At 53.6% G+C, this 70,756-nt stretch overlaps 1 protein-coding gene across 3 annotated transcripts; it reads right to left on the reverse strand.

Moving 5' to 3' along the window:
- Window positions 1-7,879: 7,879 nt before the first annotated feature.
- Window positions 7,880-18,438, reverse strand: C16H19orf12 (chromosome 16 C19orf12 homolog). 3 transcript variants are annotated; one of them, XM_058674986.1, is made up of 3 exons: window positions 18,287-18,438; window positions 13,352-13,521; window positions 7,880-8,278 (listed from the first exon to the last, which is right to left on the reverse strand). In XM_058674986.1, the coding sequence occupies exons 2-3, from the start codon at window positions 13,509-13,511 to the stop codon at window positions 8,013-8,015; spliced, it is 426 nt and encodes a 141-aa protein (XP_058530969.1). In that variant the 5' UTR covers window positions 13,512-13,521; window positions 18,287-18,438; the 3' UTR covers window positions 7,880-8,012. The 3 variants fall into 3 exon arrangements, with proteins under 3 accessions (XP_058530969.1, XP_058530968.1, XP_058530967.1); XM_058674985.1 differs by having other exon boundaries at window positions 18,281-18,418; XM_058674984.1 differs by lacking the exon at window positions 18,287-18,438 and adding an exon at window positions 15,105-15,247.
- Window positions 18,439-70,756: the final 52,318 nt, after the last annotated feature.

The raw sequence follows: 70,756 nt of genomic DNA on the forward strand, positions 1-70,756 counted from the left end.
CAAATGGTAAGGAAAGACGAGCAGGTGTAGCCATTCTTATATCAGATGACATAGACTTTGATGTGAAGAGCATCCAAAGAGATGCAGAAGGATACCACGTAATGAACAAAGGATGCATTCAGCAAGATGAGATCAGCATAACAAATGTTTATGTGCCAAACACCAAAGCATCTAGCTATGTGAAACAAATATTAATGGGCTTAAAAGGAGAAATAGACTCCAATACGATCATAGTGGGAGACCTTAATACCCCATTAACACAAATCGACAGATCAAAAAACCAGAAACTCAGCAAAGAAACAACAGAACGCACCCAAACTCTAGAGCAAATGGACTTAGTTGACATCTATCGAACATTTCATCCTACAGATAGAGAATACACTTTTTTTCATCAGTACATGGAACTTTCTCCAGAATTGATCATGTTATAGGTCATAAAACAAGCCTCAGCAAATTTGAAAAAGTTGAAATCATACCATGCATCTTCTCAGATGATGAAGGAGCGAAGCTAGAGACCAAGAAGTCAAAACACCAAGGAAGACTTGCAAACATATGGAGACTGAACAATGTGTTACTAAATGAGCAATGGATTAGAGAGGAAATCAAAGGGGAAATTTAAAAATTGCTTGAAACAAACGAAGGCATCAACACAACTTATCAAAACTTATGGGACACAATCAAGGCAGTGCTGAGAGGAAAGCTCATCTCAATCAGTGCTTATGTCAAGAAACTAGAAAAGCACCAAGTAAATCAGCTAACCTTACAGCTGAAAGAACTAGAAACACAACAACAAAGCAATCCCAAGATTAGTAGGAAAAAAGAAATCATCAAAATAAGGGAGGAAATAAACCAGAGACCAAGAGAACTATACATAAGATCAATCAATCAAAGAGCTGGTTCTTTGAGAAAATCAACAAAATAGACTTCCCACTAGCCCGACTAGTCAAAAAAAGGAAGGAGAAAATATGCATCAATAGTATCAGACATGAGAAAGGAGATACAACAACAGATACCTCAGAAATACAAAGAATCGGGCCCGGCAGCGTGGCCTAGTGGCTAAAGTCCTCGCCTTGAAAGCCCCGGGATCCCATATGGGCGCCGGTTCTAATCCCAGCAGCTCCACTTCCCATCCAGCTCCCTGCTTGTGGCCTGGGAAAGCAGTCGAGGACGGCCCAATGCATTGGGACACTGCACCCGCGTGGGAGACCCGGAAGAGGTTCCAGGTTCCTGGCTTCGGATCAGCGCGCATCGGCCCGTTGCGGCATCGGACGGAAGATCTTCCTCTCTGTCTCTCCTCCTCTGTGTATATCTGGCTGTAATAAAATGAATAAATCTTTAAAAAAAAAAAAAAAGAAATACAAAGAATCATCAGGAACTATTACAAGCAACTCTATGCGAACAAATCAGAGAACCTAGAGGAGATGGATAGATTTTTGAACACATACAATCCACCAAAATTGAATCAAGAAGCAATTAACAGCTCAATAACATGCACTGAGATTGAATCAGTAATTAAAACCCTCCCAACCAAGAAAATTCCTGGACCAGATGGCTTCACTGCTGAATTCTTTGTTTTTTTTTTTAAAGATTTATTCATTTTATTACAGCCAGATATACAGAGAGGAGGAGAGACAGAGAGGAAGATCTTCCGTCCGATGATTCACTCCCCAAGTGAGCCGCAACGGGCCGATGCGCGCCGATCCGAAGCCAGGAACCTGGAACCTCTTCCGGGTCTCCCACGCGGGTGCAGTGTCCCAATGCATTGGGCCGTCCTCTACTGCTTTCCCAGGCCACAAGCAGGGAGCTGGATGGGAAGTGGAGCTGCCGGGACTAGAACCGGCGCCCATATGGGATCCCGGGGCTTTCAAGGTGAGGACTTTAGCCGCTAGGCCACGCCGCCGGGCCCTTCACTGCTGAATTCTACCAAAGGTTTCAAGAGGAACTTACCCCAATCCTGCACAAGCTTTTTGAAACAATAGAAAGAGAGGCAATCCTTCCAAACTCTTTCCATGAAGCTAATATCAGCTTAATACCAAAGCCAGATAGAGAAACAACAGAAAAAGAGAATTACAGACCGATATCTTTGAAGAACATAGATGCAAAGATCCTCAACACAATACTAGCCAACAGGATCCAACAACACACCAGGCAGATCATTCACCCAGACCAGGTGGGATTCATCCCAGGCATGCAGGGATGCTTCAACATTCGCAAATCAATAAATGTGATACACCACATCAACAAATTGAAAAGTAAAAACCGTAAGATCCTCTCAATAGATGCAGAGAAGGCAGTTGATAAAATCCAACACCACTTCATGCTGAAAACTCTAAACAAGATAGGCATAGAAGGAACATTCTACAATACAATCAAAGCAATTTACAAAAAACCCAAAGCCAGCATCATACTAAATGGGGAAAGATTGGAAGCCTTCCCGCTAAAATCTGGAACTAGACAGGGATGTCCACTCTCACCACTACTCTTCAATATAATTTTGGAAGTCCTTGCCAGAGCTATTAGGCAAGAAAAAGCAATTAAAGGAATACAAATTGGAAATGAGGAATTGAAATGATCGCTATTTGCAGATGACATGATTCTCTACATAGGAGAACCAAAAGACTCAGTCAAGAGACTATTGGAACTCATAAGAGACTTTGGCAGAGTAGCAGGATACAAAATCAGTGAACACAAATCGATGGCACTAGTGTACGCAAATAATTCCACGACTGAGAAAGAAATTGTAAGTACAGTCCCCTTTAAAATAGAGGAGAGGAATCTTAAATACCTAGGAATTAAGCTAACTAAATATGTGAAAGACCTCTATGATGAAAAGTATAAATCATTTTAAAAGGAAACAGAAGAAGACCTTGAAAAATGGAGAACCTTACCATGTTCTTGGATTGGCATGAACAACATTATCAAAATGAGCATAGTACCAAAAGCAATATACAGATTCAACGCAATCCCAATCAAAATCCCAGCAACATTCTTCTCAGAAATAGAAAAGATGATACAAAAGTTCATCTGGAATCACAAAAGACCACGAATAGCTAAAGCTGTCCTGAAAAATAGAAATCAAGCTGGGGGAATCACAATTCCAGACCTCAATACATTCCACAGAGCAGTGGTTATCAAAACAGTCTGGTACTGGTACAGAAACAGAGAAGAAGATCAGTGGAACAGAATAGAAACACCAGAAGGGAACCCACACATGTATAGTCAACTAATCTTTGACAAGAAAATTGCAAACAATCCAGGTAAAAAGCCTGGTCTATTCAACAAATGCTGTTGGGACAACTGGACAGCAGCTGGAAGAATAAAGCAGCAAGACCCACATCTGTCACATTCCACAAAAATCAGCTCTAAATGGATCAAGGACCTAAATCTACACCCAGAAACCATCCAACTGTTAAAGGAAAACATAGGAAGCACACTCCAAGAGATAGGAACAGGGAAAGACTTTTTTTTTTAATTTTTAAAAAAGATTTATTTACTTTTTATTACAAAGCCAGATATACAGAGAGGAGGAGAGACAGAGAGGAAGATCTTCCTTCTGATGAGTCACTCCCCAAGTGACTGCAACGGCCGGTACTGTGCCGATCCGAAGCCGGGAAGCAGGAACCTCTTCCGGGTCTCCCACGCAAGTGCAGGGTCCCAGTGCTCTGGGCCATCCTCGACTGCTTTCTTAGGCCACAAGCAGGGAGCTGGATGGGAAGTGGAGCTGCCGGGATTAGAACCGGCGCCCATATGGGATCCCGGGGCATTCAAGGTAAGGACTTTGGCTGCTAGGCCACGCTGCCGGGCCCAGAGAAAGACTTCTTAGAAAATACACCAAAAGCAAAGGCAATCAAATCCAAAATGAACAAATGGGACTACATCAAACTAAAAAGCTTCTGTACAGCAAAGGAAACAATCAATAAAGTGAAGAAGTAACCAACAGAATGGGAGAAAATTTTTACACACCACACAAATGATAGGGGACTAATATCCAGGATTTACAAAGAGCTTCAGAAACCCAGAGACAGAAAAAAAAAAAAAAACCCTGTAACAAAATGGGCAAAAAAAATGAACAGACATTTCTCAAAAGAACAGGTTCAAATGGCTAACAGACATATGAAAAGATGCTCAGGCTTCCTAGCCATAAGAGAGATACAAATGAAAACCACATTGAGGTACCACCTAATTCCAGTGAGACTGGTCTACATTCAGAACTCAACTAACAACACCTGCTGGCATGGATGTGGGGAGAAAGGCACCCTTCTTCACTGCTGGTGGGAGTGTAGACTAATAGAACCACTGTGGAAATCAATATGGAAAGTGCTTATAGAATTACAAATAAATCTACCATATGATCCACCTATCCTGCTCCTAGGAATATACCCGAAAGAAGTGAAATCTGCATGTGAGAAGGGGCTCTGTAATCTTATATTTACAGCAGCACAATCTACAATAGCAAAGACATGGAAACAATCCAGATGTGTGTCCAAGGAAGAGTGGTTAAAGAAACTGTGGTACATCTACTCCATGGAATATTATTCAGCTATTAAGAAGAATGAAATTATTCTATTTACAACCAGGTGGTCCCAACTAGAGACCATTATGCTCAGTGAAATGAGTCAATCACAAAAGAACAAATACCATATGTTCTCTCTCATATAAGGAAGCCAACATGGAAAGTGTAACTCCAATAATCCAATCCGTACTTTTTTTTTGAGTGTTTGTTTGCTTTTTGGGCTGTAACCCATGTGCTTTGATGTTTTTATTTCAGTTTGGTCCCTTCCAAATAATCTCTTTTCTCAAACTGAATTCATCACATGCTCATGAATTATATGATGGCATCATTTTTCCCAAGAGATTTCTGTTTCCTTTTTGTCCCTCATGTGTTGGTATTCGGTGGCGCGTTATATTTTGAGGTGCTATAATTTGTTGTTGATGTTGTTGTTGTTGATGTGGCTGTTCTAACTCATACCGGTTGCTGACCCTGTTTCATGGCTTCTCACTTATGGTAATGTATAGTGATGGAGTACTGGGGTCTATCATATACAGACGTGGCGGTACAATGGAACATGCATCCCTGCATTCAGACAAAAGATGGATTCCCAATGAAACTGTTGGACATGTGTAGACAATGGGATGATGGAAATCAGCATGGAGAACACTCAAACAACTGAAAATCTGCATACCATATGATCCAGCAATAGCACTCCTAGGAATATATCCAAAACACCCTGTTACACGAGAAACCAACATGCACCCCTATGTTTATAGCAGCACAATCAGTAATTGCAAAATCTTGGAAGCAACCGAAATGCCCATCAACAGAAGACTGGATAAGAAAGCTATGGTTTATTTACTCCATGGAAAACTACTCAGCTATTTAAAAAAAAAAATGAAATGCAGTTCTTTGTGGCCAAATGGGCCCAACTGGAAACCATTATGCAAAGAGAAATGAGCCAATCTCAAAAGGTTAGATAACACATGATTGCCTTAATTTAAGATGAAATGATGTCAATCTGAAAAACAGTACCTGTAAATTGTAATATTATTTCAACCCCAACAGCCTGTATCTCATGCAATAAGATATTGTGATGTAACCAATGAACCAACAATCAATGTGAGTCAGACTACTTATGATCTACATCAAGTAACTGTAAAACCTAATATACTTTTAAGACCCTATGCTACTCGGAAATGGGGCGGGAGAGCAGAGAAATCTTCCATCTCCTTAGAATGTGTGAGGAAGACGTGAAGTATAGCCTATCAGGAACATAACAGGTAACTCATAGACAACAGATTCAAATTAGCATTAGACAATAGTAAAACTACAAAGACATACAGGGGGAAATCAAGAGCGATCCTGACAACCTCTTAACAGGAGGTCATATGCACAGAGCAGGGGGATCCCAGAGTGGAGCAGGTGGACAGGAGGAGGCTTGTATCCCAACCCTGGAGACTGCCGGATCCTCACCAAGGACTATCAGTACGGGCACCAAGGACTACATCCCAACTACCAAGGAGATCACGGGGAACTGGAGTGCCTTCGGAGGCCAAGAACTCTGAGCTCATCCACCCCCACATGGGAGATCCCGCTTGGATCTCCCACATGGGACAGAAGAAGACCAAATCCTTCCTTGCAGGATCCAAGGTCATCAAAACAATAGCCAGGAGCCCTGAGCGGTCCACAGAAACAGAACAGAAAACTTCCTTCGGGACTAGGGAGAGGAGCTTTCTCTGGTCCTTACTTAGTTCCAACTTTGGATCCCCACCCTCTCTTGCAATGACCATCAGGGTCACTCCGGGCCCTCCCCCCCCAAAAAAAAGAATTAGAATAGATCGACAGAGAACAACAAGGAAAGCTTAGAACCAGACAGGAAACGGTCAGCGTGGACTCACACATACCTTACTAGGTAGGACACAAAGATTAGTTACTCCTCACTAAGGTACTGAAGATTTCTCTGCACACCCCTCCTAAAACTGTTCTGCACCTCAGCTGTTGACATATGTCTTGTTAGAGTTACAAGCCAGTTTAGACTATCCTAAAATCTGCCAAGTTCAGCAAAATTATGCTTCAACACTATAAACTGCTAAACACTAAAGTGAAAGTAGACATGAGACAGCTGAATAGTACCCTATAGCCATTTTCAGGTGCTATAGAAGCCGGATGTACATAAACTAAAATTGAAATGTCAATGAAGTAGTCACAGGATACGGTGAAGAACTTGCATTTCTTAACATATTGGTTACTCAATACCATGTCAAATAATTCCATAATGTTGTAAATTGTTGTTGATGTTATGTTGTGGCTTTTAATTGATCGGAATGATATTCTGCCAGCTCAGCCTTCAGACCAGAGAAGGTCTCCTCAAGAAACCGCTGAATTTATCTGGACAATAAGATGCTGGACTCTCGGGCCTGGCAGCATGGCCTAGTGGCTAAAGTCCTCGCTTTGAACATGCCGGGATCCCATATGGGAGCTGGCTCTAATCTCAGCAGCTCCGCTTCCCATCCAGCTCCCTACTTGTGGCCTGGGAAAGCAGTCGAGGACAGCCCAGTGCTTTGGGATCCTGCACCCGCATGGCAGACCTGGAGGAGGTTCCTGGCTCCTGGCTCCTGGCTCCGGATCAGCACAGCACCGGCCGTTGCACTCACCTGAGGAGAAAATCATCAGATGGAAGATCTTCCTCTCTATCTCTCCTCCTCTCTGTATATCTGACTTTGTAATAAAAATAAATAAATCTTAAAAAAAAAAAGGATGCTGGACTCTATGCTTGGTATATGCTTGCAATGAAAGAATCTTGACTGAATTTGAACTGTAATACTGCAACAAGGTGGAGGAACCCACCAGGGGGGGAGGTACGGGGAGGGGTTGGGGGAATCCCAGAGCCTATGAAACTGTGTCACGTAATGCAATGTAATTAATTTTTTAAAACAGAAGCAAAAACAACAAAAAGGCCTTTCAATGTTAGAAATACTTCACAAGGAACACGTGGAAGAGTGACTTTTCAGATTTATTGTCACTTGAAGCAGAAGGAGGCAATCCGTAGGCTGCAGACACTCCTTAGAGCCAGTAATGTGGACCTCTGGAACTGCCGAAACCCCAGCAGGGGCGGGCTGGTGGCTCTGTGGGCTGAGCGCCCTCCCCCTCCTCTGGGGCAGAGGCAGGGCACACCCGGGAGGTCACATGATTCTCGCACAAGGGCTCCAGGTCCTTTCTGCACAGGTGCTTGGGAGGGGAGAAGTCTGGGGAAGTGTGGTGGGGCCATGACGACTTCCTCCAGCTGCCCAAGCGCCCAATAGGCAACTCAGAAAACTGCCCCACGGGCCTGAGCCAGGAGCGCCTGCTCTTGTTGCTGGCTTCTGGGGTCAGAAGGTAGCAGGGCACACTGGGAAATAATTTCTGGAATATGTCACAGCATAGAAGTATCTTCTCAGGCGGGAGACGCCACTCCAGGCAGAGGACACGCTGCGCCTCCCCTGGCCCCCAGCCCCTCTGAGTCACTAGGCAGGGTGGCCTAGTCGTCATAGCGGATCTGGGCCTTCAGCTCCTTGGTGATGTAGCCTACCAGCACAGCCAGCAGCTGCTGCTGCAGGGCCTCGCTGCCCAGGACCAGCGTGGTGAGCTGAACGGCGTCTGTCCAGTCCAGGTGCTGGATGATAGCAACGGCTTCATTAAAGAGCTTCTGCTGCTCGGCCGGGGGCAGCTCCATCAGGATCTGAGGGACGGGCTGGAACTGTCCACTCGTCATCCAGGCACCTAGCAGGCCCCCGACAGCCCCACCTGGAAAGCAAGGGAGCCAGCAGTTAGGCCTGGGGCCACATGCCAGCCTCAGCTTCTCGTTGAGCCCATGAGGAGGGGGCCAGTGGTGGAGCTGGTCGGGTGGGCTCAGCTCTGCAGGCAGCAGGCAGGGCAGACCTGTGCTGCCCCCCCTGCCTGTGGGAGTGGATACCCAAGTGCACCTTGCCCTGATGGCAGTACCAGTGTGGTGCAAAGCACAGCTGCTTGTGAGCCAAGTCTTCCTCCAAGTGGCTTCCCACACCATCTCCTGCCTTACAGACCAGGGAGCTGAGCTGCAAAGGGGCCCTGGAGGACAAGTGGCTCTGCAGTGAGGCCCTGCTTCCTCCCCTGGGGGTGCCGACACACTCCTTGCCCCTGGAGCCTAAGAAACTTCCCCTGATCTCAGAAGGTTAGAAGACCCAGGAACCCCTCCAATTATGCCGTGATGCGGCCTACTGCTTGCCTCCTGCCCCCTAACAGGGGCACACCACCATTTCCAACTGCAAACTGTGTCAAAGTGAGTGTGTGCTCTGGGTAAGGTTCCACACTAGTGGGAGGGGCCTGAGACCGGAGTCCAGATTCAAGGACCTTCAGGAGCCGGACAGGAACGCAACAGGAGGGAAGCAGGCGGAGTGGGACTGTGGTGACATCAAAGGGGCAGCTGCCAGTCTTGCCAGCCAATTCATGCCACACATAACATGGGATTCGTGTCGTTAAAATGCCAGCGTTCTAAAATATCAGCAATCAGATATCTAAGGGTGCAGCCCGTCTGGCCTCCGTGACGCACGCCTGCAGAACATCACGCAGGAAGGGAATAGCAGCTTCACAGCAGAAAACCCCAGTGCGCATGACTCTCTGAGGGAGCGGGGCCAGCCAAGCCAGCGAGGTTGCGTGGGTGCCCTGTACCCACCGGGAGTGGTGCAAGTGCCATACGTTTACCTCTGGGCTGATCTTCTGAAGGCCCGCGGCTCCTGTCTGAGCACGAGAAACATGACAACTCCAGATGGACAGAAGGCCCACCAAGCATGGCAGCTCTCCTAACCGTCAAGATTGTAAAACCAGTGACAGTCTAAACAAACCGGCACAGACCAGAGGTGACTAAGGAATCAAACAGGACTCTAGAACCAATAAAGGGCAGGGGGTCACTAATGCAAAACCTGGTCAAATCTGGGGATAGTGTTGTGGCACGGTAGCTTAAGCTGCTCATTGCGACACCAACATCCCATCCTGTAGCACTGGTTCAAGTCCCAGCTGTTCCACTTCCAACCCAGCTGCCTGTCACTATGCCTGAGCAAGCACAGCAGATGGCCCCTGCCACCTGGGAGGCCAGCACGGAATTCTTGGCTTCTGACTTCAGCCTGGGCCATTTGGAGAGTTGGCCAGCAGACACCAGATGGACCACGTCTTTGTCTCTTCTCTCTCTTTCAGTCACTCTGCCTTTTTTTTTTTTTTTTCAGACAGAAAAATTTATTTGCGAAGGGGCCAGGCGAGCAGGGAACGGGGAGGGAGGGAGAAGCAGCTCTGGAGAGAAAGCCGGGAGGTGGGGTGCCTCTCGAAAGAGGAGGGAGAGAGAGACACCAAAGGTTTGAGGAGGGGTCTTGGGATTTTAAGCCTTTCCTGACCCCTCCTTGTTGGGTGGGGAACCTATAGGTAAGATGTTCCCCATTGGTGATCTCTTAATTAGTTAGAAAATGGGTGGGCAATGCTTGTGCCACCCACCTGAAGGTGTGGCCAAGATCTCAGCAGGCCTGGATGGTCTCAGACCCCCCTCTTGAAATCCCACACCCTACTTCTGTAGGGGCAAAGGGTGACAATGTCTTCTGGCTGCTTTCTGCTGAACCAGGGCGTCGTTTGGGTAAGGGGCCCCTAGAGGTGTGGGATCCAGAGAGATGGTCCAGGTCATCCAAGTTGCCATGGCAGAAGTTGGTCTGGTTGTCATACAAGTTTGCATGTTCAAGGCCACCTGGGTTCTGAAGACCCCTTGTGAAGTCTTCTCTCGGTTGAGTTGGGCCACGTGGCTCCCGTCTAAGTCTCTTTTTTTCAGTCTCCACGGTGGGTGCCAGGGAAAATATGTTACCAGAAATTCCTGGTGGGTTCTTTCCTCAGCTTAGTATAGAAATGAAAAGCCGGGAATCTGTTGCAGACAGAAAAATTTATTTGTGAAGGGACCAGGTGAGCAGGGAAGGGAGAGGAAGCGGAGAGCACCTCCGGAGAGAAAACCAGGAGGTGGGGTGCCTCTCGAAAGAGGAGAGAGAGACACCCACTCTGCCTTTCAACAAAGAAATGTTAGAGAGAAAGGAAGGAAAGAAAGAAATCCCTAGTGAAACCCAAATGGAGTCTAGAACATGGTTCACAGTAGAGTGTCAAGTGTTAGTTTTGTAGCCTTGACAAATGACCCATGATATATGTTAACACTAGAACTGGAACCAGGTGACAGACGCATGGGAATTCTGTCTATGCAACTTCCTGTAAATCTATTATTCTTCCAGTCTGTAAAATTCATTTAAAAAAAAAATCCTGTACCATGGGTCAGAGACGGGGTGTTGGGCAGGGGGTGGGGGGCATGCCCTGGTTCACTTCCCACATGGCCACAATGGCTGAGGATGGGCCAGCCAAGCTTAGGAGCCAGGAACTCCGTCTGGGTCTCCCCACAGCTGGCAGGGGATAAGCAGGCAGCTAGTTTAGGAGCTGCTGCCCTGAAGTTCCGTGAGCCACAAGGCCTCACCCCTGTGTAAAGCTCTCCTCCTGCTTGTCAATCAAAACACCCCTTCTCCCAGATTCATCTGTTTCATCCTGGACTTGAGAGGAAGGCAGCAGGGAAATACACTTATGTAGATCCACATGGAATTGTCTGGAAGTGATAAGCTCTCAGGTGGCTTTAGGCTTGCAGAGCCCCCTCCCCGCTGAGCTCATTCAGGAAGCCAACAGCTAGGGGTGGGAGGGCACTCTTTCCACAGAAACCACAGCTCAAGGAGGTACTAGCCGCTGTTCCTCCACCCCACCTCTCCTCTCTGCCCCCCAACCTTTTTAAAAGATTTTTCTTTAATTATTTGAAAGGCAGAGTTACTGAGATAGAGAGATCTTTCATCTGCAGCTTTGTTCCCCAAAGGACAACAACCAGAGCTGGGCCAGGCTGCCCAGGAGCCCAGACTGCTTCCAGGTATCCCTCGTTGGGTGCAGGGGCCAAGCTTTAGCGCCCTCTCCGCTGCTTTCCCAGGCACCTTAGCAGGGAGCTGGATGGGAAGCAGAGCAGCTGGGACCCATATGGGATGCAGCTTAACCCACTCCACCACCACACTGGCCTCAGCCCCAAGTCCTGGTGGCTGGCTGCTCCGGACTGGGCTCTCTGACTCTCCCAGGGAGAGCAGCACTCTGGGGAACGCAGAGCAGCCAATGCCCACGTTTTCCTGAACTATTCCCCATGACACCAGTGAAATGCTTGGAGCTGACAAGAGTTGTATCCATCGGCACTAACCCTGTATGAGAACATCACTTAACACACGGAGTCTCCAGGAATATCCACTAGCAAATTACTAGTTCTAAGCAAAAGAGAAAATTCCTTTGTTTTCTCCCACCCAAGAACAAGAGCTGGATGCAGCAGGTGCCCAGCTTCCTGCCAAGGCCCGGGTCTCCACCAGCTTTTATTCAGTTTCAGCAACTGTATGTTCTCATGGGGTCCCTGGGCATGCTTAGGCAGCCAGGGGGTATCGGAGGTGGTGGGGACAGACTCGGGAGGTCACTGAGGAAGGAGGCCATGGTCTGGTCTCCTGCCTGCCTGGCTCCTTCCGGGACGGCGAGGAGCTGATGTCAGCACTGGCTGAGCTCCGGCATGTGCAAAGGGAACATTCTGGAAGGGCCTTCTGGGGTTTATCCTCCCTGCTCCTGTGGTCTGTTTCCTGGAAGGTCCTTGAATGTCAGTCCTGCCCCCAGAGGGGAAAACAGCTCAGAAAACCCAGGCAGGGAGCTGGCAAGCAGTTGGCAGCCTGGGCAGAAAAGCGGCTGCTCGGTGGCCTACAGCCATGGACACAGGCCTCCCATCAGCCCGACGCCCCAGCACGGAGGAGGCGCTGCTAAAAACCATGGCGCCCAATGCAACAGGACCCAGGCAGACAGCAGCCTGAGGATCCCAGCTCAACAGCGGTGCAGGATGCGGCTGGGGCCTCACCCGGCTGGCTCACTGCACCCTAGCTGAGGGTTCAGGCGCAGCCTGTTGCCAGGACACAGGAATCCCTCCTGCCCCTCATCAGAAAGAAGTACCTTTGGGGCCTGGCACAGTAGCCTAGTGAATAAAGTCCTCACCTTGCATGCGCCAGGATCCCATATGGGGACTGGTTCATATCCCCACTGCTGCACTCCCCTTCCAGCTCCCTGCTTGTGGCCTGGGAAAGCAACAGAGGATGGCCCAAGGCCTTGGGACCCTGCACCCACATGGGAGACCTGGAAGAAGCTCCTGGATCCTGGCATCAGATTCGTTCAGCTCTGGCCATTGTGACCACATGGGCGGTGAACCAGCAGATAGGAGATCTTTCTCTCTGTCTCTCCTTCTCTCTGTGAAGCTGGCTTTCCAATAAAAAAAATAAATAATTCTTCTAAAAAAGGAAGCACCTTTATCCCAGCTCTGAGAACACACTGGGAAATGAGCCAAGGTCTCGCTACCAGCCATTGCAGGCTGCCCAGGAGGGCCGGCCCTGGGGCTGCGGGGCTGTCTGTGGTGTTGCCTGTGCAGACCAGCCATGCAACATCTGCTCGTGGCCACATGTGCAGCAGACACCAGCTTCCTTCCTGGCTCCCTTCCAAAACGACCTGTGATGCTGCTGCTCTGCGAACCCAGAATCCACGGACACAGGCCGGTAGGGGAGGGAGGAGGCTGGGACCATGGTTCCCCTGCCTGCCTGCGAGAGCGGACTGGTGCTGGAAGTGTGGGAGCCCTGGGTGCTTCTGAGCCATTCACAGGCTGGATTCCGTTCACACACTCATTCCACAGAGGAGAGGCCACTGTGTCCTCGCCCCTGTGTGCATCTTTCCCCTTCAGGACCCCCTCCCGGCTGGCTGTCCCAGCAAGACACCTGCACTTACCGACAGCAAGTCCTGGTGGGCCACCTACCAGGCCGCCCACGAAGGCCACAGCTCCCGTGACCAGGGCGCCCTTGCCCGAGTGCTTGACAGCTGCTTGCATTTTCCTCTTCTCAGAGAGGGTGCACAACAGCTTCATGATGTCGTCCACCATGACGGGCATCCTGGCCGGCCTTGGGGAAGGACAAAGCAGACAGCTCTTGTGAGCAGATGAGCCCCTGGGTCCTGGAGGGGGCAGCGGCCCCACTGCATGTCACGGGAGAAGCCCCTGACCCAAAAACGCAGGGTGAGGGCTAGTCACTGGCAAACAGAAGTAGCAGAGGCAGATACAGGGGCCCCTGTGCTCGGGTGCTCGGCCCATCCATTCGGAAACAGCGCTGGCCCTTCCTGCAGCACCTGCCCCTCCCTCAGCTCAGGCCACACTGACCCGCAGAGCCCGGCGTGTGCCATGTTGTCTCAAGGGCCTTGTAGCCCCTTCTGTGTCATAGGGCATCTGCACCAAGCCAGAGGATGGTAGAACAGCATGGGGCCCACAAATGGCATCTGCCGGGCACCTCACCTTGGCTCTCAGAAGGTGCCGGTAGAACAGACACAAGGTGCCCAGGCTGGGGGTGGCATGTCGCACTCTCCCCAGGGCTCTCAGTGACACAGACACACATACACGTCCTTCCTCACACTACCGCTCCACACATGGGCCACCTGACAGCACACACAGGCCAGGCACTTTGTGCCCTCTCAGCCAAGGCAAACTGAGGGGCCAGCCACAGCATCCGGGCCCTGCCGCCCACGTGGGAGACCTGGGATGACTCTGGCCTGCCAGCCCTGTTGCTGGCATTTGGAGAGGGAGCCAGTAGATGGGGCTGATCTCACTCCTTCCATCATTCTCCACCTTTTAAGTAACTGAAAACAAATAAACATTTAAAAACACTCAGGGCGAGATGAAGCAAGCAGAGACTGAGTAGACCGAGGCAAGGAGCAGGTGCAGGCATGGATGTCCCCCTCCTTTTTTTAAATAACAACAAACTTTGCTTTTTTTAAAAAAATTTATTTTTTTACTTCCATATTGGAAATGCAGTTACAGAGATAAAGAAATCTAGAGAAAGAAAAAGAGAAAGAGAGAGAGAATCTTGTATCCACTGGTTTGCTCCTCAAATGGTGCAATGGGCAGAACAAATCCAGGAGCTTCTCCGGGGTCTCCCACATGGGTGTAGGAGCCCAAGGACTTGATCATCCCCTGCTGCCTTCCCAGGCCAAGGAAAGAGCTGGATCAGAAGTGGAACAGCCAGGACTTGAACTGGGACCCATACAGGATGCTGGTGCCGCAGGCAGCAGCTTTACCTGCTGCAGCCACGGCTCTGGCCCTGAGGGATGGATTTTTAATCTAATGACCTTTAGAATAATTGCCAGCATCAGAACACTTAACACTGCTGCCAGGAAACCTGACACACTACCCTGCCCTGCGAGGAACAAGCAGGAATCAGGAGCTGTCGGGCTGGCAGTGCCAGGAGAAAGTCACACGCCACTGAGCTGGGTCCTCTCCTTCACATACCAGTTGGTCTCACAGCTCTATCCTCACCAACTTCCCTGCCCTTTCCTAGCTGAAGGCTGCCACAGCTGCTACAGGCCTGGGATGCAGGGAGCAGGGACAGGTTCCACTGCTCAGCAGCTCTGGCTTACGTGACCTGCATGGACTTTGAGTCTGAGGTCTGACGTGACAAGGGAGCAAATGCCAGTGTGCAGAACACCACGCACCCACCTGGCCGCCTCGTGCTGGGTTCTCAGAGCTTCTTGGCAGCCCCAGGAAGGGCATAGCGTGGCTCCTGCACACTTTCCTTCCTTCTTTCCTCTGACACTCCACATCTGTGATCCCATGGCACACAGGAATCTCTCAGGTCTGTGTCAGATCCGGGGTGGGGAAAGAGTTGTGTTTGTGACCTAACAACTGCGGTCAGCAAGACGCTACAAGCACACGGAACAGTACTGGGTGCTGGGGCTTCCACTCACTCCTTCCTGGGTGCTACAAGAGGCACTCTCCAGATGTGTCTGTTTGGCCAAGCAGCGGGTGGAAGGCAACGGAGCGGAGGCCTGACAGGGCTGTCCAAGGGCTGGAAGACACTCAGGTGCACCAGTCCCTGGCCTGGCTGCCCGGTGTCCAGCCAGCTGGACGGGCTTCTCCCTGGAAGGTGGCAGTCAAGGTTTTTGCACAATGATGTTGCTTATCCAAGGGAAAGCGCTGGACCTGGCCAAGGCCCCACCCGGAAAGGGGAAGCCAGGGGAGTACCCCTTGGTTTGCCTTGGTCTTGAAAAACCATGCCAACAAAATTGGTCTAATGTCAAATAAGACAACCAAAGGAATTACTCCTACAGTGAAACCTCTCAAAAGGCTGGAAATCCTGCTGGTAAACTGAGTCACCTGCTAATGCAGCAGTTCGGGTTTAGCTACAAGCTACTCATCCTGCCGATTACAACACACCTGTTTGCCCAGGACTGGGAAGGGCCCTCCCGAGGCGAGACTTTAACCCCAGACCCTCAAGGGCTAATCAAGCTTCCAAAGGCACCCCAATCTCCACTGAGCCCAGGCGAGGGAGGGGCCTGACTTCTGTTGCACTTCAAGATGCGACACCTCAGAACCCAATGCAATAGCATAGCAGTTAAAGTCCTCACCTGGAACACAGCGGGATTCCATATGGATACCGGTTCTAATTCCGGCGGCCCTGCTTTCCATCCAGCTCTCTGCCTGTGGCCTGGGAATGCAGTTGAGGACAGCCCACAGCCCTCCACCCAACAGTTCCTTGAAGCATTCTAGAAGTCAGAGCACCAGAGTCTGACGGAAGGCAGGTGTAACGCCAGCTCCTGAGCCTTTGCTTTAAAAGCTCAGCTGCCTGAGGTCTCTGGGCTTGTCCTCCCAGTACAGGCTCCTGGTGTACACTGGACAAGAAGGGGTGTCGGAGGGAGCAGGAGGGCACTCAGAGGGGACGAGCCTCACAGGGAAGCGAGGGAGGCCTCCTCCCCGCCCGGATCACACTTGTTTCAGACTCACAGCTGTCCCTCAACAGGCCAACGACACAGGAAGTCCAACTGCTGGGTGCTAGACGAGGCAAAGGTCAACTGAAAGTTGTAAGCACCCCATTTTGGCTCTTGTCGGGGAGGGGGAAGGTCTCTGCTTGACACAGGAAGATCCGCCTACTTGGGGGACCTGGGAAATGGGGTGGGATTCAGGACAACACAGACCTCCGCACACCATTTTACAAAATAGACAGGAGACCAAGGGGTTCACTGTGCGTTCTACTCTGGGGAACCAAACCTCATCTTCCCACCAGTGCACGCCCCAGCGCCGTGCTCACGAGTGGACCTCAGCAGCGAGCACCAAGGGGTGAGCTTGTAGTTACCAACATTGGGATGTAGCATGTTAAGCCCCTGTCTGTGGCACTGGTATCCCATATGGTGCTAGTTCAAGTCCTGGCTGTTCCACTTCCAACTCAGCTTCCTGCTAATGCCCCTGGGGACACAGCAAAAGAAGGTCCAAGTGCTTGGGATTCTGAACTCACATGGAGACCTGGGAACAAGCTCCCGGCTTCCACTGGGCATGACCCTGGCTGTGGCCACTGAAGACATCTGTGGAGTGAACCAACAGAGATCTCTCTCTCTCCCTCCCTCCCTCCCCCGACCCCTGCAACAGCACCTTTCAAATAAATTTATACACTACATGAACCTAGCAACCTGTTTGTGGCCTTGGAAAGTAGCAGAGGATGGCCCAAGGCCCTGGGATGCTGCACCCACGTGGGAGGCCCACAAGAAGCTCCTGGCTCCTGATTTTGGATCAGCTCAGTTCTGACCATTACGGCCATCTGGGAGTGAAGCAATGGATGGTAGACCTTGTCTCTCTCTCCTTTTCTTTCTTTTCTTTTTAAAGCTTTATTTATTTTTTTTATTGGAAAGACAGATACACAGAGAGGAGGAGAGACATAGAGGAAGATCTTCCGTCCGATGATTCACACCCCAAGTGACTGCAACGGCCGGTGCTGCACCGATCCGAAGCCAGGAACCTGGAACCTCCTCCGGGTCTCCCATATGGGTGCAGGGTCCCAAAGCTTTGGGCCGTCCTCGACTGCTTTGCCAGGCCACAAGCAGGGAGCTGGATGGCAAGTGGAGCTGCTGAGATTAGAACTGGCACCCATATGGGATCCTGGCACTTTCAAGGCGAGGATTTTAGTCACTAGGCCATGGCACCGGGCCCTATCTCTCCTTTTCACTATAAATCTCTTTCAAATAATAATAAGTAAATAACTCTTGAAACAATTTATTTTTAATTCCCAAGATATCACACATTTCAAACTTCTGGTATCTTCTGAAATCTCTGCTTTTCTGGATAGCCATGCAATCTTAGGTATCTATGGCTGAGAAGGGGCTGACCTGCCCCGGACCCCCAACACACACACACACACACACACACACACACACACACACACACACAGCAGGCACTGCCCTCTCCGCCACAGCCCCTCCAGCTCCTGCACCTGATCCACCTCACAGCCTCTAAAAGCATCCTCAGTGGCTCTGGAAAAGGCTACAGCAGCCTCTCAACCACACCAAAACCAAGCACACTTCCTAAACCCCCACCGATTCTTCCTGCTCACCTGCCATGGCAAGGCCAGGCGAGCTGCCCTAAGCAGGTGTGTGCTGGGACAACACCCACACCGAGGGATTGCGGGAGCGCCTGAGTCCTAAAGCCATGTTTCCTCATATGGAAAATGAAAAACACCGAGAGCGTCCACCCTGGCACCGTGAGGGCCGGACCTCAAGTCGCTCCCAGGACTCCAGGCCCGATGCCACCATGCGCCAAGGGCGCACCCTCCCCGCGCCGGCGTAGAGCAGGAGGTCAGAGGCCGAAGGCTCAGTCCCGACCCTCGCCCTCCTCGCCCTCGGCCACACCTTTACCTGACGGTCAGGCCTGCCCGGTGTGCGCGCCTGTGAGATCCAAAGGCCACTCCGCGGGTCCGGGGAGACGGGCCCGCGGGCGCTCCCGAGCCCCGGGAGCCCACAGCGTCTGCGCCCCGGCCCCGGCCGCTGCCCCACGCGCGCCGCCGAGGGTGGCCCAGGCGGTGGTGGCCCTAGCGGTGGTGGCCTTGGGGGTGGCGGTGGTGGCGGCGGGCGCGCTGGCCCCGCCTCCCCGCCTTCCGGCGCCGGTTCCCGGGGGCCTTCCGGGGCCTTCCGGGTCGACCGGAGCTGGTTGCCGCGCGCCCGGAGGGCGCTTGCCAGGGCAGGTTCCCTGGGTGCTGACCGGAACTCGGCCCCGACTAGTCCCTTCGACTGGCATTGGGTGCGGGAGGACCAGAACTGACTGGGCCTGGAAAGGGGCTGGCTCAGCTGGGAGTCCACCCTGCCCTTCACCCGCTCCCTCCCTCACGCACCTGTGGGGCTCCGGGCTGACCTTCCTCACCTTGAAGGACTCCCTGGGTGGCACACGCTTTCCTGGGTAGGGACAGGACACAGGGGGCACTGGGGGGTCGACATGACAGGTTGGAGCTGTCTGCCTTTGTAAGTGAACAAATACATAGATGAAAGGATTTTTAGAAGATATTTGTCTAATTTTATTTGAAAGGCACATTTTACAGAAAGATCTCTCATCCCTGGTGCATTCCCCAAATGTCACAGTGGCCAGAGATGAGCCAGTCCGGAGCCTGGAGCGCCCTGTGGGTCTCCCCCATGAGCCAGTCCTGGAGCCCGGAGCTCCCTGTGGGTCTTCCCCATGAGTGTTGCATCCCAGGGACTTGGGCCATCCTCTGCTGCTTTCTCTGCCACACACAGAGAGCTGGCTCAGAAGTGGAGGGGCTGGGATATGAACTAGCACCTGTATGGGATGCTGGCCCCTGAGGGGGTGGGTGGCTTAGCTTTCTGTGTCACCACACCGGACCTGAGGTTTTTCCTTTTTCTTTCCCCACACTCCCCGTTTTTTTAAAATAAGATTTATGTAATTTAAAAATTACTGAAAGGTGCAGTTGTTGAGAGAGAGAGAGAAATCTCTGTGCTGGGTCACTGCTGGCAAGTCTGCAATGGCCACAGCCAGGGTTGTGGCAGGTGGAAGTCAGGAGTTTTTCAGGGTCTCCCATGTAGATGTAGGAGCCCAAGCTTGGATTAGCAGGAAGCTGAATCCAGAGTGGAACAGGTGCCGCAAAACTCCGTGTCCAGAGGTGGTGTTGTGATGTGCTAATCAGCGTTTGGTGATTGACCAGAGTGGACCTTCAGCTGTCCCGTGATGCACAGGGGCTTCTGGGCTCTGGGCTTGACAAGGACAAATTGCTTGTAGGGTCCAGGCTAAAGCTGGGGAGTGTCCTGGGAGGGAGCCAAAGGCAACAGGGTCCAGGGTTAGAAAAGGGCCTGAGGAGAGGAGGAAGGCCCATTTCTCCAAGTTCTACCCAGGGCTGTGTCCCCTGAGATCCGAGGCATAGCCTGAACCATCTCAAATCTGAAAGAGACTTCTGGAGTTCTCCATGAGTCCTCCACCCCCACCCCAAAGACACACAGCCCTGACTGCAGGCTGTCCAATTTCCAAGTCGTAGATAGGACAGCCCGGACACAGAGGTTTGTCCACACAAGGCCAGCCGGTCCGGAAGTGTCCAGATGCAGGCTGCAGTTTCGGTGTGCCCAGCACCCTGCCTGGCTTTCCTGGATGGCTGGACCCCAGAGGACCCCTGGCTGGCTGGTTGTCCTTTGCCTGCCTTGTGAGGAAGGACCAGAGCCCTTAGTTGCCGGATCCTCCCCGCTGCATGTGGAACAGCGCCCTCCTTGGCTGGGTAGGAGCTTGGCTTGAGTCTGGATGAGTTTCTAGAATGAAAGCAAATTGAGGCAAAGATAGTCCAGCTTGAGGCTGCTGTTGCACCAGCCAGGCCAGGTGAGTGGTCCCGGTCCTTTTCTGTCCGTGGCTCCCTCTGGCGGTTACTGAGAGAAGTGAACCAGCCCGCTGCCGGACCCCAGAGACTGGGAAAGGGGAAGGATGCTAGACGGGCCAGGTACTTTCACGGGGAGGCGCAGAAGAAAGAAATGTAAACTTTACATCGACTGCCAACCTGACACCACCTGGGGACCTGCATTCTACTGCAGAATAAGTCATAAAATGATGGCACACACGGAAGCTGGAAATGCCACACAGGATTCCTCGCTCTTCCCGTGCCAGCTGGGTGCTTGCCAACAAGGAGGCATGGGGTTCCCCAGGCGGAATGTGTTCTGGCCCCGTGTGTGACTTGACCTTCTGTAACAGACCTTGTGGAAGCCCTCCAGCGTGTCTGTGCTTGGTTTCCTTATCTGGGGACCACAAACACTCATGTTGCAGGCTTGTTCCGGTCATGCATCTCATCTGTCCGGAGTGATCGGAAAGTCACGCCCACCCCAGCCCTTCCTGAGGCGCGGAGGATGCCCCCGGGGTTCTCGGCTGCACTTGTAGAGCCAGGGGGAGCCACAACTCAGCAGGGCCCCCCCCACTCTTTCCAGATGCCCAGTGCCCCTGCTCCTTGTTCCCATGGCTCTCTCAGGGAAAGTCAACCAGGTCTGCACCCACAAACCCACAGCCGCTTGGCTTGAGCACTTTGCTGTCATTTGGATGCTCTGATGTTGTGGTCAGGGTTGGTTTCATTTTAAATGGCCTCAGAGCCATCCCCGTGGTGTGCTAATGGTCAGTGATCCCCAGCCACCCTAATCCTAGCTCTCTGTCAGTTGTGTGTCCCCAGGTGCCCCCAGAGGAGAACCAGTGGAAGGCCCAAGCACGTAAGCTGGGCCCAGGACAGCCCTCCCAAGAACTTCCGAATTCCTGTCCCCTTGCTTGTCCCGGCAGTCCCACCTTCCGTTCTGCATGGAGAGTGTGATGTACACTCAAGGGCGGGAACCAGGTACAGTACCAGGCAGGTACCAGGCACCTCACAGGCAGGCACACTCACGGGTGGGTACCAGGCGCACTCATGGGTGGGTATGAGACTTACTCACAGGTGGATATCAGATATACTCATGGGCAGGTATCAGGTACACTCATCTGCTAGGGCTGTCAGCAGGGTGCCTCTAACCTAATACCCAGTGTAGGTGAACGTGGGAGGGTGGTAGGTCCTGAGGACCCCCGCCACAGGTGGCAGTCGTGACATCATGAGAGATGCTTGTGGGAGCTCATTGCCAGTGAGGCCAGAGCAGCTGGGAGCCATCTCCAAGGCCCCACCAGGAGGGGATCTGTTGGCGCTTGGTCCTGGACATCGCAGCCCCCAGACTGGTGAGAACCGTCTCTGTTTCCAACTGACCCAGCGGAGGGTGTTTTACTATAGCACACCGAGTCTACTGGCACCGTGTGTGTGTGTGTGTGTGTGTGTGTGTGTTTAGAGATTTAATTATTTGAAAGGCAGAATTACAGAGGGAGAGACAGAGAGAGGTTTTCCATCTGTTGAATCACTCTTCAAATGGCCACAACATCTGAGACTAGGCAAGGCCGAAGCCAGGTACCTGAAACTCCTCCTGGTCTCCCATGTGGGTGCAGGGGCCCAAGCACTTGAGCCATCCTCTGCTGCTTTGCTAGGCGCATTAGCAGGGAGCTGGATAGGAGATGGAACAGGTGCACGTATGAGATGCTGACACTGCAGGCAATGCTGGCCCCAGGATATTCTTAAACAAGCGCATCCCTCTGTAGAGAAGGCCCCCTCGCAGCTTCTTCCCAGCCGCCAGCTCCTGGTGCTGCAGCTGCCTCTCTGCTGTATCGCTCCAGACCACTCTCTCCCAGTGTCTGTGCCCACAGATCCCTCTGCTTCGAAAGGTACTGATTAACAGTCTGCCCTAATGACCCCACCTTCACTTGGTCACATCTATAAAGATCCTGGACCAAAGCAATGTCTTTGGAGGCAACACCATTTTAACCCACAACCCCAGGTATTCACCAGAAGACAGCTCAGCACGGGAGCCCACAGAGGGGCGTCCGTGTCCATGGCATAACAGGCCTTGCCTGTGTCAAGATGGTCGTATGCACAGGACGACTACCCAGCCATCTGCCATTAGTCCAGGGAGAGCTTGATTCGGACAAGATCGGGAAGGAACGAGGTGGCTGTGGTACTGGTAATGATCTTGTCTGGGGCTTCGTCACTGTAGTTCTGAATAATTAATTCATCTTCTTCCTAGATGTTTACATCCTTCAAATATTTGTAGACGGTTATCACGTCCCTTCAGTCACCACTTAGCAGCACTCTCCGTGTTTGCCATGGTGTTGACTGTAGTTATCATCCCTGTCTATTAGTATTTCCTCTTAATCTCTGAGTCATCGTCCTCATTCTGAGGATTTCCTCCAGGTTCCCAGTTAGCTGGGCTGGGACATCTGGTGTCAGTAACGGAGACCAGGGCTGCCCCCTTCCTCCTCTCAAATTCCCATCAGTTTTCCAAAGTCACAAGCTAAGCGGAAGCAGGATGTTTCCAGTGCACGCGCAGCTTCCAGGCAGTGCCTCAGCCCCCTCCCCCCCCCCCCCGTTCCCCACCAGAGTCCCCAGTGAGAACCCCCACCCCCAGGAGCTTGGGCCCCCTGTGAGGACCACCTGCAGGGGACAGTTTTATAAACTAAGCAGGGAGGCTGGCCGGACCAACAAAGCTTTCAGCATAGGATGCGATTTTGCAAAGCATCCCCAGGTTGGGTGTTCTAAAATGCTGGCGATTCTAAAGTTGGAGTTTACAAATGAACTTGATGGAGCTGAAATTTACCCAAAAAGTCTGACTCTCGAAAGAACATACCAAGATGCCCTACTTCAGAATCTACTTGCAGATTTTAGTATTCCTAGTAAGGATCTTGGAGCTGAATGGCCCCCTGGAAACACCTTACGGATGGTCCTGGAGGAGCTCTGGAAGGTTATGTGGCTATAAAAGACTGTTTTTAAGCTCCTCCTGGTCTTCTCACATTTCAGATCCTGCTAAAGAAGTCTGTACTTATTTTCAGTGTGAGAAGAATGATTTTCAATGGTTCTGTTGAACATGCAGTTTCACCCAAGTATTTTTATAATTATCGTGTTTCATTTATAATACAGTTTCTGGAACAATAGGACTTTTATGGTATTGCTGTATCTGTTATAATAGATGTTTTATTATGGAAAATTATGGTAGTCACTATTATGATTCTGAAGTTTTTATTCCAAATGGCTCATAGGAAAGAATTTTTCTCTCCCCAATGGTGCTTTAGTACTGCTACAAGTTTTGGTGGCGGGGAGGGGGGTAGGGATAGTAGTCTTTATTTGGAACCGAGGTCTGTTTGAGACTGTTCAATGGCAATGTTCCCTCGCCACGATACATACCATGAAGTCACTGTGGCATTTATTTGTTAGCCTGAGGGACACACCATTTTTAGAAAGGCACCTAGACAGTCTGTATAGCTGCTTTTTTGTTTGTTTGAATGCAGCGATCTCGATAGCGTTTGTGTTCCAGGTTGCCGAGCGCCTGCGTCTCAGGAGGATGATCACAGAGTGATGCTGAAACGCGCAGGTGTGCTCAGGCAGGTGTCTGCCAGCTCAGAGAACAGTGGAGCTGGAGGTTCCCTTGGTTACATCAGGGACCCTCGAGCTTTCGGCTGGTGAGGGCCGAGCTGAGCGTCCAGAACATGGGTGGTGGTCTCTACTCCCAGAAGAAATCCCTTGGGGAAAGGTGGTCCTCAGGCCTTGGGCCTCTTGACTTTTCCCCAATGGGCAAACTTAGGGACTGTGGAAAGTTCCAGAATGCCTGCCCGCAGCAGTCTAGCACTGGGGAACCCACTCTCCCTGCCTAGCGTCTATAACTGCTGAAATCCTATGGTACCCAGAAAACAGAGGCAGGGGCTGCACTTGGTCACACAGTTGTTAACAGAATCAGAACAAAACTCCAGGCCTCCCAGCATGACCCCAGCTCCAGCAGGAGCAGTACACTGCAGGTGGTCTGGCCCTGGGCGCAGGGAGCCTTTGGAAGAGAGGGGTTATCGAAGCAGGTGACCAGGGCCTCCTGTGGGGTTGGTCAAGGAACTGGCGTCCCACAGCAGAGTGTCTGGGCCCAGCTTCCTGCTCAGGCAGACCCTGCAGTGCAGATGGTTCAAGTGACTGTGGGAGACCTCGACAGAGTCTCGCCACTCCCAGCCAGCCTGGGACCACTGCGGGCGTTTAAGGAGTAAAGCCCAAATGGGCACTGTCCCCTCTGTCTTACACACACTTCGCTGTCGAGGAAATCGAGCAATTGAAGGAAGTTTTCCATAGCCTGGAGCCACCGAGAAAGGCCCCTTGAAATTTGCAGAGTGAGCTTTGGGAGCTCAGTGGCCTTGAACGTGGAATCCCTGGCCTGTCGCCCTCCCTTCTGCGCTACCCCACCCCATCCTAGAGCTGGGCTGTGCACTGCCTCTCTACTGCCTTGGGGGAGCTCGCATCGGACCTCAGGTGGAAACCGTTGGAAACAGGACCGGCTTTGTACACCCCAGCTCTCCAGCGCCTCTTGCTTGGCCCCTGCCTGGTATGAAAACCCAGCGGCTATGCTCCACAGCTCTGGCTTGGCTTGAGGCACCGCTCACCCCAACTTCAAGCTCTAAATAGGGCGCCTTTGCAAGGTATGGACCTTCTTTGGACTTCCCAAGAGAGTCTTCCACCAGGAGGACCCTCTCCCCCACCCCCACTCCACAGTGGCTGCGCTACAGGTGTCAGGTCCTCCACCCACGCTCCTCTCTGGAATCTCCTTCCCAGCCATGCCTGGCATCAGCAGAACAGCAGCCTGGGGAGCAGCGAGGGCCTGCACAGAACCAGGCTTGGGGTGTTCATCACAATGGCTAGAGCTGAGAGGTGAAGCCAGGAGCTTCTTCCAGGTCTCCCACACGGATGCAGGGTCCCATCCTCGACTGCTTTCCCAGGCCACAAGCAGGGAGCTGGATGGGAAGTAGGGCCACCGGGACTAGAACTGGTGACCATATGGGATCCTGGAGCATTCAAGGAGAGGACTTTAGCCACTAGGCCACTGGTCCACACCACACGAGCAAAGCGGCTTGCTCTAAGTGCAGCAGACAGAGGCCATGGCACAGGCCCGCACGTGTGCCTCCCGCAGCTCCATGGCTGCAGACCCTGGCCCCGGGCTAGCCTGGGCAGTGCCGCCCTCCCATGAGATTGCATGTGGCTTTAAAACCAAAGTGCAGTGTGCCCCACCCTCCCTGTCCCCTGAGATCACGTGGGGTTCATGGAGACCTTGCCAATAAAATGGCTGACTCTCAGTCGCATTTTTATATGTAAAATACCGGCTTTCCATTCCTTTCTTCCTGAAATCTGAGGGCATGCTGCACAGTGCACCCCCATAGGACCCCTCAGTTTCCTTCCTGCTCAGCTGGCGAGGTGCCCTGCCCTCTCGGGTAGAAACCCAAGCTCGGATGGCCCTGCTGTGCCACCTGTAATAGCATAAACACTTGTAGTCAGTTGCCTGCAACAATCTCCCAAGCCAGCAACCATGGATGGACCCTCAACCTTGTAGGAGCCATCCAGCCTTCCACACTGGGGAACAGAACAGCGGCCAACAGTTTCAAGGTCCTCCGCGTGGATCTCTAACAGAGGCAGAAAGGCCAGTGAATAAACACACATACAACCATTGGTGCTGGATGGAGCTGAGCGAGACTGTAGGCAGTACTGTCAGCTGGGGAGCTCTGGGAGGGGACTGTGCCCTGGGGGAGGGAGGGGTACATCCACCTTGACCCTGCAGGCCAAGTGTTTCAGCTGAGCCTGCTGGAGGAGCAGGCTTGACACTACCCCACCCTGTGGAGCATTGGCCATTTGTCCTGTGCCTCTCCTCCCGGCAGTCGCATCCACAAGGGTGGACTTGTGATGTCCTGCTCATGTGCTTAGTGCAAAGATGCGGTCACCAACTACATCACCTTAACACGTAGTGGCCTTCTGGGATGCCTCCCAGTCCCCTTGGCCTTAATGAGTCAACTTGACTCAGGGCCTCGGTCTGCTCGCAGTGGGACTCCACTAGGAACGTCTGCTCTTCCCATTCGCTGAATGGATGCTCCTGAAGTCGGCCTGCCGCCGGAGCTGCTTCTCTCCACCCTGCTCAGCCCCGGCAATCCTGGGCAAGTGGGAAACGCCACACGCCCCCTACCTGGGACTGTCCCAAATCGGCAACCGCACCAGAGCAGCTGCAATGCCTGCTGAGGGTCGCCTGTGACCGCCTACGAGGGAACACGGGCCCAGCCAGACTCTCGTCATCATGGCTCTGACCGCTCGCTGCTCTCTCCTTGGTGGATGGGCCTGTTCAGACTCCACATCCTCCACGAATGCCCCTTCCCACGGCCAGCGTCATGAGATGCTCGTCCAGCCCAAAGCCCTGAAATAATGTCTGACCTTTAACGTGGTCCAGACTTTAGGTTTGCTGTCCTCTCTTCCGCTAAATGGAGGTGTGCCACAGGACAAGTTGACTCAGGTTCTGTAGTGACTGTGTCTCCCTCCTTCCCTCCTAGAAGACACAGCCCTGTGGTCGACTTTCCTCTCTCTCTCTCTCTCTCTCTCTCTCTCTCTCTCTCTCTCTCACACACACACACACACACACACACACACACACACACACACAAATTATACATACAGTTTGAAAGGCGGAAAGAGACAGAGAACTCCCAAATGCTGGTTCATTTCTCACATGGCTGCATTGGCCAGGGCTGGGTGGGGTGGGCTAAGGCTGGGATCCAGGAGCTCCGGCAGGTCTCCCAGGTCGGGGGCAGGGGCCTGAGTGCTGGGCCATCACCTGCCGCCTCTGGGATGCACCTTAGCAGAAAGTTGGAACTGGGAGCAGAGGCAGGAGCGCAAGCGTTTTAACTATTGTCTTAACTGTTAGGCTAATCATCCACCCCCGGATTTTTTTTCTACTAGAATTTTAATTTTCCTTTTTTTAAATTAAAATTGTATTTATTTATTTGAAAGGCAAACTTTCAGAGAGGAAAGGAGGGACAGGTAGGGAGAGAGATCTTTCATCTGCTGATTCACTCTCCACATGGCCACATGACCCAGGCTGGGCCAACCCAAAGCCAGGAGCCAGGGACTGCAGCTGGGTCTCCCACATGGATGGAACACCCCAAGGAGCTGAGCCATCTTCATAAGGAGAGAGCTAGTAACAGTGGAGCAGCGCACCCGGTGTGGTAGCCTAGTGGCTAAGCTCCTTGCTTTTCATGCACCAGGATCCTATACGGGCACCAATTCTAATACCAGCAACCCCACTTCCCATCTGCTCCCTGCTTGTGGCCTGGGAAGGCAGTTGAGAATGGTCCAAGGCCTTGGAACCCATATGGGAGACCTGGAGGAAGTCCCTTGACTCGAATCAGTGCAGCTCTGGTCATTGCGGCCACCTGGGGGGTGAGTCAGCAGATGGAAGATCTTCCTCTCTGTCTCTCCTTCTCTCTGTATATCTGACTTTCCAATAAAAGTAAAATATATCTTCTTTAAAAGAGGAGTGTGGAGCAGCTGGGACTCAATGTGGTGCTCACAGGGGATCCCGGTATGGCAGGCAGCAGCCTAACTCTGTCTGCCACAACACCAACCTCTTTTCCTTTTTTAAACATTCCAAGAGATGTTTTGGTTGGCAGGTACCACTTGTACATTACTGTGGGTTGTGGTGCAATATTTCCACGCAGAGCAAGAACTAATCACATCAGGTACCTGGCCTCTCAGTTTCCTTACCTTTTCTTTGTGTTCAGAGTTTGTCAGTTCTCTCATCTCCCAGTTCTCTCTGCACGGCCTCGCCTTTGCCAGCCTTTTCCATTCCTGGCTGTGCACTGATGCATGTCCATGCCTACCAGGCTGCTGCTTAAAACAAAGACACGCTCTCTTGAGACAACAAGCCATGCTTGAGTTTCTTCTGAGACATTCTGGCATGTGCTATGCCCTTGCGTTTCCGGACAGTTTGGGGTCCTCAGAGTGACTTGGGGGCTTTCTGAGATTGTTCTCAAGGCTACTGGGCACGGAAGGGGTGACTGCCAGCCACAGTGCGAACAGGTGAGTGGGAACGTCAGAGGACTCTCCAAGTAAGTAGAACATTTTCTTCCATGATCCTATGTGGAATCTGGGACAAATTCACACATTTCCCCTCTTCCCATCACTGAAAATCAAAGTCGTGCCCTTATTACCACCTTCCAGAACACCAAAAATGACATACGAATCACCCAAGTGTCTATGTTCCATGGAAGTTAGTCCAACTCAGCGCAAAGCTGCTGGGCCCTGGCTCAGCCAAGGGCATCTTTTTGTTTTAGAACAGGCGACCTGGCATCGGCCATGGGGTGGACTCTGAAGAGCGTACGTGGCCGTTCTGCTCTGAGCCAGGAAGGATGAGGCAGTCTGTCATGGGGCTGAAACGGGGCATCCATCCCCCTGCACACCTCAGGCGCTGCTTCTCCAGACACTGGCCTGACGCCACCCTCGGCCGGGCATCTGTGAAAGTGTCACTCACTGCGCATCTCAGCAGGGTGCCTTCCCCAGTCCACTTGGGTGTAGCAGCCATGATGCTTTATTTTAAACACAGAAATGTCGCACATTCCTCCTCCGACGATTTCAGCACCTGCTTCTTAGAACAGAGGCCATGAAAGACTTCCACTGCTGGGGGTCCTCCACTCAAGCGCAACTGGGACTTCACCGTGAAGTCAGGACGTGAGTCAAACGCAACACTAGGGGGTGCTGTAGATCAGGAAATCCCGGAACCACTGGGGCTGGCGCTGGAGCTGCTGCCCTCCCAACCTGATTCTAGGCGGTCAAGCGTTTCACTTTAGAACTGTTCACTGGACATGGTGCAAGCCTTCACCATGCTGCATGATGAAGCCATTCTAGGGGTGCACAGTTTGGACATTTTATGTAGCCTGTGATTTTATGGGATTTCAAGGTTGCAGAACTTATATAGGCAATCATAGATCCTTGTGCTTTTGTTTCTGAAAGCTTTATTTACTTGACAGGCAGAGTTAAAGACAGAGAGAGAGAGAGAGAGTCGGTCAGTCTTCTGGTGGTTCATTCAAATGACCTCAGTGGCTGCGGCTGAGCCAAAGTAAAGCCAGGGACTTCCTCTGGGTCGCCCATGTAGGTGCAGGGGCCCAAGCACTCAGACCATCCGCTGTTGATTTCCCAGGAGTATTAGCAGGGAGCTGGATGGGAAATGGAGCACCCAGGACTTGAACCAGCGTCCATATGGGTGTCCCCACTGCAAGCAACTGCTTAACATGCTAGACCACAGCGCCAGCCCCCATGTTTGTATTTTATCGACTCTGTCTTATCCTTTTCAAGGTGATATCAAGTCCATTCCTTCTCCAAGGAAGAAGCACCTGGAGTTTGGAAGCAATCCCCAGAAGCAGAAATGAGGGACTTGAGAGCGGACCCAAGGAAGGAGGGAACCCCAGACCAGGATGCTGTGGTGTGGACAATAGCTGGGCCCTGCAGGCCCAGACCTTGTGACTCCTTTAAAGTGAGGGGCTAGGGCCACCCTCCTCTCTCTGAATGTCAGCTTCTTTGAGGTCCTGCTGCCAATATGCCCTGGCTGTCATCAGGTGGGCATCCGGGCTCTCGCGGGGATGTGGAACAGATGGGAGGCCTCCCAGAGGCCCCTGCTCACCCTCATTGGCTGAGAGTTCCCGGAAGACGTTAGCCACTTGAACCTCCAGGCTGCCGCTGTGCCTGTGGAATGGGCTCAGCCTTCCCACACCACAGCTTTGGGGAGCCCCTGGGTGCTGTCTGGGCCAGGCAGGCTAAAGCCTGCGGAGATGGTCACCGAAGCCACTGAATGGAGTCAGAAGTCAGTTGGGGTCTAGAGGGTGTAAGGTAGGGCCCGAGGCACATGTGGCAAGCTGCTTGGGTAGGGGTCTCCCTGGACACCCTCGGGTCCACTCACAGCTGGCATAAATGCAGTTTGTGGGGTGGGGGGTTGGCTGTGGCTGGCCCTGAAGCCCTACACCAGCTGTTCTGGATATCTCTTGCTGTATGCCGGCACCTGGGCTTGTCCAGGTTGGGTGCTGGGGGAGGCGGTCCCAGCTTCATGGCTGAGTGTCCTACATCCTTAGCGACCTGGTCTAGAGCTGCTACAGCAGTCCCTGCATCCTTACTGAAGACCAGGCCTCCCCGGAAGGCATCCCCGGGTCCCAGATAGAATCGCACATCCCTCCCTGGAGTGCTCCCTGGGTCTTCTGACAGTAACCGGCACTGGTATCCTGCCAGCATGACCAGCACTAAATGGCAAGTTGACCATTTTCAACTGTTTAGTTGCACGGCATTCATTATACCCACAATACCGCACTTACCACTACTATTGATTCACAGTATTTTTTTGTTACAAATTTCTTCTTTTAAAATGATTATTTTTTGTGTGTGTTTGAAAGGCAGAGTGTGTATGTGTGTGTGTCTGTCGACTGCTTCACTCCCCCAAGTTCCTGCAACAGGCAGGGGTGGGCCAGGCCAAAGCCAGGAGTGAGCGATTCAATCCAGCTTCCCCATCGGGGTGGCAAGAACCCCACCACTTGGACCACCGTCTGCTGTCGTCTCAGGGCCTGTAAGAAGCTGGAGGCATAGGCAGAGCTGGCATGGGCACGCAGGTACGCTGCCACCCGCTGAGGGCCTCCCCAGCAGCCGCTTCGCCAACATGCCCAGCACCTGCCCTCACACGCAAACGTCACCATTGAGCACTAAGTGCCTATTCCCTCCCCTCGGCCCCTTACCTACTCTGCATGAATTTGTCTAGTGTAGGTATTTTATGTAACTAGACTCATGCAATATTCATCATTTCATAACTGGCTTACTTAACACAGTGCACTACTTTAAAGGCTCATTTGAGTTAGAATAGGTATTGGAACTTTGTTCTGCTTTACGGCTAAGTGAGGCTCCATGTGTGTTTTTTGCTCCCACTGGACTTCCTTGGGCCTGGATTCCACAGCGCACAACTTTTACTGCAGGAAGGGCTGCCCTTGTGTCTTCCTGGCTATGATGGTGAGATGGCCCGGCACGTGCCAGTCGGTTCCACTGGGGCACGGACATTTGCTGCCCTATGGGTGGGGCGTGCCAGCGCCCAACTGTGCACCAAGAACTGCTTGCGGACTGTGGGCTGCTCTTGGCAGCAGGAGGCACAGTGCGATTCCAGGAAGATCTATGCTGAAATGCTCCTGCAGGAGCCCACGGAAGCCTCCCCGGCACCTTTCTCCATCACAGCAGACCCTCAATGTACCACCACAGGCTCCGGAGCACCCTGGAAGATCGCATGAGAGCTGGAACCTCCCAGAGTTCTGGCCCTGCATGGCCTCGGGTCATCTAAAAGCAGTGTGCTGCAGTGTGGGCCTGAGTGCTGTCTAAGTGCCAGCCCTGCCTCGGACTCTGTGCTGCTTTCTGGGTGGCACAAGACACGCAAGTTGCCATTACTCAGCATCCGCTGGGACCCCATTGTTTCTGGGCTTCACTCCTACATTGGGGCAGAGAGCATGCGCGCTTGTAAAGGTGCTCAGAAACACCCAAGCAGAACAAGTGTTACTCTGGGTGACAGACACAGATAGGGGACAAGTTCTAAAACCTCTAGTGACACTGTACATTGCACATGGATGTACATCAAATTACCATACTGTACCACCTCAAAACCCTTATGGGAAACAGAATTAAAAATACATTTGGGCCTGATGCGGTGGCTTAGTGGCGAAAGTCCTTGCCTTACATATCCCGGGATCCCATGTGGGTTCTGGTTTGTGTCCTGGCAGTCCCGCTTTCCATCCAGCTCCCTGCTTGTGGCCTGGGAAAGCCCTGGCACCCTGCACCCGCGTGAGAGACCTGGAAGAAGCTCCAGGCTCCTGGCTTTGGCTTGGCTCAGCTCCAGCCGTTGTGGCTGTTTGAGGAGTGAATCATCAGATGAAAGATCTTCCTTTCTCTCTGTCTCTCCTCCTTTCTGTACATCTGCCTTTCTAATAAACATAAATAAACCTTAAAAAAAAAAAGAACAGACTAGCAGGTGGATGGACAAGCACTTGAATGGAGCCCTGCATGCCACCAACTCTTTCTAAGATGCCTGCCACGTCGCTGGTGGCAGGGGCATCTTATAGTGGCGAAGCAAGGGCTTAGGAGGAAATGGGAGTAGTATTTGAGGTTTAGATCACAGGGTGACATCGGGGACTATCTGCCAATTTTGATAATGGGCTGTTCCAGAGAAGGTACTGTTTTTTAGGAAACACATAAGGAAATATTCAGGAGGAAAGGGGGCTAAACCTCTAATAGTTCTAACGGTTCAGAAATCATAACACAAATGTGGTGACGCGAAGATGTGGAGAATCTGAGTAAAAAAAGAGTTTTTTGTCTTGTGACTTTTTAATAATTTTTGAGATAGTTGCATACAATGTAGAAATAAATACACTGATAATTTACCAAACAATCTAATACACAGCACAGTGATGAACTGCTTGAAGGGAGACATGGGTGCCTTTACTCACTGAGAGCTAGAATTGACTAGAAAGTCCCAACAGAATCCACTTCGTGTGCGTACAACGTGGGATTTGGTTATCATCTCAAAAACTGAAGCTATAATTCTGTTTTTTAAATAATTCATTTAGTTAAATTAGAACCTGTTACACTTCTCACTGTGCTCTAATTCTTTTCTTTTTTTTAAGGACTTACTTATTTAAAAAGGAGGGTGAGAGCGAGAGACAGACAAATGCACAAACAGACGACATCTTCCATTTGCTGGTTCACTCAGGCTCACGCCAGGAGCCAGGAACTCCATGCAGGCTTCCACAAGGGTGGCTGGAGCACCTTGGTGTATTAGCAGGGAGCTGGATTGGAAGCTGAACATCTGGGACCTGAACTCTGACATGCAATGCTCATGCTGTAGGTGGCGGCTTAACACGCTGCACCACAATGCCTGCCCCTATGTCCTAATTCTTAGAATGAATCAACTGTTGATTTAGGAGTTCTTTTCTGATAAAAGTCTGCAGGAACGGGCACAGTGCGGTAGCCTAGTGGCTGAAGTCTCTTCCTTTCATGTGCCAGGAGCTTATAATGGGTGCTGGTTCTAATTCTAGAGGCCCTGCCTCCTATCCAGCTCCCTGCTTGTGGCCTGGGAAGCAGTTGAGGATGGCCCAAAACCTTGGGACCCTGCACCCACATGTGGAAGACCCAGAAGAGGCTCCTGGTTCCTGGCTTTGGGTTGGCTCAGCTCCAACCATTGTGGCCACTTGGGGAGTGGATCAGCAGATGGAAGATCTTCCTTTCTATCTCTCCTCCTCTCTGAAAATCTGAGTTTCCAATAAAAATAACTAAATCTTAAAAAAAAAAAAAAAAGGCTACTGGGACACGGTGTGACACTCTTCACTTATGACTTCCACAGCACAGCCACAAAATGATCACTTTCCTCAAAGCTCCGAGGCTTTGACAGCTTGGCATTCGAGTAATTCTGGACCGCCCAGCCTCCAACATTCTTGCTGGTTATCTCCCTTTGATTTTCATCTGGCTTAGCTCAGCCCGGGGCTCAGGAGCTCTGCCTGGGACCCCAGCCACACTCCACCCCACTGCCACCAACTCCATGAGTCACCCCAGTGGTCGGCTCGCCAGCCACACTGCATGAGTGATGTGTTTTCTCTGGAACACACTACTCAGGCCAGGACGCCGGGGTGAGGAGGAGGGAGGGGATTCAGTGCTAAGATCCTTCACTGTGAGTGATGGGTGTGGGCATACCTGTACCTGCACACACCACAAGGACCCTGCTTCCCTTGAGTGAGGGGAGCCCTGTGAGCAGATCTGAGACCCAGGACTAAGGCAGGACTCAGCCCAGGACTGAGCCCTAGGACTGGAGGAAGTCTAAGCCCCAGGACTAAGGGAGGACTGAACCCCAGAACTATGAGAGGACTGAGCCCCGTTACTGGAGGAAGGCAAAACTCCAGGGCTAGTGGAGGGCTGATCTCAGGGCTGGGGGAGGGCTGGGCCCAGGACTGGGGGAGGGCTGAGCTCAGGGCTGGGGGAGGGCTGGGCCCAGGACTGGGGGAGGGCTGAGCTCAGGACTGGGGGAACGACTGACCATGGGCATGGGAGAGGCTGTATCTCTGAAGATTGGTCGGGAGCTTAGCAGTCTCCTGGGTTAGATGTGGTTGGGATCAGGGTCTCCCATGCAGGCTGCTGGCCTCTGTGATTGGAGACTGATAGGAGAGAGACGGAGCAGCACGTGAAAGGCCAGCAGCATCTCCGGGCCTGATGACTCCCAGTGTGTGGTCAGAGTCCTCCTATCTGATGGGATCTTCCACTCTGAAATTGTAAGGTTCAAACTAATGAGGCCTTGAAGTGAGGGCCGGGGCCTTCAAACACGCAGTCTCAGGGCTCAGCACTGCACTCTGTGGTTCTGGGCCATGAACTCCATGTCTTGTCACTCATCTCAAGGCATTGATGCAGAAATGCACCAAGTGCCGTCCACACTCCCAAGGGTCCCTATAGGCCCCACCAGGTACCAGAACCTCGTGTCCTGGTGCCAGTTCAGCCCAACACAGTCACCCCACAGTCCTGGAGCGGCCAGTCTGGTTGATGTTGCTCTGCTCAGTCTCAGAGGGTACACGTGAATCCTGCCTTCCCTTCCCAGGCTACCCCACCTTGTGCCCCCTCTACCTCCTAAGGACCCTCCGATGGCTGCCACCTTTAGACCCAAGTCTGAGCCCCTGTTGCTCTACCTTGCCTGTCCCCCTAGCCCCCAGGAACACACTCTAATGAGTTGCCCAGCCATTGTCCTCTGGGAATCTGGGGGATCCGGCACCCCCAGGATGATGCCACCTCCTTTCATTGGCAGCCGAGGACACTGTGGGGGAGCAGGTGACCCCAGCCCCAGGTGACCCCAGCCCTTTCCTCCGTAGTTGGAGACTCTGAAGCAGGGCACTACACGCAAGGACTCCACGCTTGCTGCACAGAAAGGGGCCCCTTGGCATGTGACTGGCAGCCTTGCTCCTGACCTGAAACCTCCTTTCTTGTCTGGTGGACGAGGAGCCCTGCACAGCCTCTTGGCCCCCATGGATCTGGACACATCCGGGGCAGCAGGGAAAGCAGCTGCGGTCTGCATGAGTCCGTGCCTGCCATGAGGGCTACCCTGCTCTGTGGCCCTGAGGCTGACTGGACTTCCCGTGGCCACAGCCAGGTGGGCAGCGAGGAAGGCTTTTCTCCCCCAAGCAGAGGCGCCTGATCCCCGGCCCTGCTACCTGTACGGAGGCTCTCCCAAGAGCAGGCCTGTTCTGCTCATGTTTCGGACCTTGTAGGCTACCCATCAGTAGCCCTTGAGAACGGAAAGGAGCATCCTCAGCACCCCAGCCACCTGCCTGCCCAGCTCCTGCTGTCCAGGGGCCCAGAGGGGGAGGACACTCCACAGGGTCACACGGTCCGTGCAGTGGCTAGTGGAAAGGCCGGTTTGACAGATCCCGCCCATCTCTCTGCACCCACATTCCGATGTCTCTCTGCACACAGTGATGCCCCTCAGACGTCCAGCTTAAGGGGCAAAGGACAAGCAGACCCAGGCCCAGCCTAGGAGCAGGTGGCTTGTTCCAGATCCCGGCAGCCTAAAGTCCCAGGCCTGCCTCGCAGCTGTCACTGGGCCCTTTGTCCTAACACATTGTTTCATGTAGAGGTAAAGAAGGTTTTTCACTGTCTTGCTTTAAACCTCTCTCTCTCTCTCTCTCTCTCTCTCTCTGTCTCTCGCTCTCTGTCACCTATTTCTTTATTTGAAAGAGTGACAGGGAGAGAGATGTTCCATCTGCTGGTTCACTCTGCAAAAGCCCACAGTTACCAGGGCTGGGTCAGGCTGAAGCCTGGAGTCAGGAGCTCCATCTGGTTCTCCTTTGATGGCGACAGGAACCCAAGTACTTGATTCAAGTACTAGATTACCTCCAGGACGCATTGGCAGGAACTGGATTAGGCCCTCTGGTTGGTATGTGGGTGTCCCAAGTGTCCCTTAATTCACTACATTATGATACCTGCTTAAAATAATCATTAACCTAGTGTAGTAGCCTAGTGCAGTAGCCTAGTGGCTAAAGTCCTTGCCTTTCATGCACTGAGATCTCATGTGGGCGCCAGTTCTAATCCCAGCTGCTCTGCTTCCCATCCAGCTCCATGCCTGTGGCCTGGGAAAGTAGTCAAGGATGGCCCAAAGCCTTGGCATCCTACACCTGGGTGGGAGACCTGGAAGAAGCTCCAGGCTCCTGGCTTCAGATGGGCTCAGCTCTGGCCATTGTGGCCACTTGGGGAGTGAACCAGCAGATGGAAGATCTTTGTCTCTGTATCTCCTTCTCTCTGCAAATCTGACTTTGCAGTAAGAATAAATAAATCTTTAAAAAAGAATACTAAAGAAGATCAACTCTGATTACTAGGAGTTGCAAGGGAAACACCCTTTGAGTCACAGTGGGGCCACGGCTGCCTCTGCTGACCCCACCCCAGTCGGATGCTATGGGAGGCCTCAATCAGTCATCTGACCATGTCTTTTTTGCATTAAGACTCCAGCTGCCCACAGGCTCAGGCCAAACGCAAGGCTGGGGCCCAGGTGTGGCCCGCAGAACCCCAGGCACAGAGCAACCTATAACCCAGGAGGCTTATCTGACCAGATGTCTTTCTCCTGGGAATGTAAGGGAACCACAAGCGAGGCAGGTGTGACTGGAGGTGTACAAGGGGTGGAGGATTGTTCAGGCCAGAGGGAACTGCTAAGTTGGGGAGGAGCAGAATAGCTGCCCTAGGCTGCTGGGGTGCTGGGAGGGCGCAGCTGCTGCGCCGGGGCATCAGGGCTGGGGAGACGGGGCCTGGGAACAGGGCCTTCTGAGCCCTCCAGGATGCGGGATCTGCCTGAGGGCCCTGGGAGCCACTGGGACAGAGGCAGCAGGGTGAGAACCAGATCAGGCACCTTGCTGTGTGTACTGCAGGATTGCAGGCAGCAGGGGTGCGTGGGAGACGCCGGGGCGCTGCTCATGTGTTGTCCCTCAGCATGGTGGGACTGGGTGTTAGGTTAGGGAGGTCATGGGGTGCAGTCCTCGGGGTGGTATTACTGCCCTTATATCGTGGCACCATGGCATTGCTGGAAAGGCCGTGGCCTTTGGCTCAGGCATCCCTTATGGGCGTCAGCTTGGGTCCCAGCTGCCCTACTTGCAATCCTGCTCCCTGTTAACGGCCTGGAAAAGCAGAAGAGGATGGCTCGTATGCTTGGGTCCCTGTCATCCATGTGGAAGCTCCTGGCTTTTGGCTTTGTATGGGCCCAGCTCCAGCTATTGCAGCCATGTTAGGAGTCATCTTTCTTTAATGCTGCCTTTTAATCTTTTAAGATTTGTTTATTTTCTCTTGAAAGACAGATGTGCAGAGAGAAAGACCTTCCATCTGCTGGTTGCCTCCCCAAATGGCCACAATGGCCAGAGCTGAGCCCATCTGAAGTCAGGAATTTCTTCCTGGTTTCCCATGCAAGAAGCTGGATGGGAAGTGGAACAGCCGGGACATGAACCAGCACCCATATGGGATGCCATGCTTTGTGGTAGAGAATTAGCCAGTTGAGCCATTCCTACCCGCTCTCCCCTGCCTCAAGCTGCCAGTACCATTAAAAACAACCGAGACAGGGTCCAACGTGGTAGTCTAGCGGCTAAAGTCCTCACCTTGCACTCACTGGCATCCCATATTGGTGCCGGTTCTAATCCTGGCAGCTCTGCTTCCCATCCAGCTCCCACTTGTGGGCTGGGAAAGCAGCAGAGAATGGCCCAAAGCCTTGGGAACCTGCATCCACGTAGAAGACCAGGAAGACCTCCAGGCTCCTGGATTAGGATCAGCTCAGCTCTGGCCATTGTGGCCAGTTGGGGAGTGAATCAGCAGATCGAAGATTTTCCTCTTTGTATGAACACCGAGACAGTCATCCCTGATGGGCAAAGCTGAAATGCACTCTGCCTTGGGAGGTAGTGAGGGAGCCCCCGAGGCAGTTACCCCATGGGAGAGTGAGGACACCTTTACCCCTGTGAGTTCAGGGGGCTGGACACAGAGAAGGAAGCTGCTGGGACTTCCCAGCCCGGAAGGACCCTACCAGTCAGCAAGGCCAGAGCAGCACTCACCACTCTAGAGTGTGGAACTTCGCCCAGTGCAGAAGCAGCTGCCGACCTGTTACAAATATCTGTGTGCCCACCACCCCCGCAGAGGGCACGGGCGGCTTTCACCCTCAGAGCAAATGGGTGGGGGGACAGACAAGCCTCACTGTGGGTCCCCGGGTGACTTGGTTGGACAAGAGCACGTAGGGGCAGCATCCCAGGGAGGCCCAGCAGCAAACCCTACCCTCACGGTACCTGGAGCAGGAATAGAGCCTCTGATGGCGTCTTCTCTCTCATGACCTCTCCAGACTTTGCAGCTCGCATGGGACACAGCCACACTCATGACTTCTTGCTTTTTTATTGTTAACTTTGTTTGAAAAGCAGAGTGATAGAGAGAGATAGGGAGAGACATCCATCTGCTGATTCACACCCCAAATGGCCTCGACAGCCGGCTGAGTCTGGCCGAAGTTGACAGCCCAGGAACTCCAGCCAGGTGTCCCATGTAGGTGACAGAGGTTCAAGAAGGTGAGCCACCTCTCACTGCTCTCCCAGCTATATCAGCAGGGAGCTGGGTGGGGAGTGGGACAGCCACAATTGAACTAGCACTCCTTTATGGCATGTTGGCATTGCACTTGCTTAACTGCGGGGCCACACTCATGCCCCGCACTCGTGATTTTTTTTTTTAATTTATTTTACTTTTTATGCGCAGGCAGATTTACAGAAAGAAAGAGAGACAGAAAGGTCTTCCATCCACTGGTTCACTCCCCAAATGGCTGCAATGGCTGATCTGAAGCTAGGAGCCCCATTGGTCTCCCACGAGGGTGCAGGGTCCTGGCTTTGGGCTATTCTCTGCTGCTTTCCCAGGCCATCAGCAGGGAGCTGGATGGGAAGTGGGACTGCCATATGGGATACTGGTACCTGAAGATAGAGGATTAGCCAATGGGGCCATTGTGCTGGCCCCACACACTTATAACCCTACAGATGGACCAGTCAGTTGATCAATGGACAAATAACTAGTGTGAGACATGATAGGGACAGAAAGGACAGGTAAACATACCTGGACATAGATACAGATGAGGATATGGAAAGCAGACGCTGGCCCCTAGGCACACAGAGGCCTCCGCCATTGTGGTTCATTGTGGGGTAGCCCTAGAAGTGGGCTCTGAGACAGCAGCAGGTGGGGAAGGGCCAGGAAGTCACCAGGTACCCACACACCAAAGGTTACACCCACTGAAGCCAAAGGGGCATAGGACCTGGTCAGGCCCTCCTAGGGGACAGCCCATCCAGTAGCTGAGAAGTCACTAGGCACCAGGGGTGGGGTGGCTGCTGTGGCTCTCCACCCCCACACACCTGGGACTGCAGTCCAGGCTACTGCCAGCTCTTTGAGCAAGGGAGAAGCAGGCCTGCGTGTGTGGCAGCAATATGAGCTGTGTGCCCGGTAACCCAACCGGCCCCCATGTCCTTCCCTGGCTAGGTTTGGGTGGCCTGGGCTGCAAGATACCAGGAGCTTGCCTGGTCCCATCCACAGGAGGCTGCCTGAATAGCTTGCTTTAGTTGTGGGGGTCCTCACAAATGTTCTGTATTTTTACATGCTAATGAGTTCATGTATGGCCTTCTGATGGACTCATTTACTCAGAAGCTAAAGATACTCCTTAAATGCCTAAAAATAAACCTCAACTGCTAAAAATCTGCATTTCTCTCCCTCGCTTCCACCAGCTGGCCTGTCTGCTTTCCCTCCAACACCATCAGGAGCCACAAACAAGATTTACAAAGCGAACAAGTTTATACGGGCCTGATTAGCAGGTTCTCTTGTATCTTCAACTTGCCCAAACATTCTGGGGCTGTTAGAATGGAGGCTTTTGTCTCCTCCCCTTTCCTTCCCCCGGCCCTCTCTCTCTCTCTCTCCTCCCAGTGACTATGCCATGAGGGTCCCTGAAGGCTACTTACGACTCAACCTGTTCCATCAATCCCTTGTGTCCATCTTCAATTCCAGAGGACTCCTTTCACATAAATATGGGCTACAGAAATAAATCAGCTCAATTCATAAGAACTCCTTCTTCCCCACTCACACCACACAGTGAGCAGTAATGGTGATCAGACCAGTTCAGAGAACAAACCTATTAAATAAATAAATTTGCCCCTCACCAATTTATGTCAGCCGTGCACTTAAGGGAAGCCTTTTAACGGTGGAGATTTACAGCACACACTTGGCTTTCGGCTGGGCACATGTAATTGTGCCTGAAAAAGGCATCGCTTAAACATGCGTGAATGGGCGATACTTTCCTGAAAAAGTGGTAATGGGCAGGAGATTAGCGTTTGCAAACCCAGAAATTCTTGGCTTCTTTGGGCACTCCCCATGTTGTTATATCAGATTGAAGTAGATAAATGGCCAGGCAGATGGGACTTTGGGGGTCAACTCTGCAAGTCAAATGTTTGGAAGGCCCCGCTTCCCATCCAGCTCCCTGCTTGTGGCCTGGGAAAGCAGTTGAGGACAGCCCAAAGCCTTGGGACCCTGCACCTACCTGGGAGACCTGGAAGAGGTTCCTGGCTCCTGGCTTTGGGTCGGCGCAGCACCGGTTGTTGTGGTCACTTGGGGAGTGAATCACCAGACGAAAGATCTTCCTCTCTGTCTCTTCTCCATTCTGTACATCTGACTTTGCAATAAAAGTAAATAAATCTTAAAAAAGAAGAAGAATGCAGCGAGTGCCTGCATGTGAGGGGGAAGTCACAATGTATTGGCACTCTGGCAAAGGAAGGGGCAGGTGAGGATGTCCTGGGCTCTGGCCACCATTCCTGCTGCCGTTGGCCATTGTTGTTTAACTGGTTGTGTCCCCAGCACCGGCAACACCAACGCTGCCCCGGCGCTGTTCTTGTCATTTTTTGCCCTGGCATGTACAAATGCCATCTGCAGCCCTGTGGTTTGGATCTTCATTTCTGGGCCCCCTCAAGGTTCCCAGAGTGGAGATGTGTCCCAGGTGTGGTGTTGGGGGGCCTTCTGGCAGGTGGTTAGGCCACAGGGACAAGGCTGGTGGTGTAAGCCTTCCACTGGCCCTCCACACCAGTTCCACCAACGCCATTCTCATCAGAAGCCTGATCACTAAGCCCAAATAAATCTTCTTCAGTAGCCCTTCTCACGTAGTTGCTGTGGGGACGAAACCGTCATCACACCAAATGACAAGCACCCTCAGATGGCAATGGGTCCCGGCCGTCACATAGGACGCATGGGGCTGTGGGCATCCATACCAGTCAGCACCACACACATGCCTCCAACAGAACACTGCCCACCCCCAGAGCCCTTCACACCCCTCAGAGTTCCCCAGCACAGACGGGCATCCAACAACAAATGGGCCAGTGCTCAGGAGTGCTGGGGCCAGAGCCCGTGCCCTGCTCTCCTAATTTGCCGTCCCTCCTTGGTCACTGAAGCTGCTTCAGGACCAGCTCCTCTGTTTTGCTCCCATCCCTTTGCACAAAGCCTTGAAGCTGAGCTCTCTGGTGGGTGGGTGGGGCTGTGTCCCAGATCTCAACACCAGCTCTATGTTCACCAAGTCACTACTTCCAGAGCTGCAATCTGCACACATCCAGAACTAATGTCACTGCCTCACAGCCAGTGAGCATGAGATGGGATGGCACATTAAGGGGATGAGTCATGTTGGGCAGTCAGCAGAGAGCAACAATCAGGAGCTGGCATCGTGGCACAGTGGATTAAACTGCCACTGATGTCACCAGCATCCTGAATTGTAGTGTGGGCTTGAGTCCCGGCTGCTCTGCTTTTGATCAGTCTTCTTGCTAACGTGCCTGGGAAGGCAACAGATGATGGAGCATGTACCTGGGTCCCTGACATCCACCAGACCAGGATAGATTTCTTGCCCCTCTCTCTCTCTCTCTCTCTCTCTCTCTCTCTCTCTCTCTCTCTCTCTTGCTCTCATTTTTGTTCTCCACTACCTCCCCCAGTCTGTGTGTCTTTCAAATGAGTAATAAATAACTCCTTGCCCACAAAAAGAGGGTCAATTGCTGTTTTGTTGGCACTCACCACCAGGGAGAACAGCCAAGGGTGTGGATGGAAGACAGCCTTCTGGGAGCTCTGAGCCCTGGGAGACCCCAACCCCAACCCCGGTGCTCGCTTCGGCAGCACATATACCAAACCCCAGCCCTGCCTGCTGGGGAGGCTGCCCAATGCCCTGGACACAAACAACAGAGTAGGTCTCACTAGGACACATGAGTGCTGGGGCAGATCCAAGAGAAGGGCTGTGAGCTGAGACGTGACACAGGATAGAGGGAGGGCATTCAGGGCCATGAGCAAAGGTCAGGTAGTGGTCTTGACCATGGACGCGGCAGCTGGGGAAGGGGTGGGAGAGCATGCTTGGAGGTGAAGGCTGTGAGGCAGGGATGGGCACCGGGTCAGGATGCTGGGAACCAGGCCCTACCAGCGAATTGCTCTCTGGGCAAAGGGTTTCCCTGTGGGGCCAGAGCTTGCCCTGCCTTCCACCCACAGGTCCCAGCCACCCGGCATACCCTGCCATGACAGCCTGGGGTCATTGGCACTGGCACCCAGCCCTGGCAGGGGTATGGCTCAAGACCCAGGTTGAGGGAGTATGAGGAGCCGGAAGCTGGCAGATTTACACAGTCGGACATGCTTCTATCTCCTGACTGGTCCCAGAATAAATACAGCTCAACAAATTGTCACTTTTATGGGTATTTACAACCGAGGCACTCTGTAAACCTAAGAACTAATATTTCCCAGAGGAAATCTGGCTTTCAATTCTCAATGGATTATTGGCAATTCAAACCAGTCCCTGCCCAAGGGGCTCATTCTCTGTTTGGGGTCCCCAAGGTGTGGACAGAGGTGTAAGAAGTACTAGGCCTTGGGCGCTATTCCAAGCCTCCCCTCATTTAATCACCAGCCACCTTCTGCAGCATACTTCTGTTATCCCAGTGACAAGGAGGACTGCAGTAACAGGGGGAAACAGGCCAGTGCTGTGATAGGCTGGTTAAGCCTCTGCTTGCTGTGCTGGCATCCCATTTGGGTTGTGGTTTGAGCACAGCTGCTCCACTTCTGATCCAGCTCCCTGCTAATGGCCTGGAAAAGCAGAAGAGGATGGCTTAAGCCCTTGGGCCCCTGCCTCCATGTGGGAGACCTGGTGGATGCCCTAGGACACAGGATAGAGGTAGGGCATTCTGGGCCATATCCAAGTCACAGGGCCCCTTACACCTGCGGTTTTCTTTTCCTCTCTCCAGACTGGCAGTGAGTGGCAAGTTCTGCTCTCCAAATTTTCACTTCAAGTTGCCACATGGAGTTGGCACCAGAAGGTTGGTCATAAATGAGCAGTGGTGGCCACAGGCCTTTGCCTGCAGCTTTGGTGGATTCTGGTGAGGAACAGGGCCCAGCTCCATCCTGCCCTGCTTGCATCCTGGAGTAAGGACTAGTGGGAAGCCAGGTTCCAACACAAGTGGATGGAGAGCATGCCCTTGGCACAGATGTCCCCATACCCAGGGCATCTGTCTCCGGAAACACCTCCAGGGCAGCCATGCCTGGAAGCCAGCATCACCTCTAGCCTGCTGCCCAGCCCACTACACAGCCCTCTGTCCAGACAGGCCTCCATGCCCAGTCTACTGCACAGCCTGGCACATGCACAGGCCTCCACGCCCAGCCCACTGCACAGCCCGGCACATGCACAGGCCTCCACGCCCAGCCCACTGCACAGCCCGGCACATGCACAGGCCTTCTACTACCCCTCCTACTACCTCTTCCTACACCCAACCTACTACCCAGCCCTCTGCCCAGATAGGCCTCCACACCCAGCCCACTGCCACGGACAGGCCTCCACGCCCAGCCCACTGCACAGCCCACTGCACAGCCCGGCACATGCACAGGCCTCCACGCCCAGCCCACCGCCACGGACAGGCCTCCACGCCCAGCCCACTGCACAGCCCACCGCACAGCCCGGCACATGCACAGGCCTTCTACTACCCCTCCTACTACCTCTTCCTACACCCAACCTACTACCCAGCCCTCTGCCCAGATAGGCCTCCATACCCAGTTTACTGTCCAGCCCAATGCATAGACAGGCCTCCTCGCCCAGCCCACTGCCCAGGCCACTGCTCGGGCCTCTTCACAGACAGACCTCGACACCCAATCCGCTGCCCACACCACTATCCAGACAAACCTCCATGCCCAGCCCTCTGCACAGACAGGCCTCCACACCCAGCCCACTGCAACAGCTCTCTGAACAGAAAGGCCTCCACACTCGCCTTCAGTGTCACTTGAGAGAGCAGCAGTCCAGAGCAAACTTCCTGACATGGCCAACACGCCTCTCTGGCAGCCAACAAGTGGCACACCAAGCCAAGCCCCATCCACACAGGGCTCAGGCACTGGTGCCTAGTGGGCTAAGTGACAGCCCAGGGTGCCCAGCAGGAGCCGACCCTGGGGCTCTCACTGCTCCAGGTGGGAGGCAGAGGGGCCCAGTAGACAGCACCCCCAGACCCCTAGTCCTGGTGCTGCCCTGGGTTCTGGAGATAGAGACACAGCAGGAGCATGATTGGGCACCACACCTCATCTTCACAGGGATGCTGAGGGACTGGCCCATGGGCAGGGACTCCAGCCTGGGCACGGGAGGCTGAGTTTCCCAAGAGCCTTTGCCTTGGACAGGGCAGCTCCCAGTGGCAATCTTCTCCTTTGAGTTCACCTTTGTATCCCTACCTATCCTGCACCCAGAGCCAGGGCTGGAGGGGGGTGGTTCCCAGGCTCCCCCCCAAAAGCACACGGGTCTGTCTCTGGACTGCCTCCCCCTGTATGAGTGACTCTCAGAGGAGACAGACAGCTGCTCCCCACCGAGACACTGGGCAACAGTTTAGGGACAGCTGGGGGAGGGCATCCCTGCCACCCATAGTTGAATGCACAGGACGCCCCATCCACCACAGAGAGGATCCGCTAACATGTGCATGGGCCTGGCTGGGGCAGCAGTGGTGGAAACCACGGGTAGGACCTGGGCTTGCAGCCTGCTCTGTCCTCACGCACCAGAGGACACTGCAGGTGGGGAGGCAGGCAGCTGCAGCCCAGTGCAGAACTCCACACAGTCTGTAAAGCTTGAAGTTGAACCTGGTCTTCCAGCAGCTCAGTCTGACCAGGAACACCTCATCGTCTCACCCCAGCTGAGGCCCTGTGAGATGCCCAGCCATGATCTGTGCTCAGAGATGGAGGACTGCGGCAGGGGAGAGGCGGGGTGGGGCAAGGTCCTCTGGCAGGGGCTCGGTGGGTCTGGCCAGCAAATGTTTGTTGAAGCCTAGCTGTGGGCAGCCAAGCATTGAGGCACATGGGCTGTGACAATCTAGGATGAGAGCTGACCCTCCCAGGGTGATTGCCCTGGGGCCTGGGAAGGAGCAGGGGACAGAGGCTGGGGCTCGGGGTGAGAGCCCTGTGGAGGTCCCCTGGAATCTGAGTCCCTTCTGAGATCACCAGTGTGCCCATTCCACAGATAAGGAAACCAAAACTCCTGATTTTCACATGACTCTGCATGGAGCGAGTGGGTGGCAGGTCCCAGGTGTACATGACCCACTGCTCCCACCCAGCCTGCCCCAAGGCTTGGAGAAAGGGTTTTCACAACCCTCCCTGCTGTTGCATCTCAGAGGTCACGCCCTCGTTTTGCTACACTGGATTACAAAGTTGTCCTGCGCATGCCCTTGTCTCTGGCTGGCAATGCTAGGAGCCACCGCTGGCAGCCCAGGCATCACATACAGAAACCCAGGATGAGCCCGCCGGAGATTTCGTTGTTCGTTGGACAGCCCAGGGTGACCATGAGTAAGGGGCATGGTCTCCTAGCTCTCTGCTTTGGCTTCCTCTGTGAGCAGAAGTCCTTCGTGCCTGCTATGGGCTCAGTAGAGGGTACCCTTACTTTCTGACTCCCTGGGGTGTAGGCTGGATGTATTGCCGCCAGTGACCAGCAGGGGCAAGCGGCCCCATCCAGGGCGAGACCCTACTTAGGCAGGTGGCTCCCCAAACTTCTTCAAGAAGGAAACAGCCTGGACTGCTCTCCTCCTGCCCCAACATTACACACACCTCATCTTCTGTCACTTCTTTGTGCTGAATGTCTTTGACCGTGTCCCCATAGAGCCCTGCTATTGTGCCCTGGCCTGGGAATAGACGGAGAGGCAGATACGCGTGCTGACTGCATGGGGGACTGTGTGTGGGAGCCCAGAGGAGGAAGCTGGAGAGGTGGGTGCGACGCTGACTTCTGTAGGAGCTGGAATCAGATCGCCGACCCCACCGCCCACACTCAAACCCCCTTCCCAGCTACGTGACTTCACTGTGCCTCTGTTTCCCCTTCTGCCCAATGGTACAACTGGAATGCTTCCTAGAGCCTGACGCACAACGAATCTTAGTTCCCTTCATCATCACCACACTAGGGCATAACCTTAATAAAAGGACACTGGTATGGGCCAAACAGAAGGAAGGAGGGACAGGCTGCGTGATGGCCCAGGAAAGTCCAGTGTCTGGGTGGTGGAGACAGGGCACCAGGGCTGTGCTTCAGAACCCTGTCGGACAGCAGGGGGTGCCCAGCACCAGCCCCCAAACAGACTGCTTCTACCGCTTTCCTTTTCAGAAAAGGAAAACGCATCTTGCTACAGTTTGTGGCAAGCCAGTAAAAGCACGTTCATCTTGAACGCGTTAGCAAAACAGCCTCCAATTTCAGTATCGGCTCTTCCTCCCATCTGTGGCAGTTTGCACAGATTTTTTTTTTCAGAGTGGCAGAATGCCGCATGCATGCACCAGCCGGCGGCGGGCACCACACGCTGCCACAGAGCCTCCCCTGGGATCGAGAGGGGCCCCCCACCCAGATGCTCTCTCCACCCTGCTCTTAAGCCTCCACATGGCCACGGCAGGGTGCAGGGTGTAACAGAGCCTCCCCCGCCCCCATCATGTGTAGGTTTTGCAGGCCAGTAAACGGCCCCCATCACCCGGACAAGCAGCAGAGAACACCAGCTCGTGATTCTGCCTACGGAAGCTGTTTAGGAGGAAAGGTTGGCCGGTCCCTCACCATCTTCCCAGTTACCAAAGGAAGAGCATCGGGATGTCAAAAAGGAAAACAGAATCCAAGAAGACAGGACTTCAAAGGGAGCACATTCAGCTGTCTAAAGGCGCGTCTTATCACCTTTGCTTACTATTGGGACTTGATAATGACCCTTAAGGGCTGCCAGTCTGCCCCACTGGAGACCATGACCCAGACCTACCCAGCTGGCCCCTGCGCCCAAGCTGTTCTGGGCACACCTTCCCCCAGTCCACTCTCCCCTCTAGAGAATTGCAATGGAAGGCTCAATTCTTGGGTGATAACCCCCGCTTCGGAGCTCATCAAGGGACAAAGGTTCAAGGCAGGAACAGAGAGTAATGTTTTATAAGTTTTAAGATGCTATTTTAGCACAGATGCCAGAGCCGCTATAGCATAAATCAACAGAGACACCCAAAAGTATGTTTGTACAAGAAATGTAATAAGCTGGTACGAAAAACAGTGTCAACTGGTGCAGATGGTAGAAAAAGCCAATATTCAAATGTATGCTGTTTTACTAACACATTAAAGATCAACATTTTGCTACCTGCTGCTCATGGTAGCAGGATTTAAAAAACACACAACACACGCATTGACGCCCGCGCGATGCTCCAACCCCGAGAACGAATGCTCCTGGAAGAAATTGTGAAGCACTTTCTGTACTTCATCTGGTGGTTTTAAAGCTTCCAGGACTCAGAGACAAATTTGCATCTGAAAATGCAGCTTTCACCCTATGTGCCTGATGGCTGAGAAGATGGGAAAGGGGAGGGGAGGCTGCGGCCCTGGGTCCTGGAGTCAGATTCGCAGCAGTCACAGGATTAGTCCTGGAAAGTGTTCACAGCGCTGCTGCCCTCCAGGCCCAGCACTGGGGCATTTTAAAGATGCTCTGAGGGCTTCCCAAGAGCAGGGGTGGGCAGGCCAGAGGGCATTGCATCCACACCACAGATGGGAAAGCTGAGACTCAGATGTAGAGCAGCCAAGGATCACAGCACCTAAAGAAAGTGGGTTAGGGGCCACAGACAGGGCACACATCCAGCAAAAGGGGTGCCAAGGAATTCTTGGCTCCCTCCTGTGCCCAAGTTGGAAGCTTTAGGGATTAGCCCACCCAAATTCAACCTCAGTTCCACCCACCCAACCTGACCTTGGACAGCCTTTCCTGGACAGATAACATTTACCTTGGGGCTGCGTAGGGATGGCACGGGATGGTTGAGGCTGGCCTTTGTGAGCAGCCACCCTGTGTCGGACAAAGGGAGCAAGCCCAGGGTGAGTGAGGAGGAACAGCTAGCCATGGGTGTTCAACCTGGCCTTGGAGTCACTGTGAATAATCCAGCTCACCTCCTGAACTTACAACAACCACACTCAGAACCTCTGGACCCCAGAGCCAGGCTCACACGTGCCTACAGGCAGCTCCGTTCCAGCTCCATGCTGACCTCTCCACATCCTGGAGGGCAGGCCCTGGGCAGTTCCTCCTGCATCCTGCAAGTCCTGGAGAGAGGAGCTGCACCTGCTTTCTCAGACGTCACAGCCCCACATCCAGCAGGGCCCCACATGGGGTCCGCCAGCACTGAGTCCATGCGCAAACAAATTCGTGACTTTGGGCAGGAAGGGGCAGGTGGAGCAACGGGACACCAAATTCCACCCCGAAATTGCCAAAAAATGCTTATGTGTGGTAACATTAAAGTGACGGGGACAGTGTGGCCTGCATGGCATGTCGATATACCGTGCGCCACTATTCACAAGAACAAAAGGCAGGGGAAGGCCAGGGCAGCCTCCAGGGGCTGGGCAGTACCTGGCCCCTCCCCTGAAGTGACACTCCTGGGACAAGTGCAACTGCTCTCCCGCATGCCAGAAACAGATTAGCTTTTCACCTCTCCCACAATGAATGAGATTTGTAGCAACTCCTCTGTGTCTTTTAAAAACAGCCTCTTTCACCAAAGCATCATTACCAGCAAATTTGTTAGTTTCCAATGTCAACTGCAACTCATGGCTATGCAGCGACTTCCACTTTTCATCAGTGGAGTTCTCCAGTTAGTTGTGGTTGCAGTTGACACTCCTAGCATAGATGCCTGATTCCAGCTGGTACCATAGCCCAGGCCTGGAGAGGGCCAGGGGCATTTGGCACCTGCTTAAGCAATCTGACTAATCTCTGAATCTGGCGTCTGCTTACCAGTGAAAACACTGCAAGCCCTTTCCCCAAGAGACAGCATGAACACCCAGGTGAATAGATACATGGATGGATGGATGGGTGGATGGATAGATGGGATCCCAAATCACTATCCCAACCAACAGACCAGGTCACTACCCAAGACCAGCCACCCTGCCTACCTCCCTCTGCCTACCTGTCCATGCCTTGTATTTCATTCACTGAGGCAGTGATATCCTCCCTGGGTACGGACTCGTGAATGAGACAGTCCAAGATTCCTGATCGGGCACTTACCTTCCCGGGACAGAGCCCATGAGCAGCAAGAACAGGAAGTCACGTGATAGTCGTGAATTGGGTCCTGAACCTGGGGAAGTGATGCCCTGGAAGTGTGTACATCTGGAGGGAGCTGCGAATGGGACAGAACCCAGTGGTGAAGGGCGCAAGGCTGCAGGGGAGGAGAGCGGGTCGCAGGCCTGGGGCTGTTGTGCTGGGTGGCTCCCTGGCCTGGAGCAGCAGCAGCAGCAGCTGGAGACACCCCGCATTGCTTCTCCAGGGCTGTTCTGCGGTGTCCTTAGCGCTGGAGTCCTGTGCCGATCCACTCCAGCCACCCTCAGAAGTGACTGCCACCACCCCACAGTGCAGCAGCAGCACCGCTGTACTCAAAGCCCCAGACGGCTTCCTCCGCCTCCATTCTAGCTGGCAGGTGAATCCCCCACACCCAACTCCTCGTGTGCCCTGGAACCAGCCACCTGTCCTTTTGGCCTCAGTGTCCGCATCAGTGTGGGAGGGACATGGTGCCACCTCTGAGGGAGCAGCATGAGCCCTCTAGGGTCAGTCTCAAATGACACATGGCCTCCCCTGTCTCCCTCGAAGTATGCTTGAGTTCCCAGGCTCTGAGTTTAAATCCACCACCACCACCCCCGGGATTTGAGCCGATTCGAGGCCGCATCTGATTGGCACATGCTTATTTGTTTTAAAACAGTTCTGGAAGAATGCAAAAGCCCTGCCAACATTTAAAAATGGAGAGAAATGACATTATGATGAAGAATTCTCTGATTCTCTGATAAAACCAGGACTTGCGGCAAGGCTGGGCCACATGGTGCCCCTGGACAGTCGGAGCCCACCTTAGTGCCTGCAGCGCTGGTCACTCCTGCTGGGCCCACTGACCTGCCTGCATACCTGCCTGGATGCGTCTGTCCCTGTATCTTGGGGCACTGGAGGAACGGGGAGCAGGAGAAGAAGGGGAACTTTCTCAAGCCTGGAGAAGATTGGGGTCCCCAGATCCGACACAACTGGCAGGGCCTCAGCAAGCAGGGAGAGGCTCAGAGGCTGAGGCTTGGAGCCTGCCAAGCCCCAGGCCCGGGGCTCCCAGGGTCAGGCCAAGGGCCTTGAAGAGGCATCTTGGTGGGTGCAAGCAGAGTGGCCCCAACACCCGAGGTACACAGTATACCTGAAAGCAGCTCTTCACAAAGTTTATGGAAAATGCATGATTTTAGGGCCTGTTGCAATAGCCTAGTGCCTAAAATCCTTGCCTTGCATGTGCCAGGATCCCATATGGGCGCCGATTCATATCCTGGCTGTTCCACTTCCCATCCAGCTCCCTGCTTTGGCCTGGGAAAGCATTCAAGGATGGCCCAAAGCCTTGGAACCCTGCACCCACGTGGGAGGCCCAGAAGAAGCTCCTGGCTTCGGGTCAGCTCAGCCCTGGTCATTGTGGCCACTTGGGGAGTGAACCAGTGGATGGAGGATCTTTGTCTCTTTCTTTCTGTAAATCTGACTTTCGCATAAAAATAAATATTTTTAAAAATGCATGGTTTTGAGAAATCTGCTGGTGGATCTCAAAGATTTTGCACCCAAACTCTGTTTCCCTGAGCTTATTGACGTCCTGTTGGACACTAGGGCCTTTAAAGAAGTGAGCAACTTGTCCCCGTATCTTCCCTCTTCCCGCAGAAACAGGAAGGACAAAGAAGAGAATGTGGAAGCAATGGTCTCACCCGCCTCCCTGTAGCCCTTGAGCCTTATTGCCCTAATCAAGTATGTAAAAATCAGCAAAAATTAAAGTAATTATCATATACAAAATTTTAAAAAAGAAATGACCAGATTACAATAAAGCAGACAGGGTGATCTAACCGCACCTGTGTCCTCCAGGAAGCGGAAATCTGGACACAGAGACGCCAGGGATGAAGAGACACAGCAGGAAGCTGCCCTCTGCAAGGCAGGAGAAGTGGCCTGGCGAGAGTGTGCCTGGGCCTGCAGCCCCCGGAGCCACAGGGAACAGGTACTCTCTACAAAGTCTACTGACAAATATGACTTCTGTGCCTCCATGCACAAACCCTGTGACACTGATCCCACACACAGCCATGCCATACCGACTCTCTGCACATCCAGGCATGCGCTCTCTCTCTCTCTCTCTCTCTCGGACCTCCGGGAAATCAGCAGGTGCACACACACCGACCCCACACACACTCCCACATCCCTCCTGTTTTCACTGGACACTAAGACTGAACCAGCATCAGTTGATCCTCTGGTTCTCATTTACAGTTGGATCAATCACTTTGTCCCAGCTTGATCAATGGATGTACTCATTTGTCAAATGGGACATGAGCTGAAGTCTCTGCAAGGGAGCATATTTCTATAACCTCCCACCCAAAGGAACGTGCTGCCCTGGAACGGGCTCGGTGGCCGGTGCGCCCATGCAGACAGAAACAGCCGGCTCGGTATGACAGTTACTGCTAGCACCAGATGGCGTGGCTGATTCTCCTAAAACACAAGGGTGACGGTGCGGTCTTGGCCAGCACTCCCTGCAGTGCACTGTCACTGCCCAGACACCTTGCAGGGGTGTGCAGATCCCAGGGTTCAGCAGCTGCTTCTCGGGGTGCTCCAGCCTTGCTGGGTCACAGGGAGGTGTGGTGAGGGCAATGCCAGGGTGGATGGCCTAGGAGAGGTGTGGTGAGGGCAATGCCAGGGTGGATGGCCTAGGGGAGGTGTGGTGAGGGCAGTGCCAGGGTGGATGGCTAGGGAAGGTATGGTGAGGGCAGTGCCAGGGCGGCTGACCTGCAGCTGGCTTAATGGAGTCATGATCCAGGTAAAACCTGGAGGAGAGGCCTTCTGGGATCCCAGTTATCGGCAGCATCTCTCTGTACAGCATGCGAGCAGCCCTGGAGGGAGGCATGGGGACTCACCCAGACACATTTGGGCTTTGTGCAATATTTTCTGCAAGTGTGAGGCTGGGCGCTTTCTTGGGGCAGCTGCTCCACTTGGGCCAGAGCTCTTGTAGGTATCACCTCCGCTCCTCCTCGCTTCCTTTCCCTGCCCCCACCCTCAGCAGTGACTCCCCACACCCTCATTCAGGAACCCCCAGGAACCACGCTGCACTATGCTACGTGACACTCCCGACTCCTGTGGGGCCTGTCCAAACTACCCAGGACTCCACCCCAGAAGGACACAACTCACATGATCCCTCCAGACTGTTATTTATTAATTTTTTTTTTTTTTTGCTGTTAGGGAGGGAGGGACGGAGGGAGGGAGGGAGGGAGATGGAGAGATAACTACCACCTGCTTCTTCACTTCCCAAGCACTTGCAATGCTGGCTTTAAGTCAGAAATCAGGAATGTAGTCTGGGTCCATCATGTCGGGGCGGGAGCCTGGTTACTTGAGCTGTCATTGCTGCTTCCTAGGGTCTGCATGAGCAAGAGCTGGAGCCTAGACTAAGTCTTGGCACCCCAAGCACCAGCAGTTATGGTACTGGTATAGCGCCCTACAAGCCTGGGGCTCCTTCCCAACGGCTCACTGTCAGCTGCAGGGACTCAGGTGGGCCATGGCTCCCTGAACGTGGCCCCAGGGCCTCTGTTCAGCACCCTGGGAAGCTCTCCCCAGGTTGTGGGAGCACAGAAACAGAGAGGTTCCATTCCTGAAGCAAGCTCTAGTCTTTGCTCTTTCTGCTCCTCAGGGACAGAAGAGCTGCAAGTTCAGGTCTCCCTCTGGGAAGAAGGTGTGGGCCCTCTCTCGGGAGATTCACACCCTAGGGACGGCAGGGTCTCTCCCCCTCACATCTGGCCCTGGGGACCCTACAGTGGGGTGACCTGGGCTTCAGGGCTGTTTCTAGAACCCCAGAGCCCAAGAGATGAAAGGAGTAGCCTTGAGCCTAAAGTCACCTGTGGCTAATAGAACTTATGAGGGTGTGGAGAGCGGGACTATGCCCCAAGATGGCGCTTGTTATTGTCTTCTCACGGCACCAGATAACGGGGTCCCTCGTCCAGCGAGTGAAGCTCCGACACAGGTGCTTGCTCTTATGAGGATTTATTGAAGGACAAACTAATTACATAACATAACAAGAAATCCAAGTATAATACAGAAGGGCAGTAACTACAGCATATTTACAGGCTTCCTCTTCTACTACTACTACTCTACCACTACTCCTCTTTGTTCTTCTTCTCTGTTCTCTCTCAAACTTAGGTTAAAACCCTATCAACAGCCAATTGCAACAGGGCTGCTTGGCCACGCATCAAACACACCAATCACAGCCTTGATCACGCACACACACACCAATCACAACTCTGATCACGCGCACACCATGCAGACTGCATGAGACCTTGAACCAATCCTCTACAACTTCCTAAAACTTGTTTACTGCCTTTGTGCCATGAGAAGACAATAACAAGCGCCATCTTGGGGCATAGTCCCGCTCTCCACATGAGGGTTTTTTTTTCTTTCTTTCTAAAATTCTGTATGAAGACATTCTGCTTGCAAGAAGATAAAAGCATCAAGGCACAGTCGAAGGGCCTGCTGGCTGCTCCCTGGGATTCCCTGGGAATCCTGTCCAAGCCCTGGCGCCAGGCATCTGGTGTTTCCCTACACATGGGTGCACCTGCAGGAGTGTCCAAAGATGGAGTCGGACATGCAGCCCTCCCCAGCCAAGAAGGTGTGGCCCGGGCTCCTTAGCCTGCCACCACCCCTCAGTGGGAAACTACTCCACTGCCCATCCCTGGGGACTGCTTGCACGGCTGGGGATTCTTCCACGTGGGCAACAAGGTCACTGCTGCCTCACAGACAGGTGCACTGTCTAAACGGGCTCTGCTCAGTTGGTTTCTGTGACAATAACTGCTCCACTCAGTAACACAGAGGCAGACTCTACACCCCTCAGCCTGCACAGAAGCCCTCTGGGGTAAGAACTGCCATGGCTGCAATTGTGTCCCTCACAAAGGCAGGTGGAAGGCCTCGCTCCCTGCCTTCAGCTGTGACCTTATTTGGAGAATGGATCTTTGCTGATGTGACAAGTTCACACTGCCGGGCACTGTGTAATAGGAGGGAGATTTGGATTGAGAAACGTAAAGCCACCAGAGAGAGAAGGCTGGAGCGTCATCTGTCATCTGTCCCCCCAGAGCTTCTTATCTTAGCAGTTTGTTCTCCAGGACGGCACTGCTGGGAGATGGGGTGGAACCTGTAAGAGATGGGGCCTGGCTAGAGGCTGTCAGGTCAGCTGCGGGTAGGGAGTGTGTTTGCATGTGTGTATGTGTGTGTGTGAGTGTGTGAGTGTGTGTGTGTGTGTGTGTGTGTGTGTGTGAGTGTGTGTGTGTGTGTGTGTGGTGGGGTGGCGGGGGAGCTGGGACTCAAGGACTTCCTGCAGGACCATGGTAACTTCTTGTAAGAGGATTGTTGTGGGAGTCTGTGCCTGGGCCCAGCCAGTCTCGCTGGCTTCCTATTTCAAGATTGCTTCCTCTGGCATTTCCTCTAGCTCCTGTCCCTTCTAATTAATTACTTAGGCAGGCAGTGGGGCCCACCACCATGGCTCAAGTGGCTAGTCCTCTGCCTGCAAGCATTAGCATCCCATAGAGGCACTGGTTTGTATCCTGGCTGCTCCACTTCCTTTCCAGCTCCCTGCTCGTGGCCTGGGAAAGCAGTCGAGGATGGCCTTGGAACTCTACCAGAGACCCAGAAGTCCCTGGCTCCTGGCTTTGGATCAGCTCAGCTCTGTCCATTGCAGCCACCTGGGAAATGAACCAGTGGATGGAAGATCTTTCTCTCTTTCCTTCTTTTGCAGGAAATCTGCCTTTCCAATAAAAATGAACATATCTTCAAAAAAAAAAGTGGGGGAGACACACACAGAGAAAGAGGGATTTTCCATCCATTTCCCCAAATAACCTCAAAGCTAGGGCTGAGTCTAGAATCTAAAACTCCCACGTGAGTGGCAGGGGCTTAAATTCCTGGGCCATCACCCATGGCCCTTCCTGGGCACATCAGCTGTTGTTAGGGTGAGGGTGAGGGTGAGGGTGAGGGTGAGGGTTAGGGTGAGGGTGAGGGCGAGGTGTAGGGTTAGGAACCGGGACTCCCACCAGTGCCGGTTAGGGAAGACTGGTGTGATCTCCAATCATTCCTGCCCTTGGTCACTGGACCCTCTCTGGAGCCAATGGTCTTATTTTCACACTTGCAGCCTGCAATACTGTGAGTGAAATAGCACCTTCCTCTGTCACCTGTGCTTGGCACTGTGTGACATCCCTGAGCCGTTGGCCTCAGAAACCATTTCCATGTGAAGGCAGATTCTGGAATGAGGCAGCTACCAGCCAAAGATTTTGAGGGGACTACAGTCCTACTGGCATCTTGGCCTTGGCCTTGGAGCCTTTAACGGGTGAGAGAACACCTGCGTGTGTGTGGAGGTGTGTGCAGAGCTGATCCTGGGCCTCACCGCACGGCAGCAGGCACTTGGGGCTCCCACGGGTCTCCTTGCCCAGGGCGGGGGGCGGTGCTGAGGCAGATGTAAGTCGGGAGATTCCAGCAAGGGTCTAGAGCCACAGGGAAGGAGTGGGAGGAGGGAAGGGATGGGTCAGGCAGCTTACTATGTTTCCCTTCTAAGCAGCAATCTCTGCTCAGGTGCCCTCCGGGGGGGCGACCCAGGGCCTCTGGCTCTGTTTACAAAGCCTTTGTGTCTACCCCCTCTGCAGCCCCTCTCACCCGATGGCCCCTTCTCCCCAAAAGATTCTCCCCAGGTCAGAACGGGCTCAGCAGCACCACCACACCCGTCTCATCCACCTGTCCGTGTGTGTTTCTAGCCCACAGCTGCCCCTCCCGGCTTGGGTGCCATACTCACCTGATACCCACCTGTCAGAGTAGAAGATGGAGTGTACCAGGCCTGAGGCCCTTCTCCTTGACCCCACATGGAAGCCAAGTTGGACAGCATTTTTTTTTTTCACTTGAAGAAACAGACATAAAGAGAGACAGACAGAGCACTGTCTGGTCCACTCTGTAAATGCCAGCAACAGCCAGCCCTGCCCCAGCACTGGGAACTCCACCCAGGCCTCCCACCTAGGTGCCCCAAACCCAGCTGCCTGAGCCATCACCTGCCATCTGCCTAGGCCTGCTTGGGCTGGGAGCTGGATGTGGTGCTGGAACTCAAGCAAATGTGACATGAGTGTTGGGTTTTGTTTTGTTTTGTTTTTTAATTTTTATTGGAAAGTCAGACTTATTTTCCAATAAAAAGATCCAAAGAAAGATCCTCCATCCACTGGTTCATTCACCAAGTGATCACAATGGCTCAAGCTGAGCTGATCCAACACCAGGAGCCAGAAGCTTCTTCTGGGTCTCCCACACGGGTGCAGGCTCCCAAGGCTTTGGGCCATTCTCAGCTGCTTTCCCAGGCCAGAAGAAAGGAGCTGGATGGGAAGTGGGGCCTTTGGGATTAGAACCAGAACCCATGTGGGATCCTGGCATGCAAGGTGAGGACTTTAGCCACTAGGCTACTGTGCCAGACTTCATGAGTCTTTCAACTGCAGTCATGGCTGCTAGACGACATGCTCACCCCAAAGCCAGCAGCACCTTTGGTTGTGGTGACTCTGTGAGGAGAAGGCTCAGAGCGGACATGGCCAGAGAGCCTCCTCAAAACAGGGGATATCTCCTGGGCAGGGGTCTTCTAAGGCCAGCAGAGGTCTCTAGGCAGAACCCTGAGGGTCAGAGCATGAAGCCTGAGACTCCAGACAGCGCAAGCCATAGGGAGTTAATAAAGCACAGTCCCATCCATCCCCTCCCTGACACACCCACCTCCCTTCCTGAGACCCTCAGCTCAGGAGGCCCTGCAGAATCTGCCCCACCCCACCCGTCCTGGTGCCCCTCTCTGTGCCCTACCCACCTCTCTAGGACATTTTCCAGGGTCTCAGCACATGCTGTAGAATACCCTCCAGAGGGAGGACTACTTTCAGATCTCTGCAGGACTGTCCACAGAACAGTACAAGGACACTTCTGGTCCCATGGGCAGACACTACTAGGTGACAACGTGGCTCTGCTGGAGGAAGGGAGCTGTGCTGTCACAGGTGCTGATGGCAGGGTCTGCATGTCACTGACCACTGATAGGACATGCAGCTGGGTGTAGGAGTACACAGTCGCCAGTGTCACAGAGGCCACGCAGACTGTGAGGGGTGGAGGTCAGGGAGGGGGAAGAAGAGGTCTGGGGAAATGAGGCAGGGGACTGTTACTCTAAATGGGGAGGGATCCCCAATAGGGGAGTGGTGGCACCAAGATCTAAGGGAGCGGCTCTCCTCACAGAGGGACAGAGGGGGCAGCAGCTGCAGCATCTGCCAAGAGGCTTTGGGAGAAGGGAGTACAGAAAGTGGTGGTCGGCGTGGGTGTAGGGTGGGGCCGTGGAGGAGCAGGAGCAGGACAAGGAGCTGGGACTTGCTGCAGGAGCCAGGAGAAGCCCCTGAGGACATCCTGCGATGGGCAAGTCTTTAGAGGACACCCCAGCCCACCTCGGGCCCCCACTTCCCACTGCTGGCCCCAAGCACACACAGTCCCGTCCCTGCCACGAAGCCCTGAGCCACCTGTGGAGAGGAGGGACACCTGCTCCATTGTAGAGGGAGCTGGACACTTTTCAATGCCCCTCTCAGCCTGTAATTTCCACTGCTCAGCCCTTTCAGCCAAGCACAAAGGCAGGCAGAGGGCAGCTGTCCCCTCTGCTCTCGGGCTCCATGGTCCGACTACGGGGTAACGTGGGGCTCTGCTGCCCTCCAGGCTGGGGGTGCTAGGCTAGTAGAATGGGGACTCAGCCCATGTCAGTAGGCCCTTCTCTGCAGAAAGGGACAGGTGGGTGCAGTGGGGCTGCCTGAGAGCACCTTTCATTCCTATAAACCCTTGCCTGAGCTTGCCCAAGCTGCCTCAGTCAGGCTGCAGAGCCTCAACAGTTCCCCAGAGCATGCAGCAAGGGCATCACCAAGGTGCCCACCACCCAGAGCTCTGCTCCTGTCACTCTGTCCCCAGAAATGGGGACTGAGGCCCACTGCCCCAGCGTGTGCTGTCCCAGCTGTAGTAACTCCCAGCCTTGCCCAGTAGGCCTAGATGACTGGAGGTTCAGCCTCCTGGGGACCCCCAGCCTACAGCCTGGCCTGCTCCTCTCCAGCCCAGTCCCTGGTTGACAGTAGGGGGAAGGCCCCACAGCTGGGTCTGGGATTGCTCTGGGAGATTCCCACAGGTTCCCATGGTTGCTTTTGCCGTGCCCATCTGAGGGGGCAGGAGGGAAACTCGGGGAATGCCCAGGTAGCACAAGAGGGGCTGTGTTCTTGAGCTCCCTTCTCCTTTATCGTTCCGCCATCTTCTCTGCAGACCCTGCTCCAATTCCCTCCTCGGACAGGCACCCCTCCAGGAGCCCTGGGGGCAGGGCTCACTCAGGGCAGGTGTGTGTTTGCCAGGGGAGAAAGGCCTGGGCTAGGGGCTAGTCTGAGAGACAGGACTGCCTTGTCTTCAGCCGGCCTCTGTTCTCCAAGCTGGCCTCCATGTGGGAGGGAAGCACCTCCCCCCCACCACACACACACACACACACACACACCCACACACACACATCCCTGTAAGGTCTCACATCATCAGCCTTTCTCACCAGAGCCCCAAGTCTGTCTGTCTGGGTTATAACTTGAGAACGGCCCAGGAGCAGCTTGGACCCTCCTGGCCAGAGCTGCCCCCTAATGCCTCTACCAGGCCAGTTGGCTGTTGCAGGATCCATCGGGGGCACAATTCTGAGGATGGTGGCTTCTACCAGACCCAGGTGGCTGGAATCTGAGAGGGGAAGTCCTTCACCGCAGCCTGTGGGAGTGAGGTGCCCTTGCCAGGAGAAGGCAGGGGCCGCAGGCCAGGCCCAGAGGTTCATTGCAGTGAACCCCTCAACAGCAAGGCCGCAGGAGGGGCCGGCATTTTCATGGGCTTTGAAGTGAGACAGAGAGATGCAGAAACGGGTCCTGTGGCAGGTTTGTGGCAGGCGACAGATAGCAGGGCATGGCTGCAGCACAGGGAGTGTGTGGTCGGGGTTACGTTTCTACTAGGTGTCAGGGCACCTCAGGACAAAGTACCCTTCCAGGTTGATATGATCCCAAAGGCACATGGCCTGGAACAGGCAGTGCAAGATGGGTTTGGGCCAGCTGCTCTTGTGCAATGCACAGCACTTGCTATTGCACTCAGGGACCGGGTCGGGATGTTACAAGGAAGGTGCGCAACTGATGAAGCAAAGCCCAGAGCGCCTGCCTGGGACCCAGCCTCTTGTGGCAACAAGATGCGGACCGGGTCAGGGTGATGGTCCTCTGGCCAATGGGTCGCACTGGGATGTGTGCTCTGCCTGTGAGCCAGGCAGCTGCAGCCCTCACACCCCTGCATTGCACAGTGAGGAGGCCAGAGCTGCACCACGCGCCAATTACAGGAGCCAATTAATTCACACTTAACAGGAATATTTTCTTTTACTGTGCAGAACTGCGGGACATAAAACTCTGATTTCTCTTCTGCGGCTTGCCCCCTCCCCTGGGTGCTCATATGGTTTAACAACCCCGGCCGTAGACCAAGAGCCAAGTCCACCGGGGACCCACGCGGGCAGCTCCCGGTTAGCAATCTGATGAGGAGGCCGCTCTGGCTGCGCTGTTTACGGTTGCGTTTCCCCTCGGCTGCTCCCAGATATCTCCATAAAAGCAGATGTAAGGTAATCAAAGACTTCCCAGCTCCCAGCCCCTCTTCTGAAAGGCCTCCACAGGGCCCACTCGTGCGGCTGTGGCTTTGGACTCCCAAACACTCTTAAAACAGCCTGAAAATGCCTCCCCCAGAGCCAAGACGCTCCTCTCCTGCGGATTCTACAACCATTTGTCAAGTGTTTTATGGTCAATAATAATAGTAATCACACCTCCGTCGTCCCCGCACCGCTTCCGATTACGCTCAGAGCACAGGACGCTCGGTCCCCCAGCTCCTTGATGGCTGGCGAGCTAGGTGCCATAGCCCCTTTTGCTGATGAAAAGAAGCTAGCTTGCAAACGGACCAGTCATGCCCCATCTCCTCCCATCACCAAGACTGACTGTTCTCTGAGACAGGTGGGGAAGTGCCCTCCTTCCCGGCTGGCCAGCTGCTCCCTCTCTGGTACCAGCCACCTCCAGGAGCCCGAGGGCAACAGTGGGGAGGGACAGAGCCCAGTGTGACCTCCACTAAACACTGGGACTTCAGACAGTCCCTGCTGCTCCAAGCTGGACTTGGCTCAACAGCCATGTTTCATTGATGCGTGTCTCTGGCCCCCGTGTAAGAAGAGCCCCAGTGAGGCTACCTGTCAGCTGCAGGGGACCTAGCCCTCAAGTGTCCTGGCCAGGCACTCTGTGCCCACCACCTTAACGGCCGCCTGAGCCGAGCAGTGGGTGGAGACACAGCTTTCAAATGAAACACCCTGATCGCATTTGTGTGCAGTATGGTCTGCAGCCTGTCCCCTCATTCCTTCCAGGGAAATTACTACAGTCTTTTTTCTCAGGATTTATTTGTTTATTTGAAAGGCAGGGTTACCAAGAAATAGAGCAAGAGAAGGACACACAGAGAAAGAGATCTTTCATCTGCTGGTTTACTCCCCCCAGTGGCCAAAATGGCTGGGGTTGGGCCAGGCACCAGGGACTTCACTGGGTGGCAGAGACCCAATACCTGAGTCACCCCTGCTGTCTGCCAGGGTGTGAATGGCAAGAAGCTAAACTGGAAATGGAGGGGCCAGGGTGCTCACCGGCTAGGCCCCTGGACCTGGCCCACTTGAAGGCCCAGCGCTTGGCCACAGCAAGAGCCAGTGGTAACCGATGCTCTCCCGGGTCTCACTCAGCTGCTTCTGCCTTGCACTGAATGAGTCAGAACGAAACTGAGTTCTTGGCCAAGGTGAGGCCCAGGTTTCCCCACTCCCAAATGCTCGTCTTGAAGTTTCCTGCCAAAGTCACAGAGAGCAACCTGTGGAGGGGGCTGACCAACTCCACTGGGAAGAAGAGCTGTGGCAGAGCGTGGGGGTGTGCCGAGGGGTAGGGTGGGAGCCAGGGTCGGGTGTGATCCAGCAGGCAGGCTCTGGCCAATGGGAGGATGAGAGCAGCCATAGCTCCCACTCCCACTCCAGGTACCCCCTCTGGTTGGGTCTCCAGGCTTGTGGCCTGAGGGAGATTCCCCAGTACCCAGGTGGCCCTCTCCCATGCTGCTCGTGCCCTTTGATGCCTGTGCCCTAGCCCCCTGCCCCAGCTCCTCTCTCTCATAGAACAAGCCCTGCTGGCTGGGCTGTCCGGCCTGACACGTGCATTGAGCCTTGTAGGAATGCCGCTGGCTCCTCCTCTCCACCCAGGCTCTGACAAAATTCACCTCTGGCGCCCTGAGCTGAACAGCAACCATGGTTTCTTCTCTTTATTCTCTGCTTCTCTCCACTGGATGCGGGAAACGCTCCAAGCCCCATAAGGACCTCAGGACCTGGAAGGGGTTCCTCCACACTGCTGACTTGTCAACATTCATGGGGTGCATGGCTGATGAGGGAATGAGCTAACAATGGGCTGCCCCCCAAACCCTTGCTGATGAACCCCAACCTCCCGGCCAGCACACCTCATCCCCACCACCCAAGCCCACACCCTCCCCGAGGCTCCCCCCTTGGACTCAACCCTTGTGCCCTGGGTCATGCTGTCGGCCAGCCTCAGACCATAGCAGCCCCAGAACAAAGCGGGGGCTCCCGCAGGTGCTGCTCCAAGGAGTAGGGGCCCAGTCTAGTGCATGGAAAAATTTAGCTTTCCTTACCACACAAGAATGACAATTTGCAGAAAATTACGCTCTGAATTCATCATCTGGACTAAGCGGAAATGGCGTTCCATGGTAATCCATCCCAACTGACTCGCTATTATACACGCACCTGCTAACATTTTTTAAGCCGGGGCTTTGTAGAAAGGACATTTTGATCGCTTCTGAAGTTTGCTGAGCAATTCCCTTCTCTCTCAAGCATACAGTCTTTGTGTTGGAAATTTCCCTTGTGGCTTCCTGTGAGCACTAGCAGCCCAGCTCATGGGCTGGCACACGACATACACACACACACACACACACACATGCCCCCACCCCTGGTTGGCATGGTACAGCCGGGGGCTTTGCAGGTGCTGAGCTGTGGAAACAGAAAGTGGGAGAGTGAAATATCACTTGGCACCTGTGCTGAGCTTGCCTGAGGAGCTGCAAATGGTGGCACCCACCGGAATTAGAGATGCTTTCCTAATGCCGGACAGAGGACCAGGGTGGAGGCTTGGGCAAGGTCAGGAGCTATGGGACCGGGCAAGGCAAGTGTCAAGTACAAGGGCAGTGAGTCCAAGATGTGGACTTCCTTCCCTGTCCGAGCTCACTCACTCCACCCGCACAGGCAGCCTCTTCACCCCATCCTAACCTGCCCGATGTCGACAGGTGCTGCAGTTTGCCTGATGTGGTCCACAAGCACCAGGAGTTCCAGGAGACTGGGCTGGAGCTGTCCATGGGTCTCCTGCCAAGAGAACAGTTGAGGGGAGGGGTCAGCACCAAAGGGGATGGGCAGCACCCTAGGAGAGGGGCCAGCACCAAAGTGAGGGGCACCACCAATGGGGAAGGGTTCTTTCTTTCCACTGGGAGCATCCAGAGAGTGCTAGTCATGCCAGGCTGTGAGCCAGCAACCATATGGGGACACGAAGAGGTGGCGTAAAGAATATTCTCGGGCCCTGTGCTATAACCTAGTGGCTTAAGTCCTCACCTTGCACGTGCCAGGATCCCATATGGGCACCAGTTCTAACCCCAGCAACCCTGGTTCCCACCCAGCTCCCTGTTTGTGACCTGGGAAGGCAGTAGAGGACAACCCAAAGCCTTGGGATCCTGCACCCACGTGGGAGAGCCAGAAGAAGCTCTGGGCTCCTGGCTTTGGATCGTCGCAGCTCCAGCCGTTGTGACCACTTGGAGAGTGAATCAGTGGACAGAAGATCTTCCTCACTGTCTCTTCTCTCTGTATATCTGACTTTCCAATAAAAATAAAACAAATCTGAAAAAAAATCCTTAAAAAAAAAAGAATATTTTCCACAGATTTTTTGCAGCTTGCAAATACTTAGGAATATTCTTTTTCTTTTTCTCTTATTTGTTTATATTAAAAAGGCAGTTACAGAGAGAAGGAGAGACAGAGATGTCTTCCACCCACTGATTCACACCCCAAATGGCCAGAATGGCCGGAGCTGGGTTCATCTGAAGCCAGGAGCAAGAAACTTCTTTCAGGCCTCCCATGTGGATTCAGGAGCCCAAGGACTTGAGCTCTCCGACCTCGTCTGCTTCTCCCGGGCCACAGGCAGGGAGCTGGATTGGAAGTGGAGCATCCAGACATGAACCGTCTGCCTTATGGGATGCCACGCTGCAGGTGCAGAATTAGCTTACTACATCACGGTGCCGCCCCTCCCTTCTTTGTGTCGTATTTGAGAGAAGGGCGGTAAGCATAGGATGGGGTGGGGAGGAGAGACATAGAGACATGAAGAGAGCTGGATCTTCCGTCTGCTGGTTGACTCCCCCAGATGACGGCGACAGCCAGGGCTGGGCAGGCCAAAGCCAGGCGCCTACAGCTCCACTTGGGTGTTCCACACAGGTGGCAGGGCCGCAAGTATTTGGGTCATCTGGACGAGTCAGGAGCTGGTCTGGAATCTGGGTGGGCAGGAAACTGATAGGGCAGTTTAACCCACTGTACCACAGGGCCAGCCTCCGGGACCAGCACAATGTCAGAAGCAGGAGGATAGCTAAAGAGGCGATGGCAGGCCCAGTGGCGTGGCCTAACGGCTAAAGTCCTCGCCTTGAGCCCCGGGATCCCATATGGGCGCCGGTTCTAATCCCGGCAGCTCCACTTCCCATCCAGCTCCCTGCTTGTGGCTTAGGAAAGCAGGCCAGGGTGGCCCAAAGCCTTGGGTTCCTGCACCCGCATGGGAGACCTGAAGGAGGTTCCAGGGTCCTGGCTCCGGATCGGCGCAACACCGGCCACTGCGCTCACTTGGGGAGTGAATCATCGGACGGAAGATCTTCCTCTCTGTCTCTCCTCCTCTCTGTATATCTGACTTTGTAATAAAAAATAAATAAATGTTTTTTAAAAAAAGAGGCGATGCCATGTCTGGCCACAGGATGGGGGGGTGGGAAATGAGGAACATTTGTTCTCCCGTGCAGAAAGCCCCAGGAGAGGTTTCTTACTCCTGAAGAAGAAAGTAAGGACCCAAGCGCGTTTGGGGCATGACCCCATCAGTGTGTGCTGAGCAATGCCATCCATGTGCATTCATGAAGACAGCGCCCACACAATGTGGAGTCACAGCTGGCGGGGGGTTCTCCTGAGAGGCAAGGAGTTGGTCCTGGCAGGGCCATTGGTGAGGCGCACAGTGACACACACGTCTGTAGCTACAGATTCATCATTCCTCCATAAGCTATTGTTGCTTATGATTATTTGAGAAGGAGAGAATGAGAGAGACTGAAAGATTCCATTTGCTGCTTTACTCCCCAAACACCCACAGCAGCCAGGGCTGGGCCAAGCCAAAGACAGATGTCCCACACTCAAGCTGAGCTTTTCACATGGGTGGCAAGGCCCCCAGAACTGGAGCTCTCACTTGCTGCCTCCCATGTGCACCTTAGCTGGAACTGGAAACAGAACTAGGGGCTGGAAACCAGGCCCCCCGAACTGTGACACAAGGGACCCAGCCAGTGTGGTACCTGCTGTACCACATACCTTCCCCCAACCATTGCTTTGAGAGAAAGGGGACATTCTCTCCCTGTTCCAGTCTCAGGGGCTTCCGGAGCTTTGGAGCGCATGCACATGTGGCCATGTCCTAAAATGGTGCCACTCAAACCAGTCCTGCAGTGGAGCTGAAACAGCATCAAGAGGGGCCAGTATTGTCACACAGTGGGTTAAGCCATGGCCTGCGATGCTGGCCTCTCATTTGGAGGCTGGTCTGAGTCCCAGATGCTCTACTTTTGATCCAGTTCCTTGCTGATGAGCCTGGAAAAGCAGAAGATGCCCCAAGTGCATGGGTGTCTGTACCCACATGAGAGACCAGATGAAGCTCGCATCTCCTGGCTCCTAGCTCCTGGCTTTAGTCTGGCCCAGCTCTGGCTGCTGCTGTTGTCTGGGAAAGGAACCAGAAAATGGCCCGTCTCTCTTCGTCTTCCTTTCTTCTAACATTGCCTTTTAAATAAATCTAGGAAGGAAGGAAGGAAGGAAGGAAGGAAGGAAGGGAAGGAGAGATGGAAGGAAGGAGGGGAGGGAGAGAAGGAGGAAAGGCAGGAAGAAAAGAGAGAAGCAAGCAGGAAGGAAGAAACGGCTGTAAGAAACTCTGCCATGGGGCAGGCATTGTAGCACAGTGCGTTAAACTGCTGATAGTGGGAGGCAGCAGCTGACGGTCTGAGCACTTGGGTTTCTGCGTGCGTGCCTGCTTTGCCAAGGGTCTCACGCTCTGCCAGCCAAGGCCAAGGCTCAAGCCAAGCTCTGGGCCCAGGCTGTGACTTCCGCTTTGGCTGCTGCTGCAGCCTGTGTCAATTCCTGCTCCACAAAGACTCCACCTGAGGACAGCAGAACCGGGTGAGCTCTGTGGTCCTCCTGAGCCCCTTGTGCAAACAACAGGGTGGCAAGAGTTGGTTTCTGCCCTCACCTGCCTCTACTCCCTTTCATTTCAGTTTTTTTTGTGTATTAATGTATTTATTTTGCCTTCAGTCTCTGATCATAGTTTGAGAAGGACAGTACACCCACTCAGATCTTTATAAATGCCTCCTCGTTTGTTCCCTCCTTTCATGATTAGGTCATTCATGGCCCAGATCTCAGGCTGCTGCATCCCAGAGCCTTGGGGTAGGAGCAAGATAATGGTGGGGGGAGTGGGGTGGGGATATCTCCTTTTTTTTTTTTTTTAAAGATTTATTTATTTTTATTGGAAAGTCATATTTACAGAGAGGAAAACAGACATAGAGGAAGATCTTACGTCCATTCATTCACTTTCCAAGTGGTCACAACGGCTGGTGCTGAGCCGATCTGAAGCCAGGAGCCAGGAGCTTCTTCCAGGTCTCCCTCATGGGTGCAGGGCCCTAAGCCCTTGGACCATCTTCAACTGATTTCCCAGGCCACAAGCAGGGAGCTGGATGGGAAGTTGAACAGCTGGGACATGAACCAGCACCCATATGGGATCCTGTACGTGCAAGGACTTTAGCCATGAAGCTACCACGCCGGGTGCATCTTCTCCTTAACAAAAGGCAAATGTTACACACTGAGTAAGCCAACAGAACACATACATATCTGCTTGCCATGCACTGGACCAGGATGGAGAGAAGCTCTGACGCTGCTCTGAGTCTTCCGTCCACACACTGCACCCAGGTACTAGGGCTGGACCTGGCACAAGGCACCAGGGAGACGGGTGGGGACATTACAGACACCTGACAGGCAGGCGGGGGCCAGAGAGGGCACCCTGATCAGCGCAGCTCAGAGGGGAGAGCAGCTGTGAACACCCAGAAATGGGTGTGCTTACATCCAGGAGGGCTTTCTAGAGGAAGCAACACCAGAGAGAAGTATGGAAGAAGAGAAGTTAGCCAGTCAGACTTGGTGGGGTAAGCGTACTGCAGGCAGAGGCATGAGGCCACGCAAGCTGGTGTGAGGAGTCTGGAGTGTGAGTGCCAGAGGCAGGAAGGGGCAGAAGAAGCTAGGGCTGCAGGAGCACCTGCTGGCTCACCACGGCCAGATGCACCTGCTTAGGGTGAGTGGCCTCCAGCTGGGGCCGGGGGAGCCCTCAGGGTCTCAAGCCTTGTGTGAGCCACTGCCCAGAAAGACTCCACTGACTGGCTGCCTAGGGAGGGGAAGGGGAAGGACAAGGCACCCTGCAGCTGTCTGTCCCAGTGCTTCAGTGAGCAGGTGTCCCTGGAGAACCAGGAGGGAGCAACATGACCCCACAGCCCCTGAGGAGGGGACGGGGGGAAGACCCTCTCAGGAGCTTCTGCTGCTCTGCCTGCTCAGGGTCCACCCCACCCCTAGCCCCAAAGTGACCAATCAGAGCCCTGGGAAAGTGGTCAGCAGCTGACCCTTTACAGCCCCCGCCCCAGTCATCAACTGCTGGGAGCCTGCAAGATAGCAGGACCAAGCCAGAGGTGCAGTCCTGTACCAGGAGCTCCTACGTTTGATAACGTATCCTAGGAAACCCTGTTTCTCCTTGGACCCATTTGAACCAGGAATCTGCTACTGGTGATGAAGAGCATTTCCACCAAGTTAGTAAAGAAGGCAGAGGAGAGTGGGACTCAGGGGCTATCCTCAGAGAGAGCCCTTGCTGATGGTTAGAACCGCCTGGACACCATGGTGTCGACTGTGGGAGACACAGCTGCGCGGAGAAGGCAGAGCAGGACCACACCCTGGGGAGGTGGCGTCTGAGCCAGAGCTTGAAAATGATGCTGACAGATCAAGTTGGATAGGAGAGGCCAGGAGAGAAAATAGCAGAAGAGGAGGCAGCTTCAAACTCCAGGGTCCCAAGGAAGAACAGGGTGGGGATGGGGCTGGCTGGGCAACCTGGGGCCAGGGCAGAAGAGCAGGATGAAGAGGTGCCCGTTCAGGAGAGCCCACAGTGCAGTCCTGCAACCCTGGGGGAAGGATCCATGCCTCACTTCCTGGCCATGGCAGCTTTCTCTATGGTCAGCCTAACGGAGCCTTGTGCCCAAACCTGCCTTGCCCCAGCTTTGACCAAGCTGCCAGCTTGGCCAGTTTGAACCACTGGTCTCCCTGCCCTGCCTTGCCCCAGCTTTGACCAAGCTGCCAGCTTGGCCAGTTTGAACCACTGGTCTCCCTGCCCTGCCTTGCCCCAGCTTTGACCAAGCTGCCAGCTTGGCCAGTTTGAACCACTGGTCTCCCTGCCCGCCAGGGTCCATGCTGCCCCAAGCTGCAAAGTGGTCTTTAAATATGTAAATCAGGCAAGTTTCCCCTCTTCTTCAGTGTCAGACTCGAAGCCCAGCCGCCCACTCTCCCTTGCTCTCCAGGCCCGGGCTGCTTGCTGCTGTACTGTGTGGTGAACTTATTCACACCTCTGGGTCTTTGCACAGACAGGTCCCTGCGTCTGAGATGTTCTCCCTGTAGCTCTTCTGGTTGGACTTTTCTCATGCCTCAGGGTTTAGTGCCCGTGTCTCCTCCAGGAGGCCTTCCTGAACCATCGCACGTGACATCATACACGTCCTGCCTACTCTCTCATCAGCGGGCTTACCCTCCTAAGAGCTCTGAGACCACTGACTTCCGACCTGGCCTCCTGCCAGCCAAGAACAGGCTTTTGCCTGCCTCAGTTCCCTCCCTTCCTGCCGGAAGCTCAACCCTCTGTCTGTGACAGGAAGTTGACTGAGTGTTGCGAATGAATGAATGAATGAATGAGTGAAGGGTTGATGGCTGGCTGACTGAGCCAGGCAGGGTGTGGGAGGGAGGCAGGGATGCGGTGGTGTTCTTGGTTGGCACTCACACCATATGGCTTCCGTACACTGGACCCAGCTACAGATGCTCTAACTTGGAGCTCTCTTGCTTTTGTGTGTTAATAACGAAAAGCTGCAACATGGCTTATCGCACAGTTTGTGTTTGCTAACTCTCTATATGTGTATAAAACAGACTTCAGTGTTCCTAGCCAACCGCTTGGGAAGTAGAAGGAAAACAGAGCAATTAGAGAAAGAGCGGGAGTGAGGGAGGCAAATGCTCGCAGAGAAGGCAGCCAAATCTCTGTGCTCAGGTAGAGAGCAGCTCTGCCACGGGGTTCCTGAGGCAGACAGCGCCCGCAGGTGGCAGGCCCCACACACAGCAATACAGCCCCCCTCCTGTTTGGGAAGTGTGGCCCTGAGGGCTGCCCCAGCTCCTGCAGCCACAGCACTGTCTTTTCCTACGTCAGGCTCTGCCGGAAGACCCAGCCATGGCTTCCCTGGGGGTCTTCTCCCAGGCATCTTCCTCCCCCCCCCCCCCGCCCCCAGCACCACTGTGAATTCCCCCTGCTCGGCCTTCATGCAAGTGTTTAAATGCAGCAGCACCTTCGCATGTACTTCTGGGCAGCCTCCTTCTTACAGGCAACAGGCTCTGAACAAGCCAGCCAAGTGCAATGGTGAATAAAAAGTGCCCCCAGGAATAAAAAGCTGGGCCTTCATTAGAAGGAAGCTAGATTCCAAGACAAGTAAACCTCCTTGGAATATTCCTTCCAGAAGCTTCCAGAAGCAAGTACACAGCGGCTTCTCATGGTGGGGGTGGATGTGGGAGTGCGGTGTTCAGGCAGGAGGCAGGAGCCACTACAGACATAGCTCAGGATCGAGCACACAGCAGTGTCACAAAGCAGAGGGCCTTTCAGTTCCCCACGGACCACGCACCCTCACCACGACCTGTGCCTTCCCTGGGAATGGGGAGGATGTGCTGCTGATCTGAAAGAAATGAAGGAAATTGTGCAAACCCTCGTCCACCACCATGAAGCTATCAGATGAGTGTCTGCAGAATGGATGAAGGAACAATAGTATTCAGCCAGGGCCCCTTTGCAAAGGGGTAGAGGGTTGTTGCCATCTGATGCCACTGGCCAATCCTAGCATCATGCGAGTGGGACAGCTGGACACAACAGGCTGTGCAGGTAGCAACACACACACCACCTCAGGCACAACGTCAACCAGGTGTCTAGAACTTCCTGCAGCTGTAGGGACTCCAGGGAGGAGAGGAGTGAATTACACCGTGGGCAAGCGTAGAAGGTGAAGTGAATCTGGGTAGCGTGGTCTCATTCCACAGGGAAGACGAGCAAGCAGAGGCTTCCCAGGGACACAGGAGGCTACAACAGCCAGGTGCAGTCATGGACCCTGTTCAAAAGCCACCTCGGAAACAAGGGGGGCCATTTTATTTTAGACAGAGCTTTGAACGAGACCAAGAACTATTGTTTTGTTAGATGTATTACTGGAACTTTGGTTATGTAAGAGAACGCCTTTACCCTTTGGAAATGTGTGTGTAAGTAGGTAGAGGTGAAATG

Source organism: Ochotona princeps, chromosome 16, assembly GCF_030435755.1.
Source record: "Ochotona princeps isolate mOchPri1 chromosome 16, mOchPri1.hap1, whole genome shotgun sequence".
NCBI classification, from domain to species: Eukaryota; Metazoa; Chordata; class Mammalia; order Lagomorpha; family Ochotonidae; genus Ochotona; species Ochotona princeps.

Coding starts and splice junctions, on each gene's coding strand:
- C16H19orf12 (XM_058674984.1), bottom strand. CDS start 15,220: ATGGGATCACAGATGTGGAGTGTCAGAGGAAAGAAGGAAGGAAAGTGT. Junction 13,522..15,104: donor ACCCAGCACGAGGCGGCCAG/GTGGGTGCGTGG, acceptor TCCTTCCCCAAG/GCCGGCCAGGATGCCCGTCA. Junction 8,279..13,351: donor CCCACCAGGACTTGCTGTCG/GTAAGTGCAGGT, acceptor CTTGCTTTCCAG/GTGGGGCTGTCGGGGGCCTG.